At 31.3% G+C, this 72,089-nt stretch overlaps 7 protein-coding genes across 9 annotated transcripts; 4 read left to right on the top strand and 3 right to left on the bottom strand.

Moving 5' to 3' along the window:
• The first annotated feature begins 18,667 nt into the window (after positions 1-18,667).
• On the top strand, positions 18,668-22,140 carry LOC137834953 (cyclin-C1-2). 3 transcript variants are annotated; one of them, XR_011084984.2, is made up of 6 exons: positions 18,727-18,773; positions 18,853-18,951; positions 19,041-19,147; positions 20,598-20,673; positions 20,974-21,092; positions 21,222-21,415. XR_011084984.2 is itself a non-coding variant. In XM_090302584.1 (6 exons), exons 4-6 carry the CDS (start codon positions 20,981-20,983, stop codon positions 21,775-21,777), a joined length of 237 nt encoding a protein of 78 aa, XP_090158710.1. In that variant the 5' UTR covers positions 18,727-18,773; positions 18,853-18,951; positions 19,041-19,147; positions 20,974-20,980; the 3' UTR covers positions 21,778-22,140. The 3 variants fall into 3 exon arrangements, 1 of the variants encoding a protein (XP_090158710.1); XM_090302584.1 differs by lacking the exon at positions 20,598-20,673 and adding an exon at positions 21,755-22,140 and having other exon boundaries at positions 21,222-21,323; XR_016521076.1 differs by lacking the exons at positions 18,727-18,773; positions 20,598-20,673 and adding an exon at positions 18,668-18,717.
• Positions 22,141-25,883: 3,743 nt separating this feature from the next.
• On the bottom strand, positions 25,884-28,163 carry LOC137834952 (DEAD-box ATP-dependent RNA helicase 47B). The gene has a single exon (XM_068643214.2). The coding sequence runs from the start codon at positions 27,750-27,752 to the stop codon at positions 26,079-26,081; it is 1,674 nt and encodes a 557-aa protein (XP_068499315.2). The 5' UTR covers positions 27,753-28,163; the 3' UTR covers positions 25,884-26,078.
• Positions 28,164-36,261: 8,098 nt separating this feature from the next.
• LOC137836224 (beta-hexosaminidase 2) lies at positions 36,262-39,197 on the top strand. Its single transcript, XM_068645066.2, has 2 exons — positions 36,262-37,098; positions 38,043-39,197. The coding sequence occupies exons 1-2, from the start codon at positions 36,303-36,305 to the stop codon at positions 38,975-38,977; spliced, it is 1,731 nt and encodes a 576-aa protein (XP_068501167.1). The 5' UTR covers positions 36,262-36,302; the 3' UTR covers positions 38,978-39,197.
• A 3,095-nt stretch (positions 39,198-42,292) lies between these two features.
• On the bottom strand, positions 42,293-46,754 carry LOC137836162 (uncharacterized). The gene is made up of 10 exons (XM_068645019.2): positions 46,442-46,754; positions 46,223-46,328; positions 45,393-46,126; positions 45,095-45,194; positions 44,135-45,037; positions 43,283-43,996; positions 43,082-43,232; positions 42,718-42,788; positions 42,483-42,627; positions 42,293-42,388 (listed from the first exon to the last, which is right to left on the bottom strand). The coding sequence occupies exons 1-10, from the start codon at positions 46,752-46,754 to the stop codon at positions 42,293-42,295; spliced, it is 3,333 nt and encodes a 1,110-aa protein (XP_068501120.2).
• A 2,817-nt stretch (positions 46,755-49,571) lies between these two features.
• Positions 49,572-50,009, top strand: LOC137836161 (uncharacterized). The gene has a single exon (XM_068645018.2). The coding sequence runs from the start codon at positions 49,572-49,574 to the stop codon at positions 50,007-50,009; it is 438 nt and encodes a 145-aa protein (XP_068501119.2).
• Positions 50,010-61,065: 11,056 nt separating this feature from the next.
• On the bottom strand, positions 61,066-65,455 carry LOC137836223 (zinc finger BED domain-containing protein RICESLEEPER 2-like). The gene is made up of 3 exons (XM_068645065.2): positions 61,686-65,455; positions 61,281-61,599; positions 61,066-61,172 (listed from the first exon to the last, which is right to left on the bottom strand). Exons 1-3 carry the CDS (start codon positions 63,357-63,359, stop codon positions 61,066-61,068), a joined length of 2,100 nt encoding a protein of 699 aa, XP_068501166.2. The 5' UTR covers positions 63,360-65,455.
• A 3,946-nt stretch (positions 65,456-69,401) lies between these two features.
• LOC137834951 (non-specific lipid-transfer protein 8) lies at positions 69,402-70,562 on the top strand. The gene is made up of 2 exons (XM_068643213.1): positions 69,402-69,998; positions 70,260-70,562. Exons 1-2 carry the CDS (start codon positions 69,661-69,663, stop codon positions 70,267-70,269), a joined length of 348 nt encoding a protein of 115 aa, XP_068499314.1. The 5' UTR covers positions 69,402-69,660; the 3' UTR covers positions 70,270-70,562.
• Positions 70,563-72,089: the final 1,527 nt, after the last annotated feature.

Here is a 72,089-nt window from a genome sequence, read left to right as displayed (position 1 = left end):
AATAATAAAAAATGTATAAATGTATATAATTATTAAATATATAATTACTTAATATTAAGATTCTATTTCATAATTAGTCACGACTTATTTATCATTTTACCGTTTCGAATTAATTTATCAACTAGTTTTGCCAAACATTATTTACCAAATATGATTTTCAGTTCATTTTTAAATATATGTTCATTTATTCTTATCAAACATAGCATAAACATGTTCTTAAACGGAAAAAAAAAGAAATTAACCCTTTTTTTAATATTATATGTCTAAAATTTATTGTATGTTACATGCTAGATAGTTTGATTATTTCATAACTCTCAGTACTTGGTCCAATCCTGTATGTTCTTTTTTCCAAAATTGTTTCTCCATATATTATATAACTCTTTCCTTATTTGTATTAAACTTTTTTAAAATTTATTTAATTAAATAACAAATCTAGTGTTAAAAATATTAAATGTTGAAAATTTATGAGTTTAGATTCTTTCCCTATCATATCAGTGATACTAGTGGAAACACATGTAACGCATGTATATTTACATTTATTTATTTATTTTATTATTATTATTATATATATATTATTATTATTGATGTAGTAAAAATATATTAAATAAATTTAAATTTATAACTCAATTATAGTAAGATTAAACAAATCCTAAGAAAATATCTATTTTCTAATATTTTTCTTTTTTCGCTAGAATGTCATTTTGATTTGTTACTAATATAAAACTAAAAAAAAAGAATATAATAATGAAAAGAAAAGGAAGAAAAATAAGATGAGAAATTTCACTAACAAATCCTAAGAAAATATTTATTTTCTAATCTCTTTCCTCTTCTCTGCAAGAATGTCGTATTCGGAATGCATTCATTCTCCCCGTCGACTACCTGTGCAAAAATCGGAATGCTCTGTATTCAAGTAACGATTTGAGATATTTTGCTTCTCTATCTTCTTTCTCTTCCGCCTCCACTTGTGGTACAAAAAAGAAAATCAGAGTAAAAGAAATAAAAATGAAGAGCATTAACAATTCACTAGTGCAAAATGTATAAACAAGTGCGATTTATTTAGTGCGGCTTTGCGCTCAAACGCTTTCGTTAAAAACGCGTTGCATTTTTGTAATTAAGTTCATTTACAAGTGCGGCTATTAGTAAAGCCGCACTTGTAAATCAAGCGTTTGGATTTACAAAGGCGACTATTTGTACAGTCGTCCTTGTAAATCAAAACGCTTGATTTACGAATGCGACTTTACAAATAGTTGCCTTTTTAAAACCTTTTTAACCCTAATTCAGAAATGTGCCACTTACGTTTTGATACTCTCCTTTCTCTCGCGCTTCGTTTCTTTTATGTGCTTCCTCCATTAATTGTGTTTCCTCTTTTCTTCCTCTCTTCTTTGCATTGTCTTCATGCCATCGGTAAACATTGTCTTCCTCTCTTTTTCTTCACCATTGATTTTTGTATGTTTTGCGTTTCTCTTATGTTTTGTCTTATGCATTGCTAAGGTCATGCTTCATTGAGAAGGTTTTTGTTTGTTGTTGCTGCCTTGCTCCGTCAAATTTTATTTGTGTTTTTTGGACTTCCATTGGGATGAAATACGAAGAGATATGATATGGATGCACCAAGAGATAAAAAGAAATGATAAAATAATGACCATATTCTTCAGAAAATATCAAAGTTGAGAACTTTGATTAGAAACCCAATCAACAGTGAAAAAGAAAAAAAAAAAACTAAATGTCTCTCGTAAATGCGATTTATAAATGCGGCTATGTACATAGCCGCATTTATAAATCGAATTTATGAATGCAACTATATAGCCGCCTTCTTATCTCTTCAATCTACACATGCGTACTCATCAAATGCGGTTATATAGCCGTCATTATAAATGTAAAATATTCGCACTCGTTTTGCTTTTCTGCACATGTGGATTAAACTATCATAATTTATACAACCTGTATTGATTGATTAGGACAAAATAAACTATAATAGAAATACCTTTAGATTGGAGAGAATGAAAAAACAAACTAAGTTTTTGTGGTTTACATTCCTTTCTTAATGTTTCTTTTTCTTTTTGTTTTGTATTTTGTTTTAGTATTTTTTTTCTCACATTTCTACCAAAAGTTTAGTTTTCTTTTCTAATGTGCCTTTTTGCACGAAAAAAAAGTAAAGTAAACTACCCAACAAACCATGTTTGAAATCAAAGTTTTATTTGACTCATTTTTTTCAAATAAATGTCAAACAGTTTTTTAAATTTAATATTAACTCTTTTTTTTTAGTTTTAAATTTAAATAATTATAAAATGACGAAATAACCAAAATAAAATAATAAAATGAAATATTAATATAAAGATAAAATAAAAACAAATTTATGTACAATAAAAAATGGTTAAAATGGGAAATCCCCTTTACATATAGGTATAAGATATAAGAGGAAAATGAATAATCACACTAAAAATTAAGTAATCGCCTTTTTTTTTCTTCAAAACGTTAATAAATTAAGCGATTAATTAAAAAATAAAGAGATAACTAATTTAAAAAATATTATAAAGATCATTTTGAAAAAAAATTGCAAATTATGATAAATTTAATGTTCATACCCAAATTAATAAATTCCTCAAATATAAATTAGTTAAAAAATCTTATATGAACATGAATACGAAAATATTTCTTTAACAATACATATCTATTAAACATATTACCTAAAAAAAAATTATTTGTGAAAACTCTTCTCACCATATTCTTTTTCTCTTTCTCTCCTTCATAAATTTCTCCTTTTCTCCCTCTAACTTCTCCGATCCCATTTTTCAAAACCTCATCCTCTTTTTACAATATGATAACACATCACCTGGTAGTAGTAACAAAAACAAAGATTATTTTCAGCTGATCATACTTTAGTAAGTTCCTATTTATTCTGAAAATTCTTTATTTCTTTTCTTTGTGAATGTAAATTTGTCATCAATCTTGTAAGGTTAGTCAAGAAAAGTGATTCCCTCAACTTGGTTAATCTTGTACTGAATTTTTATTATGTTGGAATATTTTGCTCTTGATCTCTACATTTTTAGTAATTCTCTTGTTTGGGTTAAAACGTTTTTTAGAACCAGAAATTACAAGTAAAGAAATTTTTTTAATGTTTTTTTTATAAAACCTTAGGATAGATTATTAAAGATGATTTAGTCATATCATCTTAATTTCTATGTATGGATTATGTTTTGCTCGAAAACAAATTGAATATATGAAATTGAGTGAGGATTTTATTTGAGTTTTTGATTAATAGAGAAATATTTTAAATGCTTTGAATCTGATACTTTTATTCAGATTTTGATATAATAGTTAAATTATGCATGTTAAAGTATATAAGGTTTCTTATCCTCAGTTTTGAATATGATTTAGATGAGTAAAGTTAGTTTCTTATAATTTTTCATATATTAGTTTATGAGTTTAAAGTGAATGAAAATATATATTAAATTTGAATGATTAAGATTGAATTAAAATGAGTAAAACATGATATTTAAGTAAATTATGGTTGTATAAATATTTTAAATTTATTTAAAAGTTATATTTATTAAATTAATTTTGAATAAAACTTTTAAAAATAGAGTTATTATGCTACATGTAGTTGAAACTTATTTTGTGATATTTTTCCTAGCGAAGAATTTTGGGTTAAGTGAAAAAAAAAATAAAAAATTATGCGTACATTATATTTTGAAATACTAAATGATTTCTGTAGTTTATAATAAAAATATAATTTATGAGAGTATTACATTATTAAACAAATAATAAGTTAAAATATTTTGTAAAGTAACCTAAAAAAGAAGAAGTAATGAGTATATGAAAATAATTATAAGATTCGTAAAATTTATGATTTATGGTTTGGAGTTTATATATAATATTTTAATTATAAATATTAAAAATAATTATTTATATTTAAATATAATTGAGTTATATATTATTTTATTTGTTATCAGACATATATTTTATTATATTTATGTATATTATTGATTTTTTTTAATAATTATATATAATTTTTCTAAATATTTGTATTATACGTAAAAAAAATTTTATTTTATATATTTTTTCTTCGTTATCTTTTTTTTAAAGTATATCTATGTTTTTCCGTCTTTAGAAACTAATAAACTCTTATAACGAATGAACATAAAGAAGTTAACATTATATTTTATTGAGCGGTAACTTTGCAATTTTTCAAGGACTAACAAAAGTTGTACTTTGAGGATTGATTTCTATTTTTTTAAGGACTAAAAGATAATTATCTAATAGTAAAATCATATTTAACTCAAAGATATATATAATTAGGTGGTTGGAAAAGTAATAACTTAGTTTAATTTTATAACTCCTAAAAAGAAAAATGTTTACAGCATAATTTTTTTTATTTATGAAACTCAAATATAAGATGTTGGAGTTTAAATGTAAGCAGGTTAATTGTGTTATATTATGTAACGTTATTAATTTGTGCCTTATTAGTGAAAATCTCCATAATGTTTTTCTCTCTTTAAATTAGCCAACTGCTTAAAAAAATATTAAATATTTTTAGTATTTAAAATATATATTTATCGTTAAGGGTGAAAAGTGTGTCAACTTTTTCTTAATTAACATGGTTTTCTTTCTAAGTGTAATTCTTAAAAGAACTAATCTTTATTCAATACAATTTATGTAATATAATAATTATAATTATCGTTCATAAGAACGAGCATTTTTAAGTAGTATTTAAAAATAAAAATAAAAAAACTAAAAAACCCACTTTTCTCTTGCAACAAATTTCTTTTTCTTGTTTGACTCAAGCTATAGAGGAAAAGATTAGTCTCTCAAGATATAAAGATTGATTTATGGATTTGACTTTTTTCATATACATGAATTTATAAGGATCATTTCTTTACTACACTCCTAAATAACATTGTGGAAAGGGAAAAAGAATACATCTTATTAAATAATATTAAATAATGAAAATAAAACTATAACTACCTAATTATTAATAAATAAAAAATATAAAAATTTTAATTAAGTGAAGAAGAAAAAACTCAACTCCTCAAAATAAATAATCAAATTTATAACATAAAAACAATCTCCACTAAATTATCTATCCTCAAATAACAATGACTAGTGAAGTAAACATACTCGATATAAATCTAGAATTAATCCATTCACACAATATTAAATAGTGTTTAATCAGCAAAATTTAGACAAATTTCTATAGCATTAAAATAATGTTTAGCTAACAAAAATCAGTTTTGGTGAGTACAGATAATACGTGGTTTCTAAGTTTGAGGTATTGGTGTGACCTTGAAAATAAAAAAGCTTCTTATAAATAATTGAAACAGCTATGAATATTGAATGATATATTACTTTATTTGGTGGGAAATATTGAATATATTACTATAAAGAGAAAAGGTTGTGAGATTTGACTTGTGAAGAAGGCCAGTTGGCTGAAAATGAATGGTTGAAAAATAACACACGCTTTGTATTTACTCTTTTAATCAAATGAAGAACCAAAGAAAATTGAGACCCTTTTACTTTAATAACTAATAACGTGCATTGCAATTTTCATAATAATTTATGAATGCTAGAGTTTTCTATATGCTGATTTTCAGGTGATTTAAAATGTCTGCAGAGGAACTACACCTGGTTAGCACAAAAGCATTACATCTAAATATGAACAAAACATTATATCTGAAACATTGTTTATTCTATCCTTTAAATTAGTTTAATGTGAGAGTAGATGTGCAGATGACAGAACGTGGGAGAAGTAAAGTAATGGCCAAACATTCTTTTTAAATGTTTTTCTTGGACTTTTGTTCAAGCTTCTCATGCTAAAATGTTTGTAACTATACAAAGGTTTCCATTCATCATGCAATTCTTTTCCATATTTCGTTAAACATTTTTGTTTCTTTTATACATGTGCTTTTGTGAATATGTTTTTTTTTTTCATATGCATCATAGTTATATTGGTGTGTAAACTTAATGTGAGATATATGTTCAAGATAATCACTCTCTTTACTAACAAATACTAGATAAGTTAAGGAGAGTAATTATGCATGATCTTTTAGGCTTTGTTTGGATTAGAGGTTGTGAGAGAGTGAAAAGTTGAGGATGTGAGGGAGTGGAAGTGTGAAGAAAATGTGGAGAAAGTTGAACTTGTTTGGATTGAGATATGTTAGAGTGGATGTGTGAGGAAAATTTATTGAAATTGGTGAGTGATATGATGGTTGTAAGAATATTATAAATTATTTTGAATAGTAAAATTTATAAGATTACAAATTTATCCTTATATATAAAAGAAGAATAAATAATGATTAATTTTTTTTTTCATATTTTAGTTAATTAAAATAATTTAAAGTTTCATTTATAAATAAAAAAAAATTAAATTGAAAGAAATAATGAATTATAATTTTAATTTTAAGTATAATTTTATTATTTAACATTTTATTAATTAAAAATTATTTTTTACTTAAGTTAGTTTATTTACGTAATTTTAATATTATTTATGATTCTTTAAATTATGTTATGTTATATATATAAATATATATAAAATTAATTTTAGTAATGATTTACATTATTATGAATAACAAAATAAATATATTTTAAAAAGAAAATAGATATTTAGAACATAACATGAATATTAACTAGTTGTTAAAATATATAATATAAAGTCATTACATTTGATTGGAAAGCGATATAAAAACATTTTGATTTGTTTGTAATCTAGAAATTTAGAAATTATGTAAAAATGAAGAACATAATAATGTTAATTAGAAGAAGAAAAGACATCCCCACTAATAATATTTTAATCCTTCTTGTGCAGACCTTCAAACGGTTTTCTAAAACATATCTTATTTCGTTGTATGATAATAATTGCATCTTTTTTATCGGCAACGTCTTCAATGCACCATTTGAAAAAATTATAGCCTAGAACCATGTCACTTCTAATCTATTTCTTCTCTAAAATTTTACAACTTATTTTAATTACTACAACATTTTTTATAATATTTTTAATTATAATACTAATAAATAATGTTAAAATCTAAAATTATTAAAACCCTAAACATTATAATTTTTTATTTTCATTCTGTCACAATTTTTTTTTAAAAAATAAATAATTCTATTTTTTATAAACAATTCAATTTTCATAAAATAATAACTTTCTACATTTATTATTAAAAAATCATATTTCTTCTCTAAATTTTTACAGCTTATTTTAATTACTACAACATTTTTTATAATATTTTTAATTAACAGTAATAAATAATGTTAAATCTAAAAAAAGTAAAACCCTAAAAAATTAAATCTTATAAAAATAATACTATCTACACATATTATTTCAAATTAAAAAATTCTCCTTAAAATAAAATCTTCAAAAATACAATAATAAATACATAAACAACTTAACAGACAAAATTAATTTACTAACTTATTAACATAAATCACTGCTATAAACCCTAAACAAATTTAATTACAAAATCATAACCATCAAAAAATAATATAAATGTTAACCACAAATTTAAACCACAAACAAAAAATACAAATAAAAAAAAAACTGAACACAGTAGAGGAGAGAAAGATCAATTCAACTAAGGAAGAACACCACCATAAGAAGACACTGCAAAGCTGCCTGGAAAAAAAAATTATTTAAGCAAAAAAAAAATTCAAATTCTGAAAAAACTTAACCGATTAAGCAGTGCCTTATAAAAAGAGGATAATCGATTCTCCAACCAATTTCAAAGAAACATAATCAATTGTGTATACACTTAAAAAAATCACATAATCGACTATTGTATTACATAATTGATTATGCTCCAAAAACAACAAGAGATAATCGATTATGCAACGAAAATAATCGATTATCTGCTATATTTTACACCATAATCGATTATTCAGGCCCTCTATTTTCACTCATAATCGATTATATGAAAATAAAAACCATGGCAATGCTTACTTCAGATCAATGAACCACTGCGAAAGTCACCCCCTACTACTATGATGCCTAAGGAAGCTCTCCAAGCCCAGTTTAGTTTGAGTTTCTTTCACTTATGAAGTTTCAATGCACTGGTTTTAGTTTTATATACAACTCAATAACAATTAATAGGAACCAGCTACCTCAACCGCTGCATTCATGTCTTTGAAAGGCACTGACTGGTCAAACGATTCCTGAACCAAAGTCAGGAATATGATGCCATGCGTAACAGTGTAAGGTCAGTGCAAAGGTGCATGCAATTTTGTTGTTGCATGAAAGACACACACATGAAGAAGAAATGAAAAAGAGAAGGTTACATTCGTAACTACTCAAATATGACGTGGCTTTCATTCCTCACTCTCTTCTTTTCTCTTCATTCCTCAGAAGAACCACTTCCCCCTCTACTTTCTCACCATCTCCTCCCTCACCCGCATGCACCTATGGAACCAAACAGGGGTGGCACTGGGACATCCGTCGTCGACTACATTCCACCCCCAGAAGCAAACATTGACTTATAGTTACACTATGTGATAATGATTAATGTTGTTAGTGTTTATATCTAATACAAAGATTTGTTCTAATTAGTGAAAAAGCATTAAACACATTTCTAACATTAAATTATGTTTATTTTTGTTATTTAATTAAGTTGATGAATTGTCTATTCGTTAGGATTATGTGACATGAGAAACAAGTTGTAACTACTGGTAGGAGATAATCTCTTATTGATTATGATTACGATATGGTAGAAATTAAAGATGATTTTGTAGTTAGACTTTTCACGATAATGTGAAGGTTGATGAGGAGATCTTTGTAGACATGGCAGGACAACATAATTTTTTTAAAATGAATAACTTTGTTGTTTCATTGTATATTTTCCTACTAGATGCATTAAAGATTACTGAAGTATCTTCCATGTTAAACATTAAAGACAATGTGATATTTTTTATTTAATTACATTTTTTAATATTATAATTTAACTAAAATATATATCCATTTAGGTGCATTGAAAAATTGATTATGGAGTAAGGAAAATTTGAGGCATATAGATTTGTTGAGTATTAATTCATTTATAAATCAAAGAACACAAAAATGCATATCCAAGACACTTACAAACATGGATGAGAGAGTGACAAAAGACATAAATATTTGACTCCATACATAGATTGGTTATTTTTGAACAATTTGTTATTTTGTAATTATGATACTTAAATCAGTATTTGGTTTGTCATTACAAGGTCTCATTGACAAATAATTGTCATTATACTAAGGCATTACATTGTTGTATTGTGTTGTTCATTAAAGCGCAAGTCCACCAATGAAATGAAAAACTTATGAAAATGGTAAGTTTCAAAGCATTATCCCATTTTAAAATATATTATCGACTTACATGTGTAATTCATTTAATAAGAGTTATAGTTGTATTTTAAGTGAAAAAGAAAGAAAAAAGATAATTATAAACATTTACCCTTCCAAATCACCAAATTGGTCCAATAACCCTTCATGTCTTTTGTTTTATATAGATTATTACCATTATTTTTTAAGAATTTTTCATCTTTGTTTATATAACAAGGAAGCCCTAATACTAGACAAAAATATTATAACAATTGTTTACGAACTATCATTGATTCAATTGTTCCTTAAAAATCACACAAAGCCGAATAATAGTTATAATTCTTGTTATTTAGTTTAGATAGGATGACAATTTTGATATGAATCATCATTGTTTATATGACTTTTGATATTAGTTTTTAGCTATTTTAGATGATGATTAACTTAGAAATTGTCGTTGTTGACATGTGATGATGAATTATTGATAATTGTCGTTATTGTTTCCCCAAAAATTGTTTTTATTTATTCTTGGTCAATTTAGATGATAGTTGTAATATCTGTCATCATATATGTATTTTTTAGTTTAATCTATTTTATAGTTTTATAAACATCTGCATTTGAAAAAAATATCTAAACATACAACAATTATATCACAATTCTAATTCAATTCACGTCACAAACAATTATAAACAAATGACCCAACACCATTTGAAATAAAAACATAATTTACATATAACAACTAAAATTGCCCCTTATAATTTTAGAAATGTCCATTGCTATAAGAACATTAAAAACCATATTTACTTACATATAATTAAAAAACTATGAAAAATAATTATACATATAAACAATGAAGTTTAAAAGTTATTCTACTTGTTGACTATCCTAAAATGTTATAAAAAAGGGACAAAGTGCATTATACACATGTTTCTTGTGTAGTGTAGGGCTTTTGAGTCCATGAAAAACTACAACATTGCCTTTAGTTGGTTAAATATATCAATAAATAAGCATTTGATTTATTCTTAAATGATAAAACATATATTTTGCTTACATAATCCTAAATTTGTTTGATTCTAACTCAAACAAGGATAGTTATCTATTATATTTTGTAGTACTCACACTTAGTCTCTGGTTTGTTTATTGCATTATAATTTAAAAGGAACATGATTAAATCATAAACATTGTCGCCAAATAATAAACCAACAATATGATTAAAATAGCTTCAACGTCAATCACTTAATATATTATATTTGGAGTAAACACTAATGTCATGAAAACATTCATTATGGAAAAAGTATTTGTAAACTTAATTTTATACATGTAAAAATTTAGTTTCCCTTACCAAACTTCAATGTATTTAAAGTATATTGAGATCTTTTTGTACATAGAGCAAAATCACACACCAATGTGATCATCCGAAAGTATGACAAGCAATTGTTAATGACATTTGCATTCTATAATAATAATTACAAAAAATATAATTTGTTAACTATAACTTATAACTTATTTATTAAACTAAACTTATTCGCTGATATATGGTTAAAAATAAACTCATTCCCCATGACTCCAAATTGCTTATATAAATTTGGGTTTCAACTTTCTTATTGCTCATTGATTAAATGAGTTAAGGATTAAGGAATCCATAGACATCATGTTTGTTCTTATTAACACACAATCCAAATACATACTTAAAACGAGTAAAAATAGTGAATATTAAATTATTTAGCAAAAAAGAGTCTAAACAAAATATATTATAAAGAACTTGCATTATTGATAATTGCCTCCAACACAAACATGTTTATATATAAATGGATGTCACTATTCCTTCCAAAAATATTGATGTCACATGCCACTTCCGTTGGGTTTGAACCAATGACCCTAGCAACCTTCAATAATGCACCTAAAGGATCATTGGTAGATAAATGTGTCTTATTTTTTGCAACAACCTCTTTCTAATGTTTCTATTGCACACACACAAGAATTTACTAGTAGAAATAATATAATAAATAAATAAACTTTTTAATGTAAGAACCTACCAATTGTCTTGATATAAGCATAACAGGATGCTTATGCTAAATAACAAAAATGTTAAGTATTTGTGCCATAGTACCAGCCTCATATGTAGGCACTAACTAGAACATGAACATCACCTTCATGGATCTTCTTCACCATAACCTTTACCATATCCATAGGCGACACACATTATATAACATAGTGTCCCCTTCAAACATCTTTCTATGAGCTACCAAACAAGGCGAAGTATTGTCATGAACATATAGGTGACATTGACTAGTGAAGCCAATGTCCTCTCCTAATGAATTCTTAAAAGTGTACCTCTTGTTTATGCTGAATCAATTTAAGAGTGATGTTTTAACCAGTTATCCTACAACTATTTTTTTGTGACAAACCAAGAGAAATAAGATGTTGGTCAAATTGCTCCCAAAGCCATTTTGTGACTTTCTTTGTCACATCCAGTTTGACCTCCACCCTTTTTTTCTATTAACCACTACATAAACTCTTAGTTAAAGGTCTCAAACAAGTTTGGTTCAGTGGACGATGTTCCAAAGTAGGATCTAATCATCACACATGCTCCAACAATACGAACATGTTCACAATGTTGAAGTTGTCCAAATGTAGCACTGAGTATATCTCGGCAACCATGAGGACTAAAAGCACCTTGTATGCTTTTGTTAACCAAAGAAACCTACAAAATAATCAAATAATATTACCATGTAAGTTTTATATAAGTAATAATAAGGATTAATTATTATAAATTTATTTATGATTAACTTACTACTCGACATAAGTCCCTAAAACTATAAACACTAGATATTTTAATACAAGTTTTGTTTATGTGGATAACATTCTCAATGAAAATAATCCTAGGAATATTAATAACATAATCACTCTTTTTTATCAGGACTTTCGTATCAAGAACTTAAGACTTACCTACTTTTTAGGGATTGAAGTTGCTCGAAACAAAATTGGAATTCATCTTAGTAAGAGGAAATACACTTTAGACCTTCTTGAAGAGACTGGAATGCTAGCATGCGCTACTGTGCCTACTCCTATGGTCCATTTTGCACGCTTTTATGTTAAAAAAGGTTTCAAGCTTAATGAAAAAGACTCATCCTCATATAGAAGACTTATTGGACGTCTCATTTACCTCACCAACCCCCATCCTGATATAGCTTCTTTTTTTCAACCATCTAAGTCAATTTGTCTTTGCTCTCACAATTGATTATCAACAAGTTACTTTTTGTATTCTTAAGCTTTTTGTATTCTTAAGCTTTTTGTATTCTTAAATATTTGAATGGTCTCTTGGTATCAAAATTTTTCTTCACAACAACAAAATTATTAAACTAAAAGTTTATCGTGACTCTGATTGTGCTACTTGTCCACAAACCAAAAAATCTATCACAGCCTTCTTCTCCGTGAATCCCTTATATCATAAAAATAAAATAAAAAAACAATAAATTGTTTCTGAAAACTGTTTTGAAACACAACATTGTGCTTTTGTTGTATCAACCTGTGAGATTCAATAGATCACTTATCTTTTTCAAGATCTTCCGTTGTCTTACTTATCTCAAACCTACTCTCTACTATGACCATCAATATATTCTTCAAATTACATCCAACTACTGTAAAATTACTACTTTATATATAAAAGTTTGATAACTTTCAAGAGGTTAATTTTTTTTTCTTAATGTACTAATATGACTTTTCAAAATAAAACCGTAACAAAATTATAGCTTCAAAGTTAATAATAGTATCTCAAAAGTATCTTATCAATGTTTGATGAGGTTGAGATAATTAAGAAGAAAATAAACAAAATAAAATAAAACAGCAATAGAGATACCTTCCTGAAAATATGTGACAGTTTCATAGTAACTACCTTATATCATGTTGTTTACTCGATTTTTGTGAAATACTAGGGTAGAAAATGGAAGAGTGGGACCTAAGTTGAGCTGTCACTGCCAAAGACATATGGGACATGCATTTTATATGGAATTGTCTGATTTGGTTTGAGTGATGATGTGCAATTATATATGTGTTCATGCAACCATTGTGGAAGACAACTTTCTCTAATTCACCACACAACGCGGTTAATTAATTTCATCCAAAGAAATTCAAAGAACGAAAACTTGTTGGAAGTGTCAACTTCTGCAAATGGCTGATGATATATCATTAGGGTTTCGAAGATGACACTTCTATATTATAATTTCTTCATTTAGTTTTTAGATCTTTAACATCATTAAAAACATTTAATGTAATATTCTTTTCATTTCTTTTCTAAAAGTCAAAATAAACATGGTGTTTATTATTTTTTATTCTAAATGGAAATTTATTAGTACTGATAAAGGTTGACGTATACTGTTTAAACTTTAATGTAAGTATTGTAATATATTTGGTTTCAAACTTTCGTATATTCAAGTTTATAATAAGTTATAAAGTTATATTTTATTTTTTGTTTTTTCTATTATGGAGTTATAATATATGTTTTTCAATATTATTTTATGAATTTGTTATAAAAATATCTTGTTATGTATTTCTATCTCTATTCCATAACTGCAATTTAATTGATTTTTCACAGAAATTAAGAATAATAATGAATAGATTATTTTTTTAAATAATTTATTATAAAAAATCTAGAAAATCATGAAATAGAAACCAATTTTTAGACACCAAAATAATTAGTTGCAATAGTAATTAAATTAGAGACCATTTTAGAAATTAAAAAAAAACGGTTTCTAAATTAGTTTTTATTATTGTTAAATAGTTTTTAAATTGGTATCTAATTAACAACCAAAGTTTTAACTACCAATTATTTAGTTTTTAAATTTGGTAACAAAAAACCTCGATGGCTAGTTAGATATCAATAGAAACTATTTAACAATAATAAAAATTATTTTATAAACTATTTTTTTTTAGTTTTTAAAATGGTCTCTAATTTTAATTACTATTACAACTAATTATTTTTGTATCTAAAAATTGATTTCTATTTCATGATTTTCTTGTAGTGTTAATTACCATAAAAGTGTTACCAAACAAATTTGTCAAATATTTTATTATTATAAACATTATATATATATATATATATAAATCTAACCTTAAGTTAATTTTGTAAGACTGAATTTTTAATTTTTATTAACTAATTTACAATAAAAGTGCTGTCAAATAATCAAAGATCTTATTATTAAAAACATTATATATATATATAAATCTCATCTTATTATTTTTAAGTTTTATTAACTAATTTATTTTTTAAAATTAAATTAAAAAAACAGAGTATTTAATTGTTATTATTATTTTATTTTAGAACCAGTTTGACTATAATTGATCTGTAACACAATTGAATCATTAAACATCAAACTAGTAAAAATGATTACTCATATTTAGCTCATCACTATACTCACAGATTTATTATTTGAACGTTACTGATTATCTGGATGTTTAACTTATTTTTACTATGCATAAAAATATATTTTGATCATTTAAAGAATTAGCAAAAGTTATTCCACTTTAATAGTGAACAAAAACAAAACATTATAAGTTCCCGTAGAGAAATGTAGGTGCATGATGTAGATCTCTGTAATTTGCACGTTGCAGGTTCTAATAATTGGAGAATCTATATTCCCTATAATCACTCTCACCACTGTATGATGATGTTTGTGGTGCTACGTTGCTGCTTTTTTCAGAACATTCACAGACACATTCATTTTGAATATCATCTTCAACAAATATCACAATCATAACCATCTTCACCCATCAAACCATACATGCCATATCTAGTATCAACCAATACAATCTAATCAGATAAAAAAAAGTAGAAAAAGCTACTTCATATGATTTTTTTGGTAAAATAATCATCTCCTTTTTGTTTCACCAAAATGTATTCACTATTGTTGGTTTTTTCATTTTTTTTCTAATGCATGGGAATGAACATTTAATAAAATAATGAAAATAGAAAGTTTTTTATTGAAAAATATATATTTAATAGGGAATTTTTTTCTAAAAGTGTGGTATTTCTTAAAATGGACAAAAAAAGAATTATTTTAAAATTGAATAAATCTTGCATGTAGAATGCGATTTCGGTAAAATTTAATATAACATTGAATTTTTCATCACCAAATACAACTTCAATTTAATATATCAGAAGTTGTCATTACCAATTACGAAACTTTAAAATAAAGTCGCATATTGTATTGTAAGTACGACTTGTCAAATTTCAGATCAGAAAAAAAATTTGTTGATTTAAAACAATATCAAATAAAATTACAGCATTTGAAAAAGAAAACTTTGAATAAGATATATTTAATATTTTTATATCATTTATCTATTTTTTCATTTATTTAAAAAATATTCTTTCAATATTTATTGGAATTAAGTGTTAATTGAAATCTCACATTAAAATAAGACGAACAATACAAGATTTTAGGTTTATCAAATCAACTTCCACTACAAGAATTTTTTTCATACTTTATAAGATTCTTTTATAAACTTTTCATTAAAATTTTGAAAAAAAATAGTTTAGTATAATTTTTTTAGTGTAGTTTATAATTTTTTACGAAATATTTGTGATAAATTTTCTACAAAATATGAATTTTTTTAGTAGGATTATGAGTTAAATTAATCCATTAATTTGCATTTCTGTATGATTGCATGTTCATATTGAAATTTTAGATTATTGGTGAGCTTAAGCAGTCCGTGTGCCACGAATGAAGAAAAACTCTGAACATGCTATAACAGATGAGGCCCTCATACCTTAGATTGTGGATCGTGTGCAGACTGTTTGGGTTTGGGCTCAGTGAAAATTAAAGCCCAAATTAAAATTGTGTCATTTGACATATTTTTCTTTTAAAAAAAATTATGACTAATGTTGGATAGATTAAGAAACGTGTATTGAACGAAAACTGGACTCGAATTCTCCAAACAAGATTTATTATGCAAATTTCTGTGCCGGTAGGACACCCAACCATCGAGTAAAGCGATATTCACACTATAACAAGTTCGCAGAATCACTTGTAATTAAAGTTGAATAAGTCAAAAGACACCCCAAAATATCAGGGAATCACTATACATGATTTGAGAATCACTACACACGTTTTGGTGAACTGATTATCTGACCCACACAATGAGAGACTCAAGTCAACCTATAAACAAGACTTCTTAAGGAGGAAAATGTACGTTTTTCATATCCTGAGAGAACAAACTAAAATAGGAGCACAGACTTGAGTGTCGGAGTGCAATCGCAGGTACCTGACCGACGGAGCACGCACATAACGAGAAGAAAAGCTTCGGAGGATTAGAAAACTACCAAGACAACAATGAATTGTGTATCAGTGGATAAATATTACCTAGGCTCCGTCATCCATACAGATACAATTTCTAAAATCAATGGATATTATAAATATTATGCCTGTCTACGTTTTTTTCTTTTTCTAATTGATGCTTAGATCCTATGGTTTGTATTAGGATGATCTTATGAGATGTTTACTTAATATGTCAGGTGTCTTTCTCTGGGTTAAGTTAGAAGTGTCTTATATAGCCATACTTGGTACTGGGTGTGGTTAAGGTTATCATTATGTATAAGGGTTGAACCACTCCTAAAGTGGTTCATATTTATTTATTTATTATTATCGATAAAAAAATAAAAAATAAAAATTATAAGTATTATGTTTATCTAAAAAAATAAACATTTAAGTGTATTTAAGTGAACCAATAAAAAATAATTAAAACACAAATTAATACTAAATATCAATCAGTTATTAATGGTTTTACTGGAAACACTTAATAAAATAGACATTATACTTAATTTGCATAATATCTTAATATTATTTGATAATATTTTTAGATGATATAAGATGTTTAATACTCTCTCCTACACGAAACATTTATCATAAAAATAAAGGAAACTTCGATAATAATAACATTGATACGTCTATAATTTTACTAGAATATAATATTATCTTAGAAAATAAATTTCAAGTTTAACTTATTCTCAAAAATAAATTAGTACCTTAGCATGCTCCATTGAAGGATTCATGCATGTATGGCTTCAATATTTTTTAAATTTGTCATATTTTTCCAAAATTATGCTTCTGCGTATTAAAATACAATGAAAAAATAATATAAGAAAAGTATATGTTTTACTTATTGATAATAAATATGTTATAATTGGGAAACTTCAACCATCCAATTTCATCATGATGCTATGTTCCTAAAAATGTGATATATATTTTCCCTATGAAAAACTTACTAACATATATATATATATATATATATATTTGTGGTTTGATTGATTTGGTTTGGACTAAAATTATAAATTGATCTGAATAACTTGACCTACAAAATCCAAAACCATTTATCTTATTAATTTTCATAGTTTATGTTGGTTTTCAATTATTATTTTTGAATCCGATTAGTTTTGATTAGTTATTTGATTCGAAATAGTCCAAATAAAATTACTAAATGAACCACCATGATTAGTAACGGTACCCAGATACTATAAGCAAAAAATTAAAAATCGTGGGTGTAAGGATGGAGGAAAAATAAGTCCATAATCAATAAATTGATTCAAATTTATAATTTTAACGGTTTTTTAAAATCCAAATTATTTTTTTAAAAAAACTCTATTTGAAAACATCTAAATTTAAAATTACCTATTATGCAAGGGACATGAGAAGCCCATTTCAATAATTTTATAAATGCAGAAGAATGATATGTGAATAACACTAGGAAGAAGAGTGTGAAATCCCCCATCTTGTACTTTTCAAGGTACTCTCTTTAATCAAAATCACTCTGCATTATGCAATTGAAAAAAAATTCTATATTTATATTTTATTTTAACACTTTCGAAATTCAATATTCTAAATTTTGTTTTTTTTTTCCATAAATGAGAGAGGGAGAATGAGATTGTTAAAAAAATTGCAAGATTTTCTTTCTGCACCCCCTAATTCATGCCCTTTTTGTTTTTTACTTTTTCTTGGATCTCATGTATTTACTTTGAATGTAAAGAATGAGAGAAAGAGGATGAGATTTTTCTTTCTGCACCACATAATTTTTTCATATAAAATTACTAACATAATTAATTTAAAACTGTATTTTGAAATACATAATTCAAACATTTTCTGATTATTATTCAAAATATTTTCTGTATTTTGAAAGATATTTTAAATTATACAATTTCAATTTCAAATATTTTAAATTTTAAATCATATTTCAAAGTAATTATATTTTTTATTTTATACGTATACTGAAATAAAAGATACATTTTATATATTTTATAAATATTTACAGATTCAGAAAATGTATTTTGAATTGAAAATTCTAAAAGATAATTTCAACTGTTATTTTTGGCGGTAAGTCGCGGTTTTTCCATTAACCCTGTTCTTGTGTTTTTCTTTTTGTTACACCTGTTCTTATGTTTCCTTCATAACGTAAGTGCCATCGCGTTGTCTTTTTATGTTCACCCTTTTTGTTTTGTGCAATTCTGGTTTGTTTTTCATCCTTGGTTGAAATTGGATCAATTTTTAATGGGTTCCTCTTCTAAATGGGTTTGGTTCACTCTGCAGTTGCACTGTGATTGTCCACCGTTTTCTGGTTTCTCTTTGGCTCAATTTCGCTCATCTCTGAAGAAACATGGCTGCCAATTTCTGGACATAATCTCATCAGTATGTTTCATCTCTCCCAAGATTCCTTCTTTCTCTCTTTGTGTGCATCTGTGTGTAATTTGGGATTCTTGGGATTCTGAACCTTGCAGCAAGCATCTTCTGGAACAGGAAGATGTGGATATGGTGAATGCACTAGACAAGGAAAATGGTGTCACACTGGAGGATTTTAAGCTCATTAAGATGCACATGGCAGATTGTATGATTTCTTTTTTTATGTCTTTCTTCAATCTCTATCATACATGTATTTATTCCCCTTTTGCCCCAGCACTGTTTTGTTCTCTAACCTTTTGTTTCTGGCTATTGCTTATGATTATCATTCTTTTACTTGTTGACGTGGTGTGCGTTCTGAATTTGTAGTTGCTGCTGTCATCCTTAGTTTTGTGTGCCAGGGATTGTTTTCAGACGGAATTTCTTATGATGGTTTTATGGATTTTTTTTTGGCATGCTGTTGTATATAAAATATTTTGAAAGATGAATAATTAGGGTTATCGTTATTGATATCCTTCGTTGACTATAGAGGGATTTGATTTTTGTTATTTATCTGTGCTGAATTTCTTCTTTTTCCTTTCTTGCTTGAGCAGATATTTTGAAATTGGCAAAAGTAAAAGTGAGGCTGAGGTGTGAACTGTATTTCTTGAATATGCACAAGTCATTTCTTTTATGTTTATAATTGGTTACGTTTTAATGTGGTAAGGGTGGGGGGAGAAGTATAAAGTGAAAAGTATATTGTATTACCAGAGAAAGATTCGTATATTGGTTTGATCTTTCTGGCTTAAAGGTCTATGCTTAGTCTGCAATGCATGAAGGGGAGAAAAAGGAATTGCCACACTTCTTGAGGCCAAAAGCCCCATGGACAAGCAGAATATGAAGTATATGTATCGTGTTGATTCTTTTTCTAGCCTTGTTTAGTTTGCCTGCATTTTGATTCTCCAATAAGCAAGACACGACCTTCAAGATTGTATGAGATGGGAGTTACAACAGTTTTGAATGCACAATTAACATAAGAAATTTTAAAATAAACTGAAAATTAGGATAAGTCAGCCATTATGTCATTACTAAACCTCCCATCTTCTCTTTCTGATCAAGGTGATATATCTATAGATGTCTGGCTTGTCTGTGATGTAGGTTTATGCATGTACTTTATACACCCACTTTCTAGAGATTCTGCAGAACCATGGCTTAGGAAATAGAGATCCATAACCACTCCCAAATGCTATGCTGCATATCTATAGTTAATTTACTATGTCCTTGATGAATTTCTTTTCTAATGTATTAGTTTAGTATGCATTTATTTATGTTTATTGAAAGTTACTTTTTTATGCAAAATTGGCATATATACGATATTGATCCATGGAATACATTTGTAATTTCATAAGTCTCTATGACTTTGTTTGATCAATTTTTGATGTAACAGACTAGACTTTTAGTGATGATCATTTACATTTGAAAAGGATATATAACACCCATATTCCCATAAGTAATGATGCTTCCTTGCCTTTTGCCATTCATAAGTGTATATGAACATGTAGAAGAGCTCTATTAGAATTTAGGAGTCTACTCAACCAATAGTGATACCACTTTAGAAGACAACTGCTATGTATTTCAGTTTTGAAATTGGACAAGTAACAAGTTGACCTTTATTACAGAAGTAGAAAATTCATCTCTAATATCCAATTCATTTATATACAATAAGGGGAACAAACAGAAGAGAAAAATAAAAGAGTAAGTGATTCCATCTTCTGCACATTTTTTTGTTTAATGTTATAAAATTTGTTTTGTTTCTTGGTTGCTTTTACTGAAAAAACTATGTTTTTAGCAGTAGCTAACTTGTTGCCATTGCTGATTCTAATATTTTTTATTTTCTCTTAATAGCTTCCGAATTTATGTGCTTGCATTGTTTTAATGTCCAGGCTGTTTTCTTATTCATAACGCCATCTTCTTCTGACCTGAAAGTAGTAGTATGTGCTTAATACCCTCACTAAGTGTCAACTGTTGACAATCTTCACTTTTTGTCATTTTAAGGAAGAGTATGGCAGAATATGATCCACGCTTGGTAGCTCCAACATGCTTGTACCTGGCATCAAAAGCAGAAGAAAGCACAGTGCAAGCTCGGCTTCTTGTATTTTACATAAAAGAATTGTGTAAGATGTTAACCTATAATTTTATTTTTCTTCATGTTGACTTCTGAACTTAAAGTGAGTAATTTGTTTTCAAAGTTGTCTCGATACTAGATTTCCTTTCTATGCTGAAACCACAGACTTTTTATGCAGATGCTGATGAGAAGAATAGATATGAAATGAAGGACATACTTGAAATGGAAATGAAGATTTTAGAAGCTCTTAATTATTACCTGGTTGTATACCACCCATACTGTGAGTGTTTGATAATGATCTCTTTGTTCAAATTTTTCAATTTTTGTACACAGGAGTGTGAAAATTATGAAAAAAAACAATTATTTTGTTCATACTTTTCTGGCCAGAAAGCTTGCAATTTTAAGGGTGTTGTCCACATAACTTTCACTAATCTAATCACAGAAAAGAGAAACTAAAGACAGTATAAAAACTGAATCACCTAGTTTAGGAAACAAAATTGTTTAAAACAATTTACATGTATTCATTGTTCCTTCTGTTCTCAGTCTTCACATTTCCGTTCTGACAGAAAGTCAAACAAATACAAATAATGAACATTTTGGCAAATTGAGTCCTGTCAAGTTAAAAATTGGTGACAGAAGAACTGGTCTGACATTCGTGTCATTTATATTCATTTATGACTTCTCATTGTGATTATATTGATAATTCTCCAGGTTGCTTCAGGATGCAGGTTTGAATGATCTAAACATGACTCAGCTAACTTGAATAAAAGTTAATTATAATACATAACTAGCTTTTTTAGGAAAGGTAAGATATGAAGAAAATAAAAAAAGAGCAAGTTGAATTTTAGGGAAAAAAAAATATTAGAGTAGTGGTGAGGAAGGTGAATGTAAGAAGGAGCAGTACTAGTTTGGATATTTCAAAAAGTTTAAAATAGGGGAGTGGTGAATATTAAAGAGGGTGTGAACAAAGATTTTATTATGTATTTTATTTGTAATATAGCCCAAATGAAATTACTAACTCTACCCCTATACTATGGAGGTCTCTTTAATCAAAACCACCTTTTATGGGTTGGACAATTGAAAAACAATTCTATATTCATATTTTATTTTGTTATTTTCGAAATTCAATACTCTAATTTTATACTTTTTCCATGCCTTTTTTGTTTTAATACATTTTCTTGAATCTCATGTATGCACGTTGAATGTAGAGAATGAGAGAGGAGATGAGATTGCTAAAAAAAGTGCAAGATTTTTCTTTTTGCACCCCATAAATTTTTCAAATAAAATTACTAACATGTTCCCTCATAATTAATACAAAACTATATTTTAAAATATATAATTCAAAACATTTTCTGATTATTTTGAAAGATAAATACGTAATTCAAAACATTTACTAATTATTTTGAAAGATATGTTAGATTATGTAATCTTATTTTAAATTATACAATTTAAAATTTTGTTTGAAATTATCTATTTAAAATTTTAAATCTTATTTCAAATTATGCAAATAAGAAGAGTGTGAAGGATTATTATGCAAGAGGAATAAAAAAATAAAAAACTGCAGAGAGTATGTACTTCTCCAATAATCCAACTATTTAGGTAAATGATTTTTTATTATTTTTATAGTTTCTTTGTACATTTCAATCCTTACATTTTTCTTCTTTTGTATTCTTCTTCTCATGACATTCTTCTTATTTTTTCTTTTCTTCTTATTCTTCTTCTAACTTTTTATTCTTCCTCTCCCTTTTCTTTTCTTTTTCATTTGTTTTCTCCTTTTGTCTTCTTCTCCTGACATCTTTTTTTTTCTTCTCTTGTCTTCTTCCTTTTCTTATTCTTTTTCTTCTTCTTCCTCTAATTCTTGTGCTTGTTCTTTTTTCTTGTTTTTGTTGTTCTTCTTTCTTCTCGTTTTGTCTTCTTATATTCTTCTTATAAGAAGACAGAAGAAGAAGAGGAAGAGGAAGAAGAAAAACATAAAGAATAAGCAGAAGAAGAAGAGGAAAAAGAGGTTGAAGAAAAAACTGAAAGAAAAAGAGGAAGAAAAAGAAGAAGAGGAAGAAAAAGAGAATGAAGAAGAAGAATTAAAATTTGTCCTTAAAACTGTGGCTACTACACTAATAAATGATTTAAGAAATAGGTTTTAATCTTCTTCTTCTTTGTTATTTTTTACGTTCCTTTTCTTCTTTTGTATAGTTTCTTCTCATGACATTCTTCTTATTTTTTCTTTTTTTACTCTTCTTCTAACTTTTTATTCTTCCTCTCCCTTTTCTTTTGTTTTCTCATTCTTTTCTTTTTCATTTGTTTTCTCCTTTTGTCTCCTTCTTCTTCTCTTCTCTTGTCATCTTTTTTCTTCTTCTTCGGTCTTCTTCCTTTTCTTATTCTTTTTCTTCTTCTTCCTCTAATTCTTGTGCTTGTTCTTTTTTCTTGTTTTTGTTGTTCTTCTTTCTTCTCGTTTTGTCTTCTTCTTCTTATAAGAAGACATAGGAAGAAGAAGAGAAAGAAAAAAAACTAAAGAATAAGCAGAAGAAGAAGAGGAAAAAGAAGTTGAAGAAAAACTGAAAGAAAAAGAGGAAGTAAAAGAAGAAGAGGAAGAAAAAGAGAATGAAGAAGAAGAATTAAAATTTGTCCTTAAAACTGTGGCTACTACACCAATAAATGATCCAAGAAATAGGTTTTAATCTTCTTCTTTGTTATTCTTTAAGTTCCTTTTCTTCTTTTGTTTAGTTTGTTTATTTCTTCTTCTTCTATTTTCTTTTCTTCTTACTCTTCTTCTAACTTTTTATTCTTCCTCTCCCTTTTCTTTTGTTTTCTCATTCTTTTCTTTTTCATTTGTTTTCTCCTTTTGTCTCCCTCTTCTCTTCTCTTGTCATCTTTTTTCTTCTTCTTCGGTCTTCTTCCTTTTCTTATTCTTTTTCTTCTTCTTCCTCTAATTCTTGTGCTTGTTCTTTTTTCTTGTTTTTGTTGTTCTTCTTTCTTCTCGTTTTGTCTTCTTCTTCTTATAAGAAGACAGCGGAAGAAGAAGAGAAAGAAAAAAAACTAAAGAATAAACAGAAGAAGAAGAGGAAAAAGAAGTTGAAGAAAAACTGAAAGAAAAAGAGGAAGTAAAAGAAGAAGAGGAAGAAAAAGAGAATGAAGAAGAAGAAGAATTAAAATTTGTCCTTAAAACTGTGGCTACTACACCAATAAATGATCCAAGAAATAGGTTTTAATCTTCTTCTTTGTTATTCTTTAAGTTCCTTTTCTTCTTTTGTTTAGTTTGTTTATTTCTTCTTCTTCTATTTTCTTTTCTTCTTACTCTTCTTCTAACTTTTTATTCTTCCTCTCCCTTTTCTTTTGTTTTCTCATTCTTTTCTTTTTTATTTGTTTTCTCCTTTTGTCTCCTTCTTCTTCTCTTCTCTTGTCATCTTTTTTCTTCTTCTTCGGTCTTCTTCCTTTTCTTATTCTTTTTCTTCTTCTTCCTCTAATTCTTGTGCTTGTTCTTTTTTCTTGTTTTTGTTGGTCTTCTTCCTTTTCTTATTCTTTTTCTTCTTCTTCCTCTAATTCTTGTGCTTGTTCTTTTTTCTTGTTTTTGTTGTTCTTCTTTCTTCTCGTTTTGTCTTCTTCTTCTTATAAGAAGACATAGGAAGAAGAAGAGAAAGAAAAAAAACTAAAGAATAAGCAGAAGAAGAAGAGGAAAAAGAAGTTGAAGAAAAACTGAAAGAAAAAGAGGAAGTAAAAGAAGAAGAGGAAGAAAAAGAGAATGAAGAAGAAGAAGAATAGGGACAAATATTTTAATGTTCTTTATTAACAAAAGAGTAATGTTTTTGGTTAAAAATTTATAATTTTTTTTCACAAACAGCCATTATTTTTTAAATTTCATATCACTCATCAGTAACTCATTGTGTTAATTTGATTAGTTGATATAGTCAAAATGAACCAGTCTCTAACCAGTACAAACAAACTCATAAGAAGAAGAATAAGGTCAGGTACTAGTTTTTCTGTCTTATGCGTAACATTACTCTTAAAAATTTCACAATAAATTGTAGCAGTGGCTTCATTTATCATTTTATTCCTTCTAATTAATGGAGGAAAAAGTAAAGAATGCAGATACTTGATAAACCGGAAAGTCCTATAATTCATGTATGTATATATATATATATATATATATATATATGCATATATTGATGAATAACACACAACTTTTTCACAAATCACTGATGATGGTAAAAGGTAAAAGCAAAGAAATGCACGTTATATAATTTCTAAATAAAGCAATCTAGATTTCTTAAGTAAAGATAGTATACTAGTAGATTCTGTTCATTAACAATGCTCAATTCAAAATAAATAAAAAAATTAACAATGCTCCAACAGTGATCTAAAGATCCTATAGAAGGTCCTAGAAGCATTAAGATGTCTCATTCAAAATGAAGCATTCCTAATGATTATCATAAACATTACCTAAACTTAATGTCGTTGACATGCATATGCATTTATTATTGGTGAAGAAAGGTGCTGCCACAACTCCTCCATGAGAAATAGCCTAAAGGGATGAAGCAACAACATTACATTGTCAAGAGAAAACCACAAAGTGTCTTGTGCAAATACCCTTTTAGAATCAAACATTGGATCATTACTAATAAAACAAGGTTTAACCACTTCAATAAATAAATCACCTTCTGAGGTTACATCCTCCACCCTCTTATATGCACACCTTCGATGGGATAATATTCTTTTCAAGGGACTTCAACATCTTTCGGCCATGTGCATCACAAATCATGGGATTTATATAAGTTGTTCATAAACATTAAGGCAAAATCCCAATATCCAGTAGAGTGATAACTAATTGAATCAATTATTGGTTATGTGAAACAAATATGAGCTACTATTATCACTTATCAGTCTACTCAATTTCAAATGTAAAATACCAGGAAGCTTTTAATGTGCACTCATGTACAAGTTGTCATTAAGTACAATAGGTAAGAAGCAATATGAAGAATTAAACATGGAACATGGGAACTGCATCGTTGACTAGACTAAATAAGTAGTAAAATATAACACATCAACTGATAGTAGAAGTGCTAACTGTTTCCTCTTCTTCAGTGACAAGTAGTTTCCCCTCTGAAAAATCACAGGATGCAATTGGTATTCCCAGCTGCTTCTTCAATTTCTTCACAACAAACACTTCTGGCTCTTCACATATGGTTAGCACTGTACCATTCCTACCAAGCCGACCAGTTCGGCCAGCCCGGTGCGCATAATGAATTGAATCTGTTGGTAAGTCGAGATTAACCACAAGATCACATTCTGCCACATCCAAGCCCCTTGCTGACAATTCATTTGTCACCAGAACTCTCACCTCACCGTTCTTGAATTTCTTCAGGGTTGTTGACCTTGCAAGCTTCCCTAGATCCCCATGTAACTCCACAGCTTTCATCCCACGGGCCTCCAGCTTGAAGACAACATCCTTTAGCTGTTTAGTGTGGTTCATGAAAGCTATCACAAATTTGGCATCCAGTGCATGAATACACCTTCTCAACACATCAACTTTGTGCTGCAACCTTGTTACACAGTAATAGTGTTTCAGCGCAGGAGGCAGACTCTCTACCGCTGCTTGAGATGGCACAGCCGAATTGGGCAAAGAAGACCGGGATAAACTGACAGGCTCAGAGGGAGAGACAGTTTCAAGCGGGACAATTTTCTTAGCTTGGACAAGAAGAGGGTCACAACCCCAGCTTCTTGCTGCCCTTACAACAGAAAAGGGCACAGTTGCAGAAACCATGATTAACTGACGCTCACTCTTTCCAGCATTTGAGTTTGGGTCTGCATTTGATTTCCTCCCTACATGCTCCAATATCCGGTGCATGTCTTCCCGAAAATTGAACGACAAGAGTTCATCAACTTCATCTAATACCAAATATCGACATCCATGAGTACGAAGTTTCCCGGATGCACTTAGCTCTGCTATCCTACCAGGTGTGCCAACAACAATTGCAGGTTTATTTTTCTTGAGAGCTTCTTCCTGCCTGGTTCGGTTGGCACCCCCCACAAGCTGCTGAACCACTCTCTTGTTATCCATTCCTAGCACCTTCTCAAACTCCCTCACTATCTGCATTCCAAGCTCTCTAGAAGGAGCAACAATCACTGCTTCTATTCCCAACTTCTTCCCATTCTCTTCACCATCATCACCACCTTTCCCCCTCAGCGGTCCAACAACCGAGAGAATAGGAAGCAGATAAGCTAGTGTCTTCCCTGAACCCGTGTAAGACTGAATTATGACATCGCGGTTGTTTAGAATGGTGGGAACTGCAGCAGACTGAACTTCAGTCGGAACAGTAAAACCCTCCTTCTGTAGTCTCTCAATCAACACATGTGGGAGGCCAAGTTCTGGAAATGACTTTGCAGCAAAAGGGGCAAACTCTATTTGCTGTTTTTCTACAACCCTAACTGCTTTCTTCTTCTTCTCATTAATGCCAAAGGGTTTTTCTTTGCTCTTGAGATTCTCAGAGGGTGAACCAAATTGCTTAACCTTATTAGATGTGCTTCTATTCCCAGCTTCAGTTTCAGTTTGGAAACCTATGCTAGAGAGGGTGAGGGAACCATGATTAGGTTCCACCTGGCTCATGCACTTCACACTAGTGTGCAATAAAACAGACCTAGAAGTGGCCAAAGCCCTTCTCAAGTGGAGTGACTCCCCAACAAGCAAAAGAAACCTAGATGAAATCAATGTTGGCATCTTTTAAACAAGAAAAAAAGAACAACCTCGTATGTCCGGTTCGTCCTCCAAATCGGACAACACAAATATTAATGGATGCTAAAACCCCTTCAAATAAACCTTAAAATCTGCTACTGATAAGAACGACAAAATCCCCAACCAAAATAAATTCAAACTTCGAGACAAGGGTGGTGAAAAAATGAAACCTTTTTGGTACTCTCAGTTCCAAGATATGTGAGAAACTAGTTGCTACTATTTCCACAATGTGAACCAATGGCCATGAAGTGACTAGCAAGTACCTGAATTAGGAAAATTGCTTTCCTGATTGAGGAATTTGGCCATGGCGGAACTTCACAACTTCAGGGCTCTTTGTTCTCGTTTGTGGAAGAAAAATCTATCAGGGTTTATCTAAGATTTTTATTTTATATATTAAAAACTATTTTATTATACTATATTACATACATATATATATATATATATATATATATATATAAATATATATATAAAACTTATCCAGTAGGAAAATATCATCGAAGATAAAATCTTAGTATTGCAGTATCTGGTAAAGCACGTTTGACCCAATACAGTAACCCATTAAATCCAATTTTTCTAGCGATTTAGATATTTTTGTTTTAATATACGAACCACTCTTCATTTTAATTTAATTGAGAAGTATCTTCTTTGACTTTTATACTTTTAATAATTCGATTTTTATCCATATATTAGAAAAGTTTAATCAGTTGTCCAAAAATATTGCATTAACTTCTTTTATATTCTACCATGCATATATCTTCCTTTTAAAAATGCAAGAAAATATTGTTAGGAATATTTAACAAGAGTTTAAAGTTTACGAAGAAGGGTAATTATGTTTTTAAATTAAATAATAAAGATTATAAAATAATTTTACTTTTTTATTATAAATGTTTGACTTTTTTTAACTTCAACTAAATACTTAAATTATACTCTACTGTGTACTGTACTCGCGGATGAAAGACATACCGAATATGTTAGGTATTTCTTTATATGTATTTGAGCATATTTGCAAGAGGAAAGATGTTGGTTTTGATTTCATCCTTATTTTATATGTACAAATTCACGAAGAAAGCCCACACAGAATAGATTTAATTTACTTTCTTGCTCATCATGCACTATTTTTTCATTATAATTTTACAAAACTTTCTATAAAAAATAAATATCAAAATTAATTATTAATATAAATATACCGGTGAGGGTCGTACAACTGATGTCACATCTCGGTTCCATCATTGGGCCGACCGAAGTTAGTCAATGCCCACGTCCTTCGAGATGACCAACAATTCAAGTCCAATTACGCTCAACCAAAGTCAGTGAAGTTAATTCGTGATTAAGAATTAGGTAATGCAGCCTTAAACACGGTTCAACTTCTTAACCTTACCCAATAAGGAAAACTCACCAAAAGTAATATAAATAACACATATTCCAAGAATCAGGTACGTCATCATATATAGTGCATTTATCTATATTAGCAAACAAACTATTTTTCCTAAGCACTAAAAGAACCTCCCTACTAAGGTGACTTCGGTGGGAATATAGGCTTTGACTATAAACTAATATATCATCAAAATAAACTACTACATATTTACCTATGCAATCCCTAAGGACATGATTCATAAGGCTCATGAAAGTGTTAGGTGCATTAGTTAGTCCAAAAGGCATCACTAACAACTCATATAGTTCAAATTTGGTTTTAAAAGTAGTTTTCCACTCATCACCTTCTTTGATTCTTATTTGGTGATATCCACATTTAAGATCAATCTTGGAAAATATAGTGGACCCATGCAATTCATCAAGCATATTATTAAGTCTAGGAATTGGATGCCTATATTTGATGGTGATGTTATTGATGGCTCTACAATCACAACACATTCTCCACTTGCCATATTTCTTAGGCACCAATAAAACAAGTACAACACAAGGACTTGGACTCTTTTGAACCCAACCATTATCCAACAATTCCTGAACTTGTGATTCTATCTCCTTAGTCTCCTCAAGATTAGTTCTATAAGCTGGTCTATTTGGTAGACTAACTCCCGAAACCAAATCTATTTGGTGTTCTATACCCCTAAAAGGTGGAAGTCCAATGGGTCCTTCACACCGACTCAATTGGAAGCTGAATCCTCACAGGAATACATCACCAAATTCTTTTAAAAGTCTTTTGACTTGAGGAGGTAGCTCACAAACTTCACAAAGTGTGGCAGTGCATGCAAGTGTTCCTTTACAAAGAAGGAGGTTGGAAGGTTGTTCAGATAGAAGAATCTTTTCAACTTTATTTTTTTCAATTTTTTCTTCTATTTGAACACTATTCCCCCATGCCTCAACTTTGTCCTTAAGAACTTTCTCTTGATTTTCTATTTTTATTTCTTCTCATTTTCTCTTTTTTGTTTCATTTGTACTTGACCCTTTACCACTTATGGAGGTGTTCAAGGATAAAGTACAAACTTCTTTTCCATATGAGTAAAAGTAATCTCATTGGTAAGACCATTATGGATAGTTTTCTTGTCAAATTGCCATGGTCTTCCCAATAAGATGTGGCAAGCTTCCATGGTACTACATCACATAAAATTTCATCTTTATAATGACTGACTTTTACTCGCTTATCTACAACTAATTTCTCATCTTCATTTATCCATTGAAGTTTGTAAGGTTTTGGATGAGGTATTACTTATATATTAAGCTTTTCAACCATCCTAGTGCTACAACAATTGCAACAAGATCTACTATCCACAATGAGAGAACAAATGTTTTCTAAAACTTTACATCTTGTGTGAAAGATGTTCTCTCTTTCTGTTTCATGGTTCACAGTAGGTTGATTGTTGAGGGTTCTTCTAATCATCATTAATTTCCCTCACATGGATATGTTTCCTTACTATTTTCTTTATCTTCTTCCCTACTAGACTCATCTTCGTGGCTGCTATACTCATCCTTCCCTTTTAAGATCATGGTTCTCCTATTTGAGCATTGAGATGCTATATGACCTCTACCAAGACACTTAAAGCATTGAATGTCTCTACTATGGGGTTGTGCGGTGGACAAATCTTTCCCTAAACTTTTAGGAGTTTGCTTGGATTTATCTTTCAAAAAACTCTCCCCCTTTCTTTTTTATACTCTTTCTTGGGAAAAGAATTAGAGTAAGAACGCTCCTTGCGACTTGACCCTTTTCTCAAAATTTGTTGCTTAACTTTTATGCAAAGTTGGATCAAGTCATTCAAGTCCATATAAGGAAAGAGTACCACTTTATCCTAATCTCAAGATTGAGACCACTAAGGAACCTAGCTATGGTGGTGGTTTTTCCCTCCCTAATAGAGGCTCTCATCATATAAAGCTCCATCATTTGCCTATACTCCTCTATACTCATGTTTTTTTGTTGGAGTCTTTGGAGCTTGTTCATTAACTCCCTATTGTAACAACACAGAATATGGCAGCGTCTCAAGGCTCCCCTAAGGTCATTCCAATATTATATGGGAGGGTCCTTGTGGAGGTGCCTATCTTTCTCTAGGGTTGTCCACCAATACATAGCATTTCCTTGAAAGCTTAAAGTGGCTAGGGGTACTTTCCTCTCCTCACTAACACGATGGCAAGCAAAAAGTTGTTCTACTTTCATTTCCCAATCTAGATATGTTTCAACATTTTCCTTCCCATAAAAATAAGGTAACTCTACCCTAGTCTCTTTTGGGCTTTCTCTTCTAGTTCTTCTCAATTGAGGTTGATAATATTCATTTATTCTAAGACTCCCCTTAGCATGTGAGTCACTCGACCTAGAACTAGATGCATGTGAATATTTTTTTAGTTTTCTTGTGTATTCATCTTTTTATTTAACAAGTTTCAACTACTCTTCCAATATTGCAAGATGGACATCACTTTCTTTTTTATCTTCCAAGATTTGAGCTTCATGTTGCACTTGTCTAAGTGATAGTGATTGAAAATCTTTAGCCAATTGTTTCAAAAGAGATTTTGTAGACTTTATATCACTTTCTCTATGACTAAAGTTATGTGATCAAAGTAATTTTCAAAAAGAAAGATAGGTGGAGTGAAGTAGGTAATTTCCCAAGAAAGGGAGGTGGATCACTTGGATTCTTGAGTACCAAATCTTTCCTAGCCAGATACTATCCCACAACACTTTCACAAACCTTTCTCTAAGAAATTTACTTAGAGCACAACCAAAGATGAAAACAAAGTTTTATGCAAGAAAACAAATGCAAAGCAATAAAACACAAATGAAAATTGTTATCAAGAAAGCTTTAAAACAATTTTAAGGCACTCTTTCACTTGTAGCTCCTTTGTGTATATTTTTTTTTGTAAGTTTGTTGCTACCCCTTGCTATGCCTCTTTAGGATATTTAACCTTGGACATTCAGCTTTTTCCTTCTTTAGTGATGTAGCTTTCATCAAGAATTTTCAGCTCCATAGTTCACCAAAGCACTTTTTAGGTCACTTCCACCAAGAGAGGTCAAACAAGTTTAAAGCAACAAATGGAATTGATATTTGACATGACTTGAAAGAGTATTCAATAAAATTGACAAGCAAAAAAAAGGTACACAAGAAAAGGTAGCACATAAATTGAAACCTAAAGAATGACACTAGAATAGATGAATAAAACCAAAATGCACAACATATTTTTTTTTTTGTGTAAAAAATTTCTCAACTTGCCGAATTTATACTAGGCAGAATATTTTAAATTTGAATTTGAAATTTAAACCATAGAAACCTCAATGTTTAAGCTCAAATTAGGCGTTGGAATTTCACAAAAATAGTGCGCAATTTAATTGCAATATGTTTTTTAAATTCACTGCCGCTTCAATTTTTTTCAGAGTCAGAATTTTGCACTTTGTTCATTTTTCTTTTATCATTTTTTTTTCTTTTTTGATTTTTCCTATACTTCTTCTTCTTCTTTTTACTTTTTAGTAACATATCAATTTGCTCAAATCCAGAATTTCATAATTTTTCACCAATGAAATTAATTTTTATAAACATTTTCAACCAGCACAGGAACTGTGAAACAGAGGAATCCTATACTGGAATTAAAAACAGAATTGAAAACTTCAACAACACAATGAAATTAAGTGGAAATGAACTTGTATGGAACTAACACACAAGTATGAACTCAAATTTGGAAAAATAAAAATGAACCAAAGCTCAAATTCATAATAGAAATTGTACTCAAATTAAATTCAAACAACCAAAATCAACAATAAAGTACTAATTTATGAAAATTTTGGATGAACATGACTTTGACAAAACTTGAACTGATTCAAATATTAAAATGACTCAAGTACCAAATAGTTTGCACCGATTGAATTAACAGCAAGACTTAAATAAAAGAAAAAATAGAACAACCCCCTTAAACCGAACATAATTTTAAAAACAACAACACAAACTAAAATCAAAACTAAAAAAACAAGACAATTAAGAACATGATGAACAACACGGAAGAATGAAGAACACACAAAAATAAAATGAAGAGAAACACTAATCTCTTGAAGAACCAAAGCTATAAATAGCAAATTATGGTGTTGGCTCCATTTTCGAGTTGGCTCCTTGGAGAATTTGCTATCTGGATTGGCGGAAGCTCAATGGAAGTAGCGGACAAGGATGACTCCAATGGAGCAATGATTTTATTGAAGGTGCATGATAGGTAGGGAGAGTGATTGGTTGGGCCATATAACTTGAAGAAGGTGAAAAAGAATATCAAAAGTGTCTAACCTAAAGAGACTAGACAAGGGAGTATAAGCTTGCAAAACTTGACAGCATTTACTCATAAAATTGATCTTGTAAATTCATGAGTCAAACACCTCTTTATATAGCCTAGAAGTCCGACCATTGTACAAATAAATTGGTGGGAAATTCAAATGCAATGGGTTTGAATATTGGCGCATATTTTGGAGTCACAAGGCAAACATGATCAAAGTGTGCCTCATGTGACTCTTTTTAGGTTTAGAACCGACCTAGGTTAATTTATGAGTCTTCTAGAAACCCTAATTTAACCTAGGTTGGTTTATAGGTGCCTAATTCAACCCTAATTACAATTAAGAAAAAATTACAAGTAAAATTCCTATTCTACTTTTGACAAGAAAATAAATTCTACTCTAGGTTTATGGCATTTTTGAACATGTATAGGAATGTTTCTTTGCCATCAGTAGCAGAGTCTTAGTCTTCTTGTATCTTGCTTGCCATTAACCTAGTTGTTGGGTCTGAACTTGGTCTTCTTCCATCATTTCTTGTCCCTCAGCCAATTCAAGTGAGATCACAAAAAATATAATCAAATGAACACAAAAGAGGCATAAACATAAATAGTTGTTGCATAGATTCTTACAACAAACAAACTACAATAAAAAAAATCCCATGCATTGTACTGGGTATCAATACCAATTTGAAAGTATAATTGAAGCAAGGTACATCTATCTCTGTTCGTTTCGTTTGAAGAAAGGAAGGATGTATAAGATTTGTATCTACCCTTATACATCCTTAAATACTATATTGTTCTTATGGTTCCATATACTCCAAACAATAGCAAATCCACGCACCTTTCCATACATGATTCTGTTTTTTATTTAGTTGAGAACAATAAAATTGAAAAAAATGGCACATTGGTGAATAATGTTGAACAATTTGGATTCCTACCCAGCTACAACACAAATTATAGACATTGGAAGTTATTTTATTGGTGAAAAAAAAAGAAGATGATTTACAGTTTCATCTTGTTCTGAACATAAGGGACATAATATGTTATTTAGGTTGACCCAAACAAGACTTATTCTAGTTGTCACACACCACAACAGAATCCTCCAAGTCAATATATGAGCATTCGGTTGTGCTCTGATAGACCAAAAATAGTGAAAGTTTGTTGTGTTAATCGTGTACTATTACTGTTATGCAAACAAGCATAAACAGACCTTACAAAGAATACACCATTATACTCCCCTATCCATGTCCATCGTTCTAAAGTTATTCGTGTTCAGATTGACTCTATAAATTTTCTGCACTAATTCTTTCTCTAGTGCAATTTCCCAATAGTATATGATTCTTTTCCATGATAACTGTCACTCCCATTCATTATTCCTCCTAATCACTATTTTTTGTTGTAAAATTTTATTATTACAAGTTGATATATAATATAATCTAGAAAATTTATGCATGAAACTACTTCTCATTCCAAAACCTGACATCATTTCCATACCCTAATTTTTAGATTATGTTTTTTTATCAAACAAGGTATCTTCTTCAATCACCTTAATGAGATCTCTCCATCACCAATATTGTTGTTTAATTGGTATTGTTCCACACTTCCTAGCAACCTCATTCTATATTTTGAAAGTAATATTTCACTTCACTTTCCTAGAGTTTCGGTCCTCATCCTCCATCTCCATTGCAATTAAAGAAAATAATGTATTCTTTTTAATTTCTTATAATGCAAATATTTAGAAACTGAAATAAAAAGAGGCTGAAAACAAAATCCTATTTTATAATTAAGAAAAGAAAAAGGAAAATAAAATCATAAGTGAAGGTTTCAAAGTATCTTTGTAATCTTAATTAACTAATGAGCAAAAGTGATAATCTATAAATAGGAAAATGGAACACATAATTGCCGGCAAGTATTAATGGATGTCCTATTTTCAGTTGAAATCCGAACACATTGAGAGTGGCCGGCAACTATTTTCAAAACAAATCAGTTTTTTCTAATAATCCAAAATGGTGAGTTAGAATAAAACAAAAATAACCTTTAGTTAAACATAGAAGGCCTAGAACTCCTTAGTTAAACAATTTCATTTGCCTTTCAAATGAACCTTTTCCACCAACAAAGTTCCCTTTCATGCAATATTATAGTGTTGTTTTCTTGGACTTATTTTGAAGTAGTTAGAGCAGGGTTAAACTTTGTATCAGACATGTTCCATCCTTGAACATTAAGAAAGACATGTTTGGAAAGATGAAAGTGAACACAAAATCAACATAGACTTCCACGCCGGCAAAGAATTAAACAATTTCCATGTAATTGCCATCACTGAACAGTGTGACATAACTGCAGCATGTTAATAAACTGAAACTTCAAGGATTGCTTAGTTTTAAAAGGAAAAGGAAAGTTAAGAAAAGAAACTATATGGATGCATAATATACTACTAAATTTTCAAAATAAATTTGTTTTTTATAATATAATATAAAGAGTTTAACACCATTTGTCAGTATAACAATTTTTTACAATTGAACATAACATCTTATTAATGATTTATCAGTGCAGTCCATTGCTCTAAACAATAGATTCCTTCTAAATCAATCTGCAAAGAAACAAAGGAAGTGTCAACACACATACTCCAATCAACAACCAAACAAACAGCAGACAAACAAAGAACCAACTTTCCAATGAATCAATCTGCTGACTCTTAAACCACTTCCATCCATTTTCAAAACAATAAACATACTTTAATATCACTGTTATCATTCTTTTCAAAACACAAATTCCTTGTATATAATCCTGAACTCCACCCATCACAACCATATAAAACCAGACATTCCAACACACAATCTTATCAGCACAACCACCATGACAAAACCAGAACCAACTCTCCTTTTATTACTTCTCTTCCTCTTGTCATGCGCATGTTTCACACTGAACAATGCACACTCAACCACCATCCTCAATGTCTGGCCCAAGCCCAGAAACCTCACCTGGACTCCACCATATCAAGCCACCCTCACTGCCTCTAACTTCACCATCACCACCACCACTCCCCACCACAACAAACACCTCTCCGCCGCCATCATCCGCTACCAAAACCTCGTAAGATCCGAACACCACTACCCTCTTGTCCCCCCAGAGGTGAACATCTCCACAAACCTCCCACCATTAGAGTTTCTCACCCTTATCGTCCAAGACCCTGATGCAGCACTCGTCCATGGTGTTGACGAGTCCTACACCCTCTCCATCCTCCCTTCTTCGGCCATCCTCACTGCTAAGACTACGTGGGGCGCCATACGAGGACTTGAGACGTTCTCCCAACTTGCATGGGGTCGCCCCACGTGTGTTGCAGTGGGAGTGCATGTGTGGGATTCCCCACTCTATCCCCACCGTGGGATCACGTTGGACACGTCGAGGAACTACTACCCCGTGAAGGACTTGTTGAGGACAGTGGAAGCCATGAGCATGAACAAGCTCAACGTGTTCCACTGGCATCTCACGGACTCACAATCTTTTCCATTGGTACTTCCTTCGGAGTCATCTTTGGCTGAAAAGGGTGCATATGCTTCTCACATGGTGTACACACCAGAGGATGTTAAAACGATTGTGGAGTTTGGTCTCGATCATGGGGTTCGTGTTCTGCCTGAGATTGACGCACCTGGTTAGTTCAATTTCTTTTACTTTTGAAGTTGTTCTTTTTTTGTCTCTTCGGCTTCAAGAACAATAAATTAGTGAACTACATGTGTTTGATTCCTGTGTCTGTTTCTTTCTGTATATATTTTGACACTTTAAGGAATTATGATCAATTAATTAATCACAAACTCCGGGTAAAGTTTGCATAAGATATTCTAAGATAGTCTACTGCGTGTTCAATCTTAATACATTCATATACTTAATAGGTTAGTTTTCCATTGAGAACCTTGTTCCACCATATTTTTTAAAGGATTATCATAATTTTGACAGATAGAATTCAGAGTGGGATATTTTGATACTAAATTCTCTCGAACAAAGATTGGAATCTTACTGCATGATGAAAGGGGGGGTTCTCTCACTACTGTGAATTTGTGATGCTTAGTTTCTCTGGTGAGAAGCAGAGAACTTGTTAGGAGTTAGTGTTTTGTTTTTCTTTATATACAAAAATAAGAAAGACTTCAAGTGCACCACCCCCTTTTCCTGTTGGTTAGTATTAACATAATCGAGCACTAAAAAATGATAGCTCTAGGAATGATGATTAAATTTGAGATTGGCAGAACTTGAGCGTTGTCTTGCTGCAGCTTACCATGAAATTTTAAAATTTTAAATTCTCTGTTAAAGTGATATTTTGGAAATTAGGCTGATTGGTGATTAAATTGAAGCCTATATTGGAAAAGCACAAAGGATCATGGATTACAGCTTACCACGACAATGTCACATTCTTTCAGTTTAGAACTTCACACACATAGACACAGAAAATTAAATCTTGTAATCATATGGCCAATTAATAAATTAATTAGGCTTTTGTAACATTGTTTTTTGTAATGATACTCTACTTTGTGTTTTTCTCTTTCACCAGATACTAGTTCTGAGAATTATGGTCACTGACTGGTATGAGCTACTTTTTTGCAGGGCACACAGGATCTTGGGCTTTAGCTTACCCTGAGATTGTAACTTGTGCAAACATGTTCTGGTGGCCAGCTAAAGGTGATGTCCTTGCTGCAGAACCAGGAACAGGTCATTTGAACCCTCTAAACCCCAAGACTTACCAAGTCCTAAAGAATGTCATACGTGATGTGACCACATTGTTCCCAGAACCATTTTACCACTCAGGTGCTGATGAGATTATACCAGGTTGCTGGAAAACTGATCCCACAATTCAGAAATATCTATCAAATGGTGGAACTCTCAGCCAAGTTCTTGAGAAGTTTATCAACAACACTCTCCCTTTCATTCTGTCCCTCAACCGCACCGTTGTCTATTGGGAAGATGTTTTACTAGATGCAACAGTCCATGTTTCATCCACAATTCTTCCCAAAGAGCATGTGATTTTGCAGACATGGAACAATGGACACAACAACACTAAAAGGATAGTTTCCATGGGATACCGCACCATTGTGTCATCGTCAGACTTCTATTACCTGGATTGTGGCCATGGTGACTTTGTGGGGAACAACAGTATCTATGATCAGCAAAATGGGGATGACAAAAACAACGGTGGCTCTTGGTGTGGACCTTTTAAGACATGGCAAACTGTATACAACTATGATATAGCATATGGGTTGAATGAGGAAGAAGCAAAATTGGTTTTGGGTGGGGAAGTAGCACTGTGGTCAGAACAATCTGATTCAACTGTTTTGGATGCAAGAATTTGGCCTAGAACTTCTGCATTGGCTGAGTCATTGTGGTCAGGAAATAGGGATGAAAAGGGTATGAAAAGATATGCAGAGGCCACAGATAGGCTGAATGAATGGAGAAGCAGAATGGTAAGTAGAGGAATAGGGGCTGAGCCAATTCAGCCACTTTGGTGTGTTAGGAACCCTGGTATGTGCAACACAGTTCAATAAGCCTAGTTGCATTCTTCCTCTGTCATGAAATGGAAGGAATACACTTAAAAGAAGCCATTCAGCCAAACCTTTTTATCTTAATTCTAGCAAAAAGGTATATATGCAAAATATATCTTATAGGTGTGTAGGACTCTTTCAAAAAGCTATTGTTTTATGATGAGTGATTGTAGTTGTGAAGCAATATTAAATTTTTACATATATTTATGCAGTTTTTTATTTCAATTAATCTGTCTTCAGCTGGTTTATTGATAGATTAAGACTATAATCAATGTTCCTGCTGGGGTTTTAGGTGTTTGAGTGTTGTGTTTTAGAGCAAGGAGACAAATGGAATCAACAGTGATAATCAACTTGACTATTCTTCTAACTTTTTGGACTCTATTCTTCCTTCTATTTTGACAGATGGACACTGAAAACTCCGATTGCATATATTCAGAGGGAAGGTTAAATTACATTGATTCTTCACTACAGTATTTTTATTTCTTTTTATTTCTAAAATATTTAATTTAGTCCTTTAATTTTTTTTACATTTAATACTGTTCTTATATTCAAATTAAAATTAAGTTAGTGAAAAGGAAAGAGTGAGACGGAATATATTCTTTTAGATGTAGAAAATTAAATATAGAATTTTAGAAATACAATTGACAAAAATTTAGTTAGCAAAATAACTTATTATTATAAAACAGGGGTGTTTTTTTAAGCTTAAAATTGTTTTAGACTAAATTACAACAAAATAAAAAATACCTAAATTTTGACAAATTCTTCCACCACCTACCTCCGTATCTCTTCTACCTTTAAATTAAATTATGAACATTTTAAATTTTTTTAAATAGTCTCAGTTGTACCCTTAAAATCATTTTTATTATCTTTTCACTGCAATGTTTAAGTAAATAATCTATCATTTAAGAGTGTGTGAAAGAGTTGACTAAAAGATTCGTTGTATTCCATGTTTCTCAATTTTTTTTACATTATTGATTTTTTTTCTTAGATTTTGTGATTTTCAAAAGGATAAAAAAAAATTAACAAATCAAAATAAAATCACCATCCATAAAAGCACCACAAAGTTTATCTCAATCATGTTTATCGATAACCACCACAAACAACCACCACTATTTTAGAATGAAGAAGGAAACATTATATGCACCATCATAATTATAAATATATTATTAGAATTATATATATATATATATATATATATATATATATATATATATATGGTATTGAGGTGTTGAGAGAATTATTTTCCCCAATTTTTTTTATCAGTTTTAGATTGGTTTGTCTAATGCATAATAGTTCCCATATAAGCTAGGATTTTAAAATTATTAGAACAATTCTCACTCAGACCAATTGAACTATTTTTATTCATTTTTTAAAGCAATGATATAAATAAAAACGAATGGAGAGGACAAACTTAGTTACCTTAAGAAGATGATGAAATGACAGACAATAAAATGGGTACTTAAATAGAAAAGTTTTTAAAAATAAAATAAAAATTATCACAAAAAAGAAAGAAGAGTTATCTACAGAAAAAAAGGTTTTAATAGAGGTTATTTAGTGGAGGTTAATATAACCTTAGGAATTGATTTAATTAATGGAGGTTTTTTCTAAAACCTCAACAAAATAACGGAGGTTTTTTAATCTTAGCTAAATTCCAAAGGTTTATTCTAAAACCTCAGTAAAATAACAGAGGTTTTTTTAACCTTTATTAATTTCCAAAGGTTTATTTTAAAACCTCCGCAAAATAACGAAGGTTTTTTTAACCTTCGTTAATTTCCAAAGGTTTATTTTAAAACCTCCACAAAATAACGAAGGTTTTTTTAACCTTTGTTAATTTACAAAGGTTTATTTTAAAACCTCCATAAAATAACAAAGTTAAATTCTAAATATTTATTCTAAAATCTCATCAAAATAATAGAGTTTTTTAATTTTTTTTTAAGTGTCAAAAGTTTATTGTAAAACATCAATAAAATATTTTATATTTTATATTTTCTCAATTCTTAATAAATAGATATAATTAAATTTTTTAGTGAGTTTAGCCTAAACTGGTATATATATTTAAATATGCTTTGAACTTAGGTCTTAGAGGTTGATTTATTAATTGAAGTTAGAAGGCACTTCATTAATTGAAATTATTATTCAATTCTTAACGATTGTTTTTATGAATTTCAATAAGTAAAAATAAGTTGTTTGTAAAGTGACATTAACTTATCAAATATATACATCATCATAATTTATTTTTTGGTTACATTTGCAGTATCAAATTTTGAAGAATCCGACACTGGAAACTATTCATTATAATAATATTAATAATAATATTTATAATAATATTTATAATAATAATAATAATAATATTTATAATAATATTAATAATAATATTTATAATAATATTTATAGTAATATTAATAAAAATATTTATAAAAATATTTATAAAAATATTTATAATAATATTAATAATAATATTTATAATAATATTAATAATAATAATAATATTTATAATAATATTAATAATATTAATAATAATATTTATAATAATATTTATAATAATATTAATAAGAATATTAACAATAATAATAGTAATAATATTAATAAATATTAATAATATGAATAATATTAATAATATGAATAATATTAATAAATATTAATAATATTAATAATATGAATATAATATTAATTATAATAATAATATTAATAATGTTAATATAATATTAATATGTATAAATTATGTTAATAATTATAAGTGAAATAAAAATGATAATATGACCAAAGAACTTCTCTGGTCCAGTGGTTAACCCTTCTTTGATTACTGGAAGGACTTGGGTTCGAATCTTGGCTGATGCAACTTTCTTTGCAGTTTGAGTTATGGTGTAAAAATATACATCTTACATCACATTTTCAAACTAAAAAGTTAAGAACAAATTTAACATTCAAACATGTTTTTGATCTTTCTTTCTAAGATGTTTTCAAGAGAAAAATATGTTGTTTCATTATATGAAACAATGTTGAAAAACATTTGTTAAAAAATATATTTCTTTAAGTCTTATTGTCTTCATAAACTTTTTAAGGTCAAATATGCATCAAGATCTTGTTCAGACGAAAGAATTACAATCTAATCTTTAAGCAAAGTGCATCTCACATGACATATTAAATTTTTATTTTTTTTTATCAGCAAAGAATAGAATTTAATTAAAGGGGATACAAAGGGGTATCCCAACCCTTTTACACAAACATATTGAAGATATAAATCTTCTATCTGCAAAATGCAAAAACAAGCTACTGCTACAACAAGGAGACCCTGCTACAAAGTGTATCCTGGCATTACTAAGCTGCTTTAGGATTAACCATCTGTGCTTTTGCACAGCAGCCCCTCCGTGATATGGCTCCACCAAGTTGTCGACACCATTCTCGTTTGATTCTCTATCATTCAGAACCACATCATCATGACCATTTGTTCTTCATTCAATAACAGCATCCTCCAAATTTGTAAATGACGCAAGCTCCTTCAACCAACCACTCCATCATAAGCACGTCCCTGGTCCTTCCTCCCTCTTGATAGCCAGTGGGCATAAATAATAGCAGCTCCCACTCCTACACCGTAGGACCTGACTTCATTTGCGTCACACAGTACCAGCCCAACCTTGCTTCTAAGCTCAATCCTAGCAATCAACAGAGTTCAGCCATTCACACGAAACATTACCAAGATCAAACTTCTCAATAAAGCAAGGTTACTATGCATTAAACCATACTTCTGCCTCTGCATCATCCATGGGATGAACACAACAGCCTGCTTGTTACTTAACACTTCTAAGACAGATGACTGGGTTGAGGACCCAATCAAAAAATGAGTAGTTAAAAGAATGCGTCTTGTGCTTCAGCCAGAGCCAAGATTTGAGCTGGGCTTTCTGAAAAATCTCATTCGCATCTACTACCCCTTGCTGGAATACGATTAAATTCCGTTGGTCCCAAATGCATCTGATCACGTTCACCCAAACACCTTTCCAAATCTGATTTTGTTTATTTGTGGCTTGGAACAAATAAAAGTTCAGAAAATGCATCTTAAGGTCGTTGTGTTGGACTGTAGATGTACCTACCCACTTAAAGCATTCTGACCATACCCGTTGGGCATATTTGCAAAGTAGAAAAATGTGCTGGCAGGATTCCTCCTTTAGCTGGCACATAGGGCATAACATTGAGTTCATCAGCACCCCTCTTCTGCTCAAACATTGTCTCGTGGGCATTCTCCCCCTCAACACCCTCCACGCTGTCATTAACACGTTCGGAAAGGCCTTTGTTTTCCATAAAAAGTTATACACTTCGGATTGCGGATCTGCACTATGCTTGGTTAGGCATTCGTAGGCAGCGCTTACAGAAAACATTCCAGAATCCTCCTTCCCCCACACCTGTATGTCCTCCATATTCTTCTTTAGTGTGACTCTGGAGAGGAGTAAGTTAAGATCAGCTTCCAATTGGGACTCCCACTCAAATCTGATACGCCTCCACCTCAATGTCCACGTCCACTCTGAATTACACCACATTCCAACTTCGCCTATAGTTTGGCCTTGGTGTAGGGAAAGAGAGTACAGACGTGGGAACATGGTTTTAAGGTTCTCACTTCCAACCCACACCTCCTCCCAGAATTTTGCTTTGTCTCCACATCCGAGTTCCCATCGTAATTCTTCTTGGAACCACCCACTACCTACACCCTCTTTGCATGTTTTGTTTAGATCTCTCCACCACCAAGATTGGTCTTTGGCAGTTGTACAACCGTTATCACAAACCAGATCATACTTTGACCCCAACACCTCCTTCCACCTACCTTTCTCCGGTGATATACAACGCCATTTCCATTTGGAAATCAAAGCTTGATTGAACTTCCGAATATCCCTGCAACCCAATCCTCCGTCCTTATTTGGTTTGCAAACGTCTTTCCAACTTACCCATGATATTGGTTTGTTGACCTTCCCCCAACCCCACAAAAATCTGCTTTGGATTTTGACTATCCTTGTACATACCGACTCCGGAGCCCTGAACAACGAGAGATAATACAAAGGTACAGCTGTTAAAACAGAGTTAATCAGGCAGCTTCTCCCTGCTAGAGATAAGAACCTCCCTTTCTAAATGCTGAGCCGTGCTTTAAGCTTATTGAGAACAGGTTCCCAGAACTGTTTCTTCCTTGGGTTCCCTCCCACCTCAATACCCAGATACTTAAAAGGTATTCCCATCTGAGTACAGTTCAAGATCTTGGTGAAACAAGTTACAGTATTACTTTGTATGTTAATGCCAGCCAGTTTAGACTTGTGGAAATCAATCTTCAGACCTGAAGCAAGCTCAAAGCCCCTTGGGATGGCTTTCAGAGTTATCACATTACTTATATTATCTTCACAGAAAAATAAGGTGTCATTCGTGAATTGGAGAATGCAAACTTCCTCCTCTTTGCGTCCTATCTTGAGACCCGTCAACATCTTGACCTTTAGAGCTTCTCTTACTATCCCTGCAAGGCCTTCCGCAACAATCAGAAAAAGAAACAGTGCCAGGGGATCACCCTGCCTCAACCCCCTAGTAGGTTTGAACTCCTCCGTAGGACTCCCATTAACCAACAAGGACACCGTAGCAGAATCCATACACCCTTTAATCCAGGAGATCCACAAGCTATGAAACCCCATCCTGCTCAACATGTCATATAAAAATTCCCATCTGACCGAATCATAAGCTTTCTCAAAATCCACCTTCAGACAGAGCCCACTTCTTCTCCTTATCCTTAGTTCCTCCAGAACTTCATTAGCCGTCAGCACACTGTCCAGGATCCCTCTACCCTTTAGGAAGACAGATTGATTGTCGTCTATAATTGCTGGCATCACCTTCTTCATTCTATTGGCCAAAACCTTTAAAATGATTTTGTATAAGGCTCCTACTAGTGAGATGGGTCTGTACTGTTCTAGCTTAGAAGGATCCTTATTCTTAGGGATAAGTGCAATGAACGAAGCATTGCAGCCTTTCGGGATCGACCCCGTCGCATGAAACAGGGCCATAGATGCTACTATCTCTTTGATAAACTCCCAGCTCTTCCTAATGAAGTTGAAGTTAAACCCATCAGGACCAGGGCTCTTTGAACCCTCACACTACCACACTACCTTCTTTATCTCTTCCTCGGAGAACATGGCTACAAGGGTCTCATTCTCCATGGCTGATAAAGACTGCAACTCAACACCATCCAACCTTACCCCTAGATCATTCGTAGCACAGAATCTAGATTCAAACAACTTCTTGGCCTCTGTTCACACTGTTGACGGTTCCTCAGACCATTGGCTCCCTACCTGAACACCTTTCACTTCATTCTTCAACCTCCGCCACCTCAGTGACGAATGGAAAAATCTAGTGCAAGAGTCTCCATTCTTAAACTAGCTAGCTCTAGCCTTCTGACATATGAGGGATTCGATTCTCTTGTCATTCTCTGCGAGACAGCTTGCCAACTCCATTCTTTTCAGTCTATCTCTTTCCCCCAAGTCCCCATTACGGTCTTGGCTATCAAGATCCTCCAACTCCTGTAAAATCCTCCGCTTGGTATTATCAAGATTACCGAATACCTCCTTATTCCATGTCTTCAGGTCAGACTTGAGGCATTTCAGTTTTTCTTTAAGAACTAAGAAAGCGTTCCCCTGTACTGTATAAGACTGCCATCGAGCTTTCACCATCTTAAGAAAATCTTTATCAAAGAACCAAGCATCAACAGATCTGAATGGTTTGGGTCCCCAGTCCTTCTCCACGGACTTCACCAGTGCACAATGATCAAACACTTCCCTTAGAACGTATTGTTTGCTCATCGGCCATATTTGTAACCAATCTTCAGTAGCAAAGACTCTATCAATTCTGCTTTTGGCTGTTCCATCGGGTTTGAACCACGTAAAAGTCTTGCCAACCAAAGGTAACTCTATCAGGGAGAAAGATTCAATAAAGCTATTAAATCCCCTGATTTCACTTGATTGTTCAACCCTACCCCTAACTCCTTTCCTTTCGCTTCTACTTCTTACAGCATTAAAGTCACCACATAAGCACCAAACGTATCCTTGGGATGCCTCCTTCACCTTAGAGAGTTCCTCCCAAAGAGCCTTCTTACCACTCAGGTTACACGGAGAGTAAACATTAACCACCACACACCTAGAAGAAGATTTAAGATGTTAACCAAAAACTGCAATAAAGCCTTTGCCCATCAGGTGGTTTTCATAAGAAAAAAAGTCTTTGTGCCACATAGACAGCAAACTTCCACTCCCTTCATCCCCTTTATTATGAATCCAACCAACTGTATTAACTCCCCATAAAGAAAAACATCTAGCATCTGATAACTCTTTAGCTTTTGATTCTTGCAAACACACAAAATCAGCTCCCTCACATCCTATAATCTGCCTCATATACCTAGCCTTGGTTCCTCCCCCCAGCCCTCTTATATTTATATCAACTATAATCATAATAAACCATCCTTGTTCCCTTCCTCAACATTCTTCAAAAACTCCACGTCTCTAGCTTCCATACACACGTATTCTTTTTCGACCTCCTGATCATCCCCTCTGTAAAAAATCCCTACTCTTCTACTAATCTCCCACAACTTAGACGGATCCGCTGGTGAAACCATATCTCGAACTCTTGAGTTACAATTATCGATATCCCCATCCGAAAGGGAGACAGAGGACATACCTCGAGAGGTTTGATGCAGATTCCCAACACGGGCTGCCTTGGATCTTATCCTTACCGAGCGACGTGGGTGAGTGTTCAGAGTTGCCAATTCCATTAATCCTTTAGTCTTCCTTTGGCGTTGAGCGTTTCCTACGGACTGCCCCCCCTCTTCAATTCCTGCGCGTAGAGGGAGCCCACTCTTTGTGCAGATATCCCCAAGGCCTTTCGCTTCTACGGTTGCTTCGTGTTGGTGACAGCCTTTGGGCATCTCTTCCTATTCCACGGTCTTCGTCTCCGCCCCACTCTAGGGCTATTGTACGGCTGGCATTGTTTTCCTTGTTCGAATATGCTGAGGACCACTCCTCCTGAGACTGCTTCGTCGCACTTCCTCCTAACGGGCCTCCTATTGCACCTCGAACAAACCTGTGATCATTGTCTAACCCAATGCTCGACTGAGATGGCCCAGACCCGGATCCACTCGCACCTGCACCCGTCTGAATCTCCACGGATTGGGCCTCCAAATTTCTAACTTGGCCCAAACCCCCATTGATTGTATTTTGGGTATTCAGGCATTCAATATCCACAACTATTCTTGCCAGCTCATCAAGTTCGCAGTTTCTAAAAAGGGATAACCACAAAGTTGGTCATAAATGTTGTCAAAAGCAGGTTCCAAAAGAGGGTTCTGATTCTGTATTACTCCCTTCGTGAAAGAAAATTCTCCTCCCTTCTGACACTCTCTACTGCGTGCAGAATGTACCTCAAAAAAGGCCTTTGACTTTTGGTCATCTCTTCCATCCTCCTCCCCTCCTCCGACCGCCTCTCCTGTTGGTCGCCGTTCTACCCCAGGTTCACGGTTGCACTCCTCCTCTCCACTCTTCACGGAAAGCGCGGATTCCTCAACATAGGATTCTATAGAGGTAATGCTGTCAGAAGACTCAAAGTTACAGTGGTAACCATTGCATTTTCCTACCGATGCCTTGGGACACTCCTCTTCAATAGAAATACTAAGGATTTGATTATTGATCCTCATCTTCTTTGCCACCTTGACAAAGCGACTGTTCTCAACGCGAACTTTCAATCGAGCGAACTCCAAGTTTTCCCATAGTAGTGTGGTATCATCAATAACAATCAGAGAAGAAGCCGATTCGCCAATCACCTTCGCAAAGCATTCTTGATTCCAAAGTGAGATCGGTAACCCAAAGCATCTCACCCAAACGACCCTGTGGTTGACGATTTGAGCTGCTGACCAAGGCATAATACTGATAAAGACACTATCGAACCACTCTCTGTTAAGATGCACCAGCTCCTCCATATTCTCTCCCTCTCTAGGTATTAACAAAGCTAAGTTGTCCCCCAACGATCTCACTCTTACTATATTCATACCCCCTCGAACAAATTCTTCACCCAGCTGTTCAAAGTCCATATCTTCATTATATTTTCCAACCAGGCTTTTCTCCATCCATGGCAAAACCTGTTTGTGAGTTTTAAAGACTGGTCCCTTCCACTCCAAAGATGTATGACCTCTAACAACATCAACGAACGGTTTCAACCCCCTCCTTTCCTCCCAGCCTTCCTTCCTTTTTGTAGTCTTGTTTTCGTCAACATCTTCCATCTTGTTCTTGCCCATCGTTGGCCTCACCATGATCATTTTCCTGTCGTCCTTTGACTCTACCCTAGGGACCTCCACTTGATGACGACGATACTTCGGAATATTAACATAGAGTTTCATGTTTACTATGTAAATCTGGTCAAGCTCCTTTTCCATCTTTGCCACGTTCTTCACATCGAATAAACTCACGAAGTCAAATCTTCTTCCCCACTTATTCAACCTACGGGAGATGAAGACATCTGTCACCCTTGCCCACCTTTGAAAGGTTTTGAGCATGTCCTTTTCTCCGTAATCATCTGGAAAATTAGAGAAAAAGAACGTAGTGGAACTATTACTCCTATAGACTCTTCTGTGCTGGGAACCATTACCATCATTCCTCACTAGTAAGTGAGATCTGCTGCCCTCTCCGGTCTCTTTACGACGGTCTCCGGTCATGTTATTGCTGATGAGGTGTCCCATGAGCGATTGTCTTATGTTGTTTATATGTTGTGATACATGACATATTAGATGAAAGATCATAAGTTTGATTGTTTTACATGTGAAGTATTTGTTTTAGCTTCATTAATCAAGCAATTTTCGCAAACTAAGGAAGAAGATACATAAGAGGCAAGGAAGAGGAGACAGACTGACTGAGTGACTTTTCGAATAGTGTTGTGCTCCACATAATGGATTTCGTAAACTCAAGAGATGTGGTTCGAACTTGTGTCTTGTCTAAACGATTGAAGAGCCTATGGAAACATATCACCACTCTATCTTTCTACTCCTCGTGAAAGGATCTACCAAATCTTGTTACAATGGAAATTCAATCTTCATTCTTTGTTAGATTGAAGTTCTTGAAGATTATAATGGTGAATCCGCACAAAATATCTGATGAAGAAGTAAACATAATAGTACGACACTTGCTTCAAAGAGGATGGAAGTAAACATAATAGTTTATGGAAGGAGATTCTCGTGTCTAAATATGGCAGCTGGAGAAGTTTGAGAGAGGATGAAAAAAGTCGTAAGAGCTCTCTCTGGTGGAAAGATCTAAAAGAGGTGTGGGCTTCGGAGGGGTGGGGTAGAAACTTTGAAGATAGGGTCGAGTGGAAAGTTGGTAATGGTAAGAATGTTTATTTTTGGGAGGACAGTTGGCTTGGGAGCGATGTGTTGAAGAAAGTATTCCCGAGATTGTTTTCTTTGTGTTTGGTTAAAGGTGCAAAGGTGGTTGATCTTGGGTCATGGTCAGTTGGCGTGTGGGTTTGACGTCTTGCTTGGCGTAGACCTTTGTTCGTCTGGGAGAAGCTTTTGGTGGAACAACTGCGTCAAGCTTTACTTATGGTTAGGATGATTTCGGGAGAGGAGGATAGGTGGGTGTGGAAAGGTGAGGGTCTCATTTTCTCTGTCAGCTCTGCTTACTCTCTTGTAAGGAGAGATTGTGAAGCGGATTCCTCTCCGGTTTTCGGTAAGTTATGGAGTTGTAAAGTTGCACCCTCTACCTTACTTAGTGCTTGGAGGGTGTTGGAGAATAAGATTGCTATTAGGGCCAATTTGGTAAGGCGTGGGGTGGTGGTGGATAACTCTCTGTGCTGCTTGTGTGGGAAGGAGGAAGAGCACTACCGTCACTTGTTTTTCGAGTGTAGTTTTGCGTGGCGGGTTTGGTGCTTGTGCTTTAAGAGGTTGGGTGTGTCATTTGTGTACCACAGAGATCCTTTGTCAAACTTTGTTCAGTTCAGGATGAGTCAGTCTTCTGAGATGATTAATGATGTGTGGAGATCTATCTAGGTTGAGATGGTGGGAGAAATTTGGAACCACATGAATTTTATAATTTTCAACAGGGGGTGGCTGACGCGTCTGAAGTGTGCGCTTTGATGCAAGCTAAGGTTTGGTCTTGGATTTCTGCAAAATCTCGTTCTGCTTCGTTTCCCTTTTCCAGTTGGTGTTTGGAACCTTTGGAATGCATGGGGCTGTTCGTTTGATGTAATGTTAGGTTTTCTTATATGTTAGCAATAAGGGGTGTTAGGTTGGATTTTGAGCTAGTATCCGGTTATTGTTTTATTGCTATTGTTTTTATGTATACGGGTTGAACTACTCTAAAGTAGTTCGCATTTTATATTTAATTGTCATTGCCTATAGAAAAAAAAACCAACACTTGCTTCAGAACTCGACAATCACCACAATTGTTCTTTATCATGAATTTCAGGAAGTTAGATTGTTATCCTATACTGCACTGTTGAAATAATTATTTTACAAATTATTTAGTTTTTCCTGCCTTATTTTTCTCTTTTTGATAATTGTTTTCAGTAGATGTTTTTTATTTGACTAGATGAAAATTCTAAGAAACCATTGTTTATGTGGGAATGCATCTAAAAAAATATTTTCCAAAACAAGTTTTATGATTATTCTTGGATACTAAAATGAAACAGTTATGATTTACCTTATTTGTTACTCACACACACATGTAAAACTACAATAAACAATACATTTTCAATATCATATTTTTCCAGCATCATCATCAAAAGAAGCTTCTCTAAACTCTTTTCAAAAAGAAAAACATAACTAAAATATATATACATGTCAACCTCTAACGTCTCAGCACGTTAATTTATAGAAAACAATTACCAAAATTTTATGTCTAATTGAAATGAAAAATTCTAGAATAGTTGAACCAAACACGCGTTTTTGTCATCTGTAACACTACAAATCCATTATCCATCATGAAACTGATCTATAGTGTTCCATTTTATCACACACACAATGAAACAGAAGATGTTGTGGTTTAAGCACAAATTCCTACAATTTTTAATGAACCAAAGTCAGGTTCAAGTCAACCTTCCCTTCCCATCAAAGATCCCCAAAATGGCCACTTAATTTTCTCCTCATTGCTGCGCGTCAAGAACAATAAAATAGAACAACGTTTCACACCAAATCATGATAACCACCACCAAATCTCTACCCACTCAATAACATATGAGTAAAAATGGAAACCAGACACAAACTAGTCAAAACTTCTAGTAACCTTAAACCCAAAAACGATTAAAAAAACCAATATTTATCAATTGATAATTTAAAAATTACAAGGTCGTTAAGGATACATTTAATTTAATTTTTATTGGTGATCTTAAATGCTATATAATTAATATTAAGCACAAACCCATCATATTATTATAACATTATTGCTACTTTTAAGAATTTAAACATTAGCTTGTTGGGTTTCCGCCTTTTCTTTTAAGTTTCTTAAAACTAAAAAAAAGTGCATAGTTAATCTCTAGAAAACAATTAAATTGATATAATTTTTTATTTTTAAATTGGCTATTATTTATATAAAAATAATCCCAACCAACCATGCTAAAATTAAAATGACGAGATGTTTTACAATCATCAATAAAAAATAAATTACCAGCAAAACAAATGCTTGAATGAAATTATCAAGAGAGATGAAACGAAAATTCTCCTTCCATTAATTACTTTTTATATAAATTTAAATTTAAGATCTTAGTAAACAAATTAAACCTTATTTTACTTGAAACATGTTCGTTTTAATGTTGACTGTTTAATTAAAATAACGTATCTTTGGCTTAGGGTACAAAGTCATGAAATGAGGTGTAAGATGAAGTTTTGTAGAATTTCCCAGTTGTGAAGGAAACATATAATACAAACAAAAGTTTCCACTCCCATGACTCCGTCAATTACTTTCGATCTCTATATACGCATTCTAGAAACAAATCTCGTAACATTAACGTTAAAAGATACACCAGTGTTGTTGTTGTTTTTTTCTTTTCTCTTTTTAGTTCAACTATATATATGTTTCTCTGTGTTACACTTCAGTTATTCTACAACATTCTTTCTCTCAGAAAATCAGTGTTCAAATACTAACTGTTTCCGTTATGGAACATTCTGAGTTCGAGTTTCCCACAACGGCTTCCGTTTCAAGAGCCTCCCCAGACGACGTCGTTTTCTGCGGCAAAGTCATAACGCGCCGATCCGAAAGCGAGACCCGGGTTCTGTTGATGTCCGAGTCTTTGGGTCGGACCAATGGCTTTGTGGCGTGGCTCCGGTCGCCGTCCGGGAGGGAGATCCGGTGTCGGAGGAGTGAGAGTTTCCAGCGACGGTATAACGGAGTATTTGGGGCGGTGAAATTTCCCTTGCAAATGGATTTAAGTGACATGAAGAGGAGGCAGGACCGGCGAGATATGCCACCTCCGCCGCCGAGGTTTACGGCGAAGGAAGACGGCGGAGAGGGTTGCTGGGAACTGGTCCGGCCGATGAGGCGACGGGGAACACTCAAGAATGCCTTATTTGGATGCCTTCCCATTGTTTAGGAATTTTTTTTCATTTATTTATCTATTTTCTTATTCATTTGGGTGAACACCTTATTTATTGATTTATTTAAAATAGATAGATTTTTTTACCATGTTTCATTTCATTGAAGAAGTTTAGTTTCGAGTTTATAAACTCACCCGAGATAAAATTTGTATATTAAAGCAATTAATTTAACCATTACAAATACATAAAATAATATTAAAAATATATAGACTATTATTTTATATTGTAAACTAAAATTTCAATAAAATATAAATTTATAAAAATTTAACATTTAAAATACGTATGAAAAATTAAAATTTGTGTACTATGCATTAAGTTTCATTAATATTCATAAATATTTGTTAACAACAATAAGTTTATATGTACAATTAAAAATAACTAGTTTTTTTATGTTGGTTTTTATTTTTTTAAGAAAAAAGTTAAAAGTCTGAGTTACTAATTAATTATGCGCTGCTTTTCTTTATTTTTAGATCAATTTTACTAGATTTAGTGATTTTGTTCATCACCACTTTAAGATCAGTTTTACGAATAAGTGCTTAATATTTCCTTTATTCTATAATAAATAAATTTTCGTTATATGAGAATTTTACCAAAAACTAATAAAAATAATTTGAGAACTTTTACTTAACTAATGTAGAAAAGTTATGGTTGATCTAATCACATATATTATGTATAATTATTCAACAAGTTTATTAAGTGTTGTAGTAAAGAAGGGATTGAGAGATAACTTTTTACTGATTAAACAATTAACTCTTCTCTTAACTTTTTTTTTTTTCAGTTCGAGGGATTGAGAGATAACTTTTTACTGATTGAACAATTAACTCTTCTCTTAACTTTTTTTTTTTCAGTTTGACTTCGCTTTCTTCCTTCTTTTATTCTTTGTTCCCTGCCTTCGGCTTTCAGTTAGGAGGACACTTGTAAAAGGTGTTCCAACGCCCCAGTAAGTGTTAGGTATTCGGTGCAATAAATGCGTAATAATGACATACCTTTTACTTTAGTTGTTATGCCTATTTATACAGTTGTGCTGGATTTGGATCTTATTACTGTTGGACCGATATTAGTATATGGGTTCTGATTAAGGACATGTTACCTAGTTGTTCATTTTGCTTAATCTTCTTAATCATCCTTTAATCTTAATACATTTTAAGTATGTCGATCGGTACTAGATACCAAGACATCTTGAAACCGCTCAGTCCTGACCCATTAAAAAAACAAATGGTAATATTTTTAGGATTTCAATTCTTATTGGCTAAAAATTAAATTAAATTACTTGTGAGTCTATAACTTTTGAAAGTTATGAATTTTATTACCTACATATGAAAAAATAACATAAATTTATAAATATCGATATTAAACGAGTCAAATAATGTGAACAAGATGTTGAGAATATTTCGAGACCATAATATTGATGTTAAAGTTGATGAAAGATAACCTATCCAAGATTCAAATAATTTATTTTAAAATAAATAATAATAATTTATAATTATTTTTATTATTATTAATATTAATATTATTATTGATAAGTATATTTAAAGACATGAAAATGATGGATTAAAATATTTTTTTCTTAACATATGTATATCTAAATTTCATCTAAATTAGTGGATGTATTTACAACCTTCATTTACAAAGAGGACTGGAGGATGCAAAGAAGGGGAATTGCAAAAATGAACGCGTAATTAAGAAGTACTTTGACCAGGATTAAAATAAGCAACACATAGACGATTTTACTTAATTGTCGCCTATTTCAAAAATTTAGACTATAAAATCGTAGTCTATGCCAAGCTTATAGATTATGATTCATATGAATAACCATATAGACTATAGTTTTATCTTGAATCGTTTTTTATATGATCATGTTAATTTCAAATTTGTCACCGCATTTTATTTAAGCCATAAATGATTTGGAAAAGAATACTGAAGTGTACTTTGCAATAGTAGTATGTCAATGGAACTTGACTAATTGGTCAAGAATTAGACGTATCTTGGGTGATCAGACGGAGTAAAATAAAAGTACCGAGTATCTTCTCTTTCCTTACAACTTTTATATTACATGTTATAATTGCTTAAACTAACTAAAGAAGGAAGGAAAAACGTAAAACCAAACTTGCAAAATCATTTTATACACTGCTTAAAGTTCATCTTTGTATCGTCTGATATTGCTTGCACAAATTATGCAAGCGAAAAATTGCAAAATTTTTAAAACACAATTCAATCCCCATTTCTTGTGTTATTTTTTGTTTTTCACAAATCTAATGTTGGAATAGTGATAAATGTAAGATTTCAGTAATATTTCATATGAAAATACAATCACTTATGGATATTAACTGATAAAATAATTAGAATATAACCCCTAATTTTTTAATTTAAATTTTTTTTACATATTTTGTGATTATAATTTGAATAAGAATGATTTATTCCCGAATTTCTGTTAATTTCAGGATTCTAGGAAAGAATGGAGATGAAAGGGCAAATATACAAAGCTAGAAAGGGAAAGCTGGAACACACCAACATTCACCCAAAATCGCCCAAGCCAGAAGCTCCCAAAGGATTTCACCCAAGCAAGCCCAATCTCGCCCTGGCGAGATCACTCCAAGTGACGTTGGACCTTTTTTCGTGCAACTTGACCAAGCGAGGCCAATAATGTCCAAGCGAGAAGTCACTTAGCCCAAGTTCAAATAGGTTAAATATGAGGTGTGAGGCACAACCCTAGACATTCATTGGGAGAATAAGAGGTGTTAGAAAACTCTAGAGGAAGTAGCCGTTAAGGAGAAACATCATAGATATTCTTTTCTTGCTCTCCATGCTTGTAATAACCAACGTGAGTGGCTAATTCTACCCTTTGGGATTGAAAGTAATATGTTCAAACTCTTATGTATTGAGGTGATATTTAAAAATAATATTATGTTCTTGATTGAGGATTGGTATTTTCATTTTTATTTGTAATGCTTGTTTCTATGATCTAGATCCTTAGATTTGACTAGAAAGTACTTCTAAGTTTCTGACCCAAATGATAATGCTTAACAAATTTGTCTTGAATCTTCATCCTTATCTATACTTGTGAATGGTAGCCCCACCCTCGAATTCAAACCTGAGAAAGAACTAAGACAAGGCGATTCGCTCGCTCCATTTTTGTATATGGTGGTCGCGGAAGGACTAATTGGTGCGATTAGACAAGCGCAAGAGAAAAATGTACTGGAAAGTATTAAGGTGGGGAGAAATAAGGTAGAAATTGTTAGAATATGTGGCCAAAACAAGAGGGGGCTAAATTGTTTTCACAAGATTTTCGCAAAGCTTGGAAGTAGAGTGAAAAGTTCTGTAAAATTAGTCAATTGATTTTTTGTTCAACTGGATAAAATATATTTATGAAAATCAACTAGTTATTTTATCAAACAACTGACTGTTTATACTAGAAACCAAAGAACAAAATGTAAAGTCGTGTATAAGAGTAGGGAAAGATAGATTCACATAGAGAGGTTTATATTGGTTCACTCTTAATCAAGAGCTACATCCAGTCCTCAACTAACAACTGAGAATTCATTATGCAATCAATCATAGATTACAAAACACACACCAAGAATGTTGATCTTTAACCCCTCAATAACACAACACTCCTTGGCAACACCACAGTTTGCAGAAACCTTTTATGAAACTGACTTACACACAATTACAGAATTCAAAGAAGGAAATAGAATACACATGGGCTTTACAAAGCAGTAGTACAAATGAATAGAAAACTTATATCCTACTTCACACACAAGCAATAATCCAAAAGCTTTTGATCTTCTCTTGAAAACATTTTTAATAAACTATCTTTCTTAGCCATTTGAAAAGATCACATAACAGTCTTTATATAGACTCGAAGAAGTGGTTAAAACTGTTATATCATTAATCAAAAAGCAGTTAGAAACATTTAAAAGAAGTTTGGAATTCATAACAGAATTCCGTTAAAAAAAAACAACTGATATATTTGAAAAACAACTAATTGATTTATTTTGCTGTTAAGGATTTCACATAAAACAACCATTTGTTTTATCGAAATAATTGACTGTTTATGCCTTACAGAAAAAGGCAAAAGAAAGCAAATCTTTTTCAAAACCTTTGAAAAACACTAAGTGTCAATCAACCAATTGTTTCAACAAATTAACTGGATAAAAAACTTGTTGTAGTCACAAGACCTTGAAAAACAGTTTTTTCAACTGATTGAAAGCTCGAAACAACTAACTAAAATTTACACAACTTTTTAGAAAACACTTCTTTCAAAAGAGATAAACAATCAAGTGAGTTTGGATCAATATTAGATGTGAATTGACAATTCAAAAACAACTAAACAACACATACAAAAACAACAACAGGTTCTTCAAGTCTTCAAAGCAGATTTGGAAGCATCAAAACACCTTGTTCAACAATCTCTCTCTATTTGATGAAGAAAAATCCTTGGTTTGTTTGTGTTGTAGAGTTTGAACTTAAGAATTCCTGCAAAACAGAATTATATACCACACAATACAAGTATAACAACACGGTAAAATAGATTTAAGAAAGCACACTTAAAAAACTAGTTTTTGCATAACCAGAAAAGCAGAAAAACTTAAAAAATTCAAAAGTGTTCAAGGTAGTTTGGTGCAAAGCAACAATAGAAGAGTTAAAGCTACCAATACAACCAAATCAAACAAATAACTTCTCCCCCTAGTTGTCTTCACAAACAGACAAAGAGAACGGATACACAAAATTGGAAACAAAATGATAAGGAATTAATTAAGTATTACAGATTATATAAAAGCATTTCAAAAATAGAAAATGACTTTGAGCTTTCAAGGATCCTTGCCATTGAAATTCAAAGAGTTGGTTTTGAACAAATTCAATGTGCTCATCTAGATGTTGGAATCTGGCAGTACAAAATTCATAGTGGTTATTGATGAAATGGGGGGTTGTGGAACTAAATGCTGATGGAGGAAGGCAAAGTAGATAGAGGGTGATGGAGGATGCTAGAATTTTGTAGATGTTAGAAATATGCAGAAGAAGATGTAGAATTCAGTTTGGTAGATGGATCGAGTTAGGTAGATGGATCGAGTTAGGGGAGTACTAGGCACGATTGATCAATGAAAAGGGGGAATAACAACTAGAGAAAGAAGGCAAAGAGGGAGGCGGGGGGTGTTGGCATTATACACAAGGCAAACAGAAAATATAAATTCACCTCGGTGGACACAAAAGAAGTTTGTTGCATTGCTCAAGCTTGAATAACAATACCTGGTGTGGTCTTTTGTGCTGCATAATCTAGATTTTCTACATATGCTTTAAGACTGAGTATAGATTTATATTTGCGTGCGGTTCAAAACATGTTCATTCTGAACTTGGCATAGTGCCTGGCTTGTTTCCTTTCTTGGTGTCTTTGAACTCTTGAATTAATGTGCTTATGGAGATGACCTTATGTTAACAACTCCAAAATCATTTGTTCTCTTATTTGTTCAATTTTCTAGACACGTGAACTGTTGGAGATCCCACATCGACTAGAGATTAGAGTATTTCATTGTATATAAGAGAGTGCAAACCTCACCTCATGAGCCAATTTTATGGGGTTGAGTTAGGCTTAAAGTCCACTTCTTAATATGGTATCAGAGTCATTTAAAGCCTATCCTAGCGAATGTTTGTTGGGCTTATCAGGTCACCCGCTATCGGGCCGTTATCAGACCATCCATAATATGTTATCCCATGCACAAACTATCACTCTCGACGTGAGGGGAGTGTGTTGGAGATCCCACATCGACTAGAGATTAAAGTATTTTATTGTATATAAGTGGGTGCAAACCTCACCTTATGAGTCGGTTTTATGGGGTTGAGTTAGGCTTAAAGTTTATTTCTTAATATGAACTACTGAATTTATGGCATCTTTTGGTTATTTGGATTTTTAGGAGAACTTTATATTTATATTAATCTGTATAAGAGTTAAAATTCCTAAAGTATTCCATGTATTATTCATTTTAATTGGTGATAAAAGAAAATTGCCTCAATAATAAATTTAAATAAAAAATGTACTACTAAAAATATTGATAACGGGTTAAAGGGTAACCAAAAGAAAATTAAACTACCAAAATCAAACATAAAAAGAGGCCATAAAATTAGTATTCTAGTGCATAAATGAAGAAGATTGAGCCTAGAAACGTCTATGACTTGTGTACATTCTTTGAACATTACCTTTCAAGTTTGTCTTTAACTATACATGCACTTATATTTATGACAATCGTATCCAATACGTGCTTCTTCCTAACTTATTAATGTAGTTTCTCGTGACCTTGTAACTTTTTCGTGATCGTGTGGATCCAAAGAAAGTGACTGACCCAGACAAACTAAGTTCAAAGACAAGAAAATTGGAAAATTAATGTGAAGAAGAGGATACATCCGTAAATAATTTACAAAAAGAGAAGAAGAAAGAATCTTAGAATATGGACCACTTTCCTAGTTTTTTCCAATACAACATTGTTACATATTAATCATCATCGGAAACAATAATTAATAACAAAAGAAACCTTAAGCACACACACATAGATAATCGCTTTCCAACAAAATGCACTTTAAATAAGGGACACAAATCTTACTACTTGGATATTCAATTCAAGTTAAAGGAGATAACAATAACCTACAATAGAAACAATAATGTGGTAGAAAATTTAACTTGGATAAATAAGAGATAGTGTGTATATTTAAAAAGATAAAGCTCAAACTTTGAAATATTATTTAAGAGGATCTATTAAGACCAATAACTTGTACTAGTGTGTATATGAGAAGGTGAATGAATCCTTTTATACCAAATTTTCACGTTTAGTAGTGTAAAAAATTTAGGTTGTACACACATTAGTTTACGTGTAATTTTGTAAAACTTATTACTTAATGGATAAAAGACTCATTATCCAAACCTAAGGATAATATTGTCACGATCATGGATCTGTGCAACTAATAAATAGGATGTGTGATATTTGATATTAGAAGAAAATTATTAAATAAATATTAATTTTATATATAAAAGATAATTAGATATTATATTAATTAAATTAAATATTATTTTATAGACTAAAAAATTATTAATATTTAAAGTAATTTTTATTATTAATAAAAAAAATTAAATTAGTATCTAATTAGTTTATTAAGATTTTATTTAATAATTTTTAAAATTTAAAATGATTTTGTAGTTAAATTTTGGTAGTTAAAATTTTGAAAGTTAATTAAATATAAAATTAAAAATTATTTTATATATTTTTATTAACAATAGAAATTATTTTAAATACTAATAATTTTTTAATATATAAAATAGTATTTAATTTAATTAATATAGTAATTAATTATTTTTTTATTTTTAATTAGTTTTTTTTTGTAATGAGATAAATAGGTATATTTAAGGTATGTAGTCTAATGTATGAATTTTTTGTCTATGGAAAATAAATTCTTAAACTGAGTTCAAGAAGAATTTCAAATTTTAGTAAAAGTTTCTAAATAACTTTTTATAGTCGAGAAAAAATAATTTATAACCTTGAGCCAAAATAGTATGATTGAGTCTAATGATGAGTCCGTGCAGAACTCGACGCTCTTTTTTGTTTTGTACTGCGCGCAAGGAATCATTATCATCCGAGAAGATTTTATATTGGATGATAAACAAAATAAGAGTTTAAAATATTTGGAATGATTGAATTAAAACCACCACATGTGACATTGTTCTTAGTTGGCAGAGTGATGCAATATGAGAAACCTTGATCAAGACCTGTGAGCCCCATCTCTACAAATAAGCTAGGATATCAATTTCAATTTTGGAATCATCATGTTCATTTTATATTAATATATAGCAAACCCAGATCAAATTTTATTCAATAGTAAAATAATACTGAAAAATAAATAAAAAGAAGATAAAAGAAATTATGTTCACAAACAAATATAATTCTTCTTTTGATAAGATTATTTTCTTTGTCTTTTTGGAGTGATAAAAAATATTTTCTTTCGTATTGTTTTCATTTTGCTTAACCTTGAAGGTGCCCTTTTCATTTGTTTCATTCTCTTGTTCTATTTTTGAGTTTTACCATTATGTGGTTTTGGTGCACCTCTTTTTGGTGATAAGGCTTTTAAGGTCATAATGTCATTGCCTACATGGAAATATGACTAGTTTTTATTGATCCTACGTTATAAATAGGGGTGACAAAGCGGGCTGGCCCGCCCCGCTTTGGCCCGTCCTGCAAAAATAATAAGGGCCAGTTTTCATGACTCGCCTCGCGTGCGGGTTGGTCCGCATAACTTTTATAAATAAAATATTATATATAGATGTAATATGAAATTATGAATTAATCCAACTTGCGGTGTACTATAAAGTATGACAAACAAATACACCTCCCAAATTCTGAAATTGATTATATAAGGTGGCCAAAAAACAAATACACATCATCAATAGTTACAAGAGATTTGATGAATTCAAAAACAACACTGAATAAATAAGCAACAATTAACAATCAAGAGCAGTTATCACATCAAACACTTGTTATGCAATTGCTATTATGTCATCTTCTTCCACTTCAAGAACATTTGATGCAACCTTAGAAGAGCTTTCATCTTCTACTTTTTGATAATTATAATCTTTTCCATCATCTGCATACATTTGAACAATAACAATGAAAGAATGAATTTACCCTAAAAAAATCCATGCTTCCAAAAATAATACAATAACAATAGAATTGGTTAAAATAAATAAATTACCTTCAGAAAATCCATGCTTCCAACTAGAAGTACAAATAATTGCTTCCACATTTTCAGGCAAAAGAGAATTCCTATACTTGTTAAGAATTCGAGAAGCAATGCTAAATGCAGATTCTGATGCAACTGTGGTTATAGGAATACTCAACAAATCTATAGCCATTAAAGCAAGATCCGAAAAATGTTGACTATTATTTTTCCACCACTCTAACACATCCATATGCTCCAAAAAATCAAAATCCAAAGTTGGCTCATTCAAATAAGTGTCAAGTTGTGTTTTTCCACTTTGATTAGCTACTTGAAGCTTGCGCATTTTTAATTCCTATTATAAATGTAATAAGTTAGTAACATGGGGCAAGTACAACAAAAACTAAAAAATGAATTGAAGTACATTCAAAAGCAACTTACATAAAAAAGACTTGGTTTAGAAGTAGATGGGGATGAAGATTGTCCTTGCTTACGCTTTAGAGTATTTGATGTTGTTGCTCTCAAACCTTTGCTAGAATATTCGGCAAAAAGTTTGTATAATTTTTGCTTGATGTTTTCCAATTTCAACTCCCAAGTCAATGAATCAATTTTTTCAAAGCAAAAACTCAATGTTTCTAACTTCATCCTTGGGTCTAAAATTGCACCAAATGCAAGTACAACACTATATTCATCCCAATATTTTTGAAATTTGACTATCATAAATTCAGCCATATTCTTAATTAGTGCATCTTCATCTTTCACATTTTCTATCAACAAGCTTTGAATTTTCCAAACTTGTAAAAAATACAAGTTGGAAGTTGGATAACTTGTAGCAGAAATCAAGGTAGTGATATCATAAAAGCGTAACAAGAACTTACAAATTTTTTCTGCTCTCTGCCAATCTTCCTCTAAATGGCAATATTTATAAGATTCATCAACCAAGTGCAAGCTTCCAAAAACACGTTGATATTTAAGAGCACTTTGAAGCATCAAGTAAGTTGAGTTCCACCTTGTAGGGACATCAAGACACAAACCACATGATGCATCAATATCACTAAACTTTTCCAGGCATTGTTTGAATTTCACCATTCTACTCTCTGAACCCCTCACATATTTGATGCTATTTCTAATTTGGTTCAAAGCCTCACCAAGCACCTTTAGTCCTTCTTGAACAATTAAATTTAATATATGTGCACAACAACGAACATGAAAGAATTCACCACCACATATCAAACCGTTTTGTAAAAGAAGTTGGCTTCTTAGAGTATTTTGGAGAACATCATTAGTAGAAGCATTATCCAAAGTGATAGAAAATATTTTTTTCTCTAATCCCCAATCTTGTAAAAAATCATAAATTTTCTTAGACAACTCAAAACCTGTATGGGGGGGGGGGGGGGGCATATGACAAAAGTTGAGTAGCTTGCTATTTAACTTCCAATTTAGGTCAACAAAATGAGCAGTCAATGATATGAAACCTTCAGTATTAATAGATGTCCATAAATCAGAAGTTAAGCATATCCTACTAGGAATAGAAACAAGCAATTCCTTAAGCACTGTCTTTTCTTTTATATACATTCTCCCAATATCAGCCTTAACAGTGTTCCTAGAAATCATAATTGCATCAGGACACAAGTAGCTTATCCAAGTCCTAAGTTCGGGATACTCAACAAATTTATAAGGCAAATTATGTCTAATAACTAGATTAGACAACAATTCACGATGTACAACTTGATCTATCTTTTTTCCTTTCAACTTTCCCTGCATATCTAAAATCATTTGACCCACATCTTCAGTTTTTCTTTTATCACATTTCATAATATGACGATTTAAATGAGAAGTGCCATATTTTCTTCCACCAGTTAGATATATTCTATTGCAACTATTGCACCTTGCCCTTTCTTTTCCATCTTTATCCACCCCAATCTTAGTAAAGTACTTCCAACAATCAGAGGTGGTAGTCTTATCCCTTTTCTTTTTGTCACCTTCAACAGTTTCAGATTGGTTTTCAAAATCATCTTTCTCAATTTCATTTTCACATTCGGGAATATTAATATCCTCTTCTTTAGCCATTCCAATTTCAAAATTAAGATCCTGATTAATTAATAGCATAAACATAAGAACCTATCTAAATATAACCATAGATACAAAGAGATAAATGCAACATAACCAACATGATGTAGAATTTAAAAATTAACCCAAAGCAGAAAGTTGTCACCTACAAAGCCAATACGATAACAAATACAAACAAGTTGTTGCTCCACAAATCTTGAATGACTAAAATCCTAAAACTGCAGAAAAAAAGTAATGGAAAAAAAAAATTCTCATGAGTAAAAATGGCGGTTGCAGATGGTGGAAGGTTAAGGAGGAAGAGATAGAACCTGGAGGAAGACGGTGGTGGAGGGCGACAGTCGCAGATTGGTGTTGGCGGTGGAGGACGACGAAAACTGACGGTGGTGGAGGGCGACGGTCGCAGATTGGTGTTGCCGGTGGAGGACGACGAAAACTGATGGTGGTGTTCGTGGAGGAAGAATGGTAGCGACTGGCAGGGCGGTGGAGGACGGCGAAAACAAACAGTGGTGTTCATGGAGGAAGAGAGGCACAACGACAGCTTTGCAGTTGCAGATGCTTGCTGTTTGTATTTTTTAGGGTTTCAAATTGAATGTGTGTGAATGAATTTGGGAGAAAAAAAAAAGGGCACCAGCAGAGCAGAGCACAGCACACATCAGTTTTCACATAAGCGGGTTGGCGGGTCAGCCCGCCTCGCCCCGTCGTAAGCCCGCACTGGCCGCGAGTTATGCGGGGCAGGCTTAAGTGGGTTGATGGGTCAGAAAAGAGAACCCACCCCGCATTTTTTGGTGTGGGCTACGGGTCGGCCCGCGCGGCCCGCCCCGTTTTGCCACCCCTAGTTACAAAGTACTTTATTTGTTTATGCAGTGTAAGTTAGCAAAGTTGGTATGGAATAAAAGCTATAGATGGATAGGGATTTTGACTGCACAACATGAAGATTGAAGATTTAAGGTTCTTGAATAATTCTATTAGTATAATGTTAATCGAAAACAAAACTTGATTTGGAAGGGTCATGGATGGTTGTCATTGGATGTATTTAGGAGTATAGAAAGAGGACAATCGTTGAGCAAGGAAAGATTGATATGGAGGAAGTCTCCACATGGTCCAATTAAAAATATGGACTTGTTGAAAGTAAAAATAATAAAATTTAACTTTGGGTTTGGTGAGTGGCTAATGAATCCATATATGTTATTAAAAATGTGTATATAGTGGGTTGATCTGACTAATGAATCCAATCAAACTTTTATTATTTTGTTTTATATTTAGTGAATATTTTATTTGATTATTCAACTGTTCTTTGTGAGTTCGATATCCGTTCTTAGGGACACATTATTACTTTTAACAACATGATGTACTTGCTGTAAAAAGTCATCAAACACATTTTATTCGTAGTGAGACAATTGTTGAGGGAGACATTATTCTGGACTGATCAATCATCTCATGGCCGATGTCAAGTGGGCCAAACCAGAAGCAAATATAGTGTTTGATTATTTATACTCTTAATAAAAAAAGAGTTACATCTTGACTATTTGTTATAACTTTTAACCAAGTGGTAAACACTCACTCCAACATTAGAACAACAATCTTCATTGTCAATTACAAATATATTTATTTTATTTGGACATTAGAAGCAATATGTTCATGTCCTAAACACTTTAAACATTTAATGGAACTTATCCTTTGTTTAGAAAAAAATGAAGAAGTAGAAGAAATGAAATCAAAAGAATTCTTTCCTTTTACCAAAAGCTTACCTTACTCTTTGGAGGATGATCCTTCACCTTTGAAGAATAGCTAGAGTTTTAATCTTGATAGGTCTTTTTGCTTGAATTCTTCTCTTGAATTATTGTTCCATGTTAGTTGTTAGGTGGAAAGGGTTTTATACTCAGAGTTTTACAATGACTTGAATATTTCTATTCAACCCATGCAGAAATGTAGTCATTGTACCGTCTTCTTTTTTTCCAATTAACTTGATAATAGTTAGTTCCATGCTTTGTAACATCCCTTCATATTTTTGTCACCTTATACAAATCTTTGTAGTTTGATGTGAAATTACCTTTTATAGTAAAAGGCACAAACATTTTTCTCAAGTAAGCCATACCAAATGATGATGTAAAATCCTACAAATTTAAGCTTAACGAGTAAATAAAAACTAGTATTTGTATGTTAAAAAAGTTATGGTGTTAATTTTGAATATATATGGAGTTAATTTGTTTTTTATGGTTTATCTGTGATAGTTATTACTATGTCAAAAGCTTAGGACTTAATAGAAATGGAAATGGACTTAGAAAACTAATTACAATGAAAGTAAATTGTATTGTGTAAACCCTAAACCCTAAACCATACTACATAAAATTTAAGTTGTTTTGAGTTAGTTTATATTTTTCGAAAGTTTTAGGTAATTAACACTAATGTCAATGATAATTAGACATATAGATTTACTACTTTTAGTAAATTCAAACTTCCCATTTTTTTTGACTAATCTAGTTTAACCGATTTTGGCAAGGAAATAAAAAAGACAAATTAGTCACAAGTGGACATTTATTGTATCTGCAACCAAGATTACATCCTTGCCATCAAATTTGATCCAAATCAAATCCTTATACCTTCAAATAATTAGAAGACATTGACTATCTTAATACTTTCTCTCCAATAGCTAAGATGATCACCATGAGGTTACTTCTTTCTCTAGCTTCTATCTATTCATGAGAATTGAAACAATTAGACATAAACAATGTCTTTTTACATGGAAAGTTGAAAGAAGATGTATACATTGTTGCTCCTCCTGGATTGACTTCTATTTAACCAGGACAAGTTTGTAAATTAAAAAAGGCTTATATGGCCTTAAGCAAGCAAGCAGAGAGTGGTTTTCCAAACTGACATCCTTTTTGCTTTCTATGGGATATACTCAATCTATGAATGATCATTTCCTGTTCATTAATTCTTTTGAAGGATCGTTTATAACATTATTGGTGTATGTAGATGATATAATATTGGCAAGAAATGATAAAGAGGAGATTGAGTGAATCAAACAAGCCTTGAATCAAACATTCAAGATTAAGGATCTTGGGAATTTAAGATATTTTCTTGGTCTTAAAATAGCAAGAAGTAAGAAAGGGATAATGATGAATCAAAGGAAATATGCACTGGAATTATAAACATATGCAAGTATTTTAGCCTGCAAACCTGCACCTATTCCAATTGATAATCATGCAAAATTATCTTCTACTAGAAGTGTTCCTTTCATAGATGTCCAAGCCTGTAGAAGATTGATTGGAAGACTTATGTATTTCACTAATACCCAACCTGACATAACCTTTTCCGTGCAACAACTTTCTCAACTTCTTGCTAAGTTGGCAATTGCTCACTATAATGCAACAATTAGAATTCTCATATATATCAAAGGAGCTTCGAGTCTTGGTTTATTTTTTCCTTCCAACACTTTTGCTCATTTAAAAGTCTTTTGTGATAGTATTGGGGCACCTATAGAGATTCAAGACAATTAATGACTATTTTTAGTGTGTATCTTGGCAATTCCTTCATATCCTGGAAATCAAAGAAGCAAGGAACAATATCAAAGAGTTTATGTGAAGCTGAATACAGGACAATGACCGCTGTTACATGTGAAATTCAATGGCTAACTTATCTTCTTCAAGATTTTAAAGTTTCTTTTGAGTAACCATCTTTTTTGTACTATGACAATGACTCAACAAGATACATTGCAGCAAATCCAGTGTTTCATGAGCGTATGAAACACATAGAAATAGATTGTCACGTGTTAGGGAAAAATTGAAGAAGGGTCTCATACATTTGCTTCCCATTTCTACCATAGAGCAACTGACTGACATTTATATCAAAGTCTTAAGTCTTCAATCTTTCGAGGGTATTTGTTTCAAGCTACGTCTCATCAATATTTACTCTCTAGCTTGCGGGGGATAACAAATGATATGGATGCAAGGCTTCTACAAAGAAGCTAATATTAATTTTGTCTTTTATAATTCTTAGTGTTTCTCTTTTTACATATGTTTAGCCTTTATTTTGTCTTTTTTTATTCTAACCTTATTGACTCTTTATTTTACATTATGTCTCTTTAACTAGACTTAGAATGAGTGTATTGTTGGTATATATTTATATTATTTGCTTTGATTTAAGGAAGAAAAATAAAATAGAAGAAATATTCTTTCTCATGTCTTTTATCTTCCTTTTTCTCTTTGATTCATTTCTATTCTATTTTATAATAAAAAATATTGATGAAGAACACAAATAATAAATTAATTGATCATATTATATAAATAATAAAATATTTTATGTTTTTTAGACCTAGTTTAAGACAGGAGTACAAGTAAATCAATTATCATAAGTGATAATCACTTATCTTGAATATTTTTTATTACTATAATATATCATTAATTATATTAAAAAATTTAATCGATTATTTCTAAAATGTAATAATAAGGGTCAAAAACCTTATTCTGCTTAGAATAACCGATTATTTAATCAATTAGGTAAAGGAATAATAATTGATTACACTGTATATATAATGCGGATTAGCATGTCAAATATGATATGAATGTTAGACATTATTTTTCTCACACTTATATTTTCTTTATTAACTTAAAATAATAATCTCTTTATAGTGTTTACTCCTATCTTTATAGAAATCCTAGGTTGTATTCTATAAATTTTTCTTCAAACTCAAACAATATATTAAAACAGAATGTAACTTAATTAAAAGAAAATTACACTCCATAAGAAGTGTTATTTTTTCAAGTTATCGTAACTCATTTTATCTATGAATGAAGTTTTATAGGCTCGGTTAATTAAAAGTGCTTTTTTACATGTTTAGATTATTTTTTTATTTTTTTTCTAAAGACTTCTATAACTGAAAAAAAAACTCATAAATAAAGCATAGGAATTTTTTCGTATAATTTTTTAAAATTTTATTTTTAACTTTTAACTACAAGAAAATCATTAAATAGTAAATAAATTTAGAAACTAAAAATAAATAATCACTATATTAACTAAATTAGATACTTATTTTAGGAACTAAAAAAATATTGATATCTAAAGTAATTTTTATTATTAATAAAAATTATTTATAAATTTTAAATTAGTATATAAATTAACTACGAAGGTTTTAGTTATTAATATTTTAAATTCTAAATTAGTCTCTAATTTGAAGACTAATTTAGAATATAAGTAATTAGTAGATAAAACCTTAGTAGCTAATGGTTAGATATCAATTTAGAAATGACTTTATAAATTTTTATTAATAATAAAAATTACTTTAGATATTAATAATTATTTTATTTTTTTAGGATGGTATCTAATTTAGTCAATATATTAACTAATTATTTTGATATCTAAAATTAGTTTCTATTTCACAATTTTTTTTATAGTGTTTAGATAAGTTAATTTTAAATTTTAAAATATTTTTATTTTATTTTTTCTGAAAATCCTTACGAATGAATTCTAAACAGAACCGATTTCAAAAGACACATACAAGCTTCGTAACATATTTTGAAGGTAGAAATTAAACTTCAATCCTAAGAGAGGTTCACAAAAAAAAGAAAGTATTTGCCAATATTTTTAATTATAAAGAGTAAATCAGTCACATCCCTGTTAATGATATAATCATAATGCTCGAGAGTTACTTGAACATCAACAGTGATAGATTAGAACATATATATTCAAGGAAAAATAAACATAATAAAGGACACAACCTTAAAAAAGTGTATCAGACAAAAAATTGTCAATAATTATGAAACTTTGAACAACCAAGCAAATGCATCTAGTGAAAGCAAGACCCTCTGACATAAATTAATGTAAATTATGAATATTATATAATGTATGGTTGAAATATCCAATTGAGGGGCCTATTGCTCCAACCAATTAAAACACATTTCAGAGCCAGATAATGATCCTGTGATAGTAACTTGCACATGATTTTGTTCCTAAACAGAGAAACTGTCACTGTTAGCAACAAAGTTGCAAGGGTGTGACACCACTCACAAGGCTTACTTTCACCAAAATTAATGGTTTTTGTAATAAGCAGGTTAAGTGACCAAATTCTTGCATGAATGGAAATCATACAAGAAAATAACCCTTTGCTCCAATGAACTTTCACATGCCCCTTTTACTTGTTGAAACTGAATAACCCCTCCTTCACCATTTCCACCTAACCTAGAATTTGACAAACACAAAAATGACAAGTTTCTTGTTTCTTGCACTCATTTTCCTCCATTAGTCAAATCCAGCCTTACTTGCAGATTTTAGCTTCCCTTTGAAACTCTATAAATGGTGAAAAGGAAACAATGCAAATTCATACCAGTTTTTTCTGTTTTGAGCAAGCATGAAATCCTCAGGAGCATTATTCCCTGCCCTTGTGATTCTGATCCTTCTTGTATCAACTTCAGAGGGTGCAATTTCATGCAGTGATGTGATAAAGGACTTGAGGCCTTGTGTGAGCTACTTGGTGAGTGGCAGTGGACAGCCACCAGCTGCATGTTGCTCAGGAGCCAAGGCTCTTGCATCTGCTGCATCAACCACTGAGGATAAGAAAGCTGCTTGTAACTGCATCAAATCCACTTCCAAGAGTATCAACATAAACTCACAATTGGCTCAGGCTCTTCCAGGGAACTGTGGAATAACCCTTCCTGTGGCTATCTCTCCCAATGCAGATTGTTCCAAGTAACATTCATTCACTCTTTTAACACACTCTTTTCAACAACAAGAAATTATCCCACCTTTTTACCTGCATAAACTAAGCTCATGCATTATGTAATTTGTAGAAGCTTTCATTTAACTAATGTAAAAGTTAATTTTAATGTGTCAAAAATCACTAAAAAACATCATTATTTTTTTTACTGTTTTGGCTAACTCTTAAGTTAAGTTACTTATTGTGGACTTCATTACATGTTTTGTTTTTTAATTGATGTACAATTTTGGCAGGTTTGGTTGAAACTTGGAATTGGAGGGTGATGCAAACATGCTCAACATTTTTTCTGCTACATATGTATGGGAACTTAAAATATTTACTGTAATAAACAGGAATCTACCTACGTGGATTTCTTCACTGAGTGCATGTTTTTGTTTTTAATATGCTGTCTCAATGTTTTTTCTACCGTGATTGTAGAGCAACTGAGGCACCTTTTATTTAAAGTTCACAAATGTTGTGTTGCTATCTATTTGAAGGACAATGTTAAGTTTATTTGGATAACAATAATAATATTCAAAATTCAAAATAAATAAAAAGAAGAGGGTGCTATGAATAAAATAAGAGTTTGTGTTTTGGAAACCATTCAAATCAATCTAAATTCACGTTAACCTCAACATTATTCATTTTAAAATGTCATCAGTATGAGATCTCCAACTCCAACTCCAACTACATGGTTGTGAATGTTTCTTCTTATTCTTGATCATAATGGGATTTTGATTTGGATTTCAACAAGCACATAAAAATAAAATACTTACAAAAAAGATTTCAAATACTGAAATTAATATTAGTAATATGTATTTTTTTTGTGTGATGTTTTATTTTGGTGGACTATATCAACACAAAAATAATCGAATTTTATATTAGGAGAAATTCTTAACTAATTATGAGGTACCTAAAAGTGTAATACACCTGTTATCCTCTTTCCAAACCAAAACATAAGTTATTCCTGGTCTAGATTTGATTTGATTAGTCACTATTTGTAGTTTGTTTTGTGGTTGACTCCAACTCAAATACGTGTTAGGCACTATCTCCATTAGGCAGGTTGAATATTTCCAACTTAGGGATTATAAATTTAAGATTTCATTTTATAATATTATCTATAGTCCCTATAAGAGTTATATTGGTGATAAATTATTATATCTAAAATAGTTTATATTATTAATAAATAGATTTTAAATGTGTATGTAATTTTTAGTTATCAACTTTTAAACTAAAAGTTAAAGTAATTAGTAACTAATTATATATAATTTATAAATTTTATTAATAATAAAAATTATTATAAATATCAATAATTTTTTTTTCTAAAATAGTATATAATTCTATTTAATATATTAAAAATTGATACAATTTTATCGTACAAATTACATATTTAATTGAAATTCATAAAAATGAACTTGATAAATTTTTTGGAGAGAATAAAAAGTACAAATAAAGTCATCTCCCAAACAAGCCCTTATCCTTGGTATGGCTTTTTTCCTTTGAGCATAATTGGCGTTCCTAACTTGGATATGTTTGAAAAATTTGTTGAATGGGACAACACCTAATCATTAATTATTTATGCATTGATGGACAGCTCTATTACTCACATCACATGTGGCATCAATACATGCTTTGACTTCTAAAACTAACACTTAGGTATAAAGAGTTTTTGCTATGAGCAATTTACCCTAACTCACTTTTGAAACACATTATTGGAGTCATTATGAGAAATGGACTCCTAAGTGTTACTCCTACCAACCTTTTATAGGCATTTAAATTACACATAGTCTTCCAATTTCAAATCTTCTTCCCAAACACCATTAATATATATATATATATATATATATATATATATCACCATATCTCCCAAAGGAAAAACATAACATGGCTTTGAAATGACATGTAATCTCACTTCAATAATGAATGGACACCTTCTTTATAGTACTTGTAGACCTTTGCAAAAAAAAAAAAAAAAAACTAGAGCATTTACTAAACATGTAGGTGTATGTGTAGGAGACATGCTTATAAATAGAACACTTGCTTCATGAGAAATAAAGGTGAGGGAAAAAAGTTTTTTTTTTTAT

The sequence above is a fragment of the Phaseolus vulgaris genome, chromosome 5 (assembly GCF_051622355.1).
Source record: "Phaseolus vulgaris cultivar YP4 chromosome 5, ASM5162235v1, whole genome shotgun sequence".
NCBI classification, from domain to species: domain Eukaryota; kingdom Viridiplantae; phylum Streptophyta; class Magnoliopsida; order Fabales; family Fabaceae; genus Phaseolus; species Phaseolus vulgaris.
This window is presented reverse-complemented; position numbering and strand designations above follow the sequence as displayed.

What these genes read in the sequence shown, in the direction of transcription:
- LOC137836224 (XM_068645066.2), top strand. Translation starts at nt 36,303, where the DNA reads ATGACAAAACCAGAACCAACTCTCCTTTTATTACTTCTCTTCCTCTTG. An exon ending in GCCTGAGATTGACGCACCTG is followed by an intron (nt 37,099 to 38,042) that starts GTTAGTTCAATT and finishes ACTTTTTTGCAG; the next exon opens with GGCACACAGGATCTTGGGCT.
- LOC137834953 (XM_090302584.1), top strand. Translation starts at nt 20,981, where the DNA reads ATGGCAGAATATGATCCACGCTTGGTAGCTCCAACATGCTTGTACCTG. An exon ending in ATTTTACATAAAAGAATTGT is followed by an intron (nt 21,093 to 21,221) that starts GTAAGATGTTAA and finishes CTTTTTATGCAG; the next exon opens with ATGCTGATGAGAAGAATAGA. An exon ending in GGTTGTATACCACCCATACT is followed by an intron (nt 21,324 to 21,754) that starts GTGAGTGTTTGA and finishes ATAATTCTCCAG; the next exon opens with GTTGCTTCAGGATGCAGGTT.
- LOC137834952 (XM_068643214.2), bottom strand. Translation starts at nt 27,752, where the DNA reads ATGCCAACATTGATTTCATCTAGGTTTCTTTTGCTTGTTGGGGAGTCA.
- LOC137836161 (XM_068645018.2), top strand. Translation starts at nt 49,572, where the DNA reads ATGATTTCGGGAGAGGAGGATAGGTGGGTGTGGAAAGGTGAGGGTCTC.
- LOC137834951 (XM_068643213.1), top strand. Translation starts at nt 69,661, where the DNA reads ATGAAATCCTCAGGAGCATTATTCCCTGCCCTTGTGATTCTGATCCTT.
- LOC137836162 (XM_068645019.2), bottom strand. Translation starts at nt 46,754, where the DNA reads ATGGAATTGGCAACTCTGAACACTCACCCACGTCGCTCGGTAAGGATA. An exon ending in AAATATGCCCAACGGGTATG is followed by an intron (nt 42,789 to 43,081) that starts GTCAGAATGCTT and finishes TCCTCAACCCAG; the next exon opens with TCATCTGTCTTAGAAGTGTT. An exon ending in GACGTGCTTATGATGGAGTG is followed by an intron (nt 42,389 to 42,482) that starts GTTGGTTGAAGG and finishes TCTGAATGATAG; the next exon opens with AGAATCAAACGAGAATGGTG.
- LOC137836223 (XM_068645065.2), bottom strand. Translation starts at nt 63,359, where the DNA reads ATGTTTATGCTATTAATTAATCAGGATCTTAATTTTGAAATTGGAATG. An exon ending in CTAAACCAAGTCTTTTTTAT is followed by an intron (nt 61,600 to 61,685) that starts GTAAGTTGCTTT and finishes CATTTATAATAG; the next exon opens with GAATTAAAAATGCGCAAGCT. An exon ending in GAAGCATGGATTTTCTGAAG is followed by an intron (nt 61,173 to 61,280) that starts GTAATTTATTTA and finishes AAATGTATGCAG; the next exon opens with ATGATGGAAAAGATTATAAT.